Source organism: Mobula birostris, chromosome 25, assembly GCF_030028105.1.
Source record: "Mobula birostris isolate sMobBir1 chromosome 25, sMobBir1.hap1, whole genome shotgun sequence".
NCBI lineage: Eukaryota > Metazoa > Chordata > Chondrichthyes > Myliobatiformes > Myliobatidae > Mobula > Mobula birostris.
In genome coordinates, this window is record NC_092394.1 from 3626950 (window position 1) to 3697670 (window position 70721).

Below are 70721 nucleotides of genomic sequence, written 5' to 3' on the forward strand. Positions count from 1 at the left end.
ATTCCGCTGGGGGAATGGGTCTGAAGAAGGCAGATCAGCCCCGGGGCGCCACAGGGGGGGGTGAGGGATGTGCGGTAGGTGCTGGTGTTGTGATGCCAATGTCCCAGAAATGGACTTCTGCGCGCACACACCCACACACGCACGCTGAGTGTGGGATCGCACTGTGCATTGGTAGGTTGCATTTTTGCATCAGAGACGTGTCTGGTGTTGTGTGAGTGTCACAACGGCCAGCTTTACTCGTCACGCGTGCGGTGAAAGTGATCAAAGCAGCGAGGGTGTCTGCACGCTTCCGGCGCCGGCACAGAACCCCGACCCGCACGTCCGTGCAATGCGGGGGGGGGCGCGAGACCTGTGAGACCTGCACGTCTGTGCAATGCGGGGGGGGGGGCGCGAGACCCGCACGTCCGTGCAATGCGGGGGGGGGGCGCGAGACCTGCGAGACCTGCACGTCTGTGCAATGCGGGGGGGGGGGGCGCGAGACCTGCACGTCCGTGCAATGCGGGGGGAGGGGGCGCGAGACCCGCACGTCCGTGCAATGCGGGGGGGGGGGCGCGAGACCTGCAGGTCCGTGCAAAGCGCGTGGTGAGACCCGCACGTCCGTGCAATGCGCGGGGGTGGGGGTGTGAGACCCGCACGTCCGTGCAACGCGGGGGGGGGGGCGCGAGACCTGCACATCCGTGCAATGCGGGGGGAGGGGGCGCGAGACCCGCACGTCCGTGCAATGAGGGGGGGGCGCGAGACCTGCAGGTCCGTGCATAGCGCGTGGTGAGACCCGCACGTCCGTGCAATGCGGGGGGGGGGGCGCGAGACGTGCACGTCTGTGCAATGCGCGGGGGTGGGGGGGTGAGACCCGCACGGTCACGGGGAGAACGTGGGCGGGATCTGAACGCCGATCGCTGGCGCTGTAACAGCGTTGCGCCAACCACGGCGATGCCGCGCCGGCCAAATTGCGCGTCCTTTTTGTGCCGCAGTTACACGGTGCAGTCCAGTGTCCCGGTTTGCCGTGTTGCCGTGGCTGGTGTGACTCGGACACCGCAGTGTGATCCACGGTCTCCATCTACAGGCCACGCGAGGAAACTCCCTGAAACACGGTTCAATCAGGTGGAGAATTGTGTTGTTTTGTCGCATCAGTACAGAAAACAAAATCTATAAATTACAATAAGAAACATATATAATTAAATTAAATAAGTAATGCAAAAGAGAGACAAAAATAGTGAGGTAGTGTTGGTGGGTTCACTGTCCATTCAGGAATCGGATGGCCGAGGGGAAGAAGCTGTTCCTGAATCTCTGAGTGTCTGTCTTCAGGATGGTAACAGCGAGCAGAGGACACGTCCCGGGTAGTGTAGGTCGTCAGAGATGGATGTCGTCTTTCCGAGGCATCGCATGGTGGAGAAGCTGAGTTTAAAACCTCCTGCAGTTTTTCCGATGCTGTGCAGTGGCCCCTCCAGACAAGGCAGTGTCTGAACGCTCTCCACGGTACATTACTAGAAAGCTGCCGGGGTCTTCGGTGACGAACCAAATCTCCTCAAACTCTAATGAAATATAGCCCACGCCATGCCTTCTTAGTGATGGCTTCAACATGTCGGGCCCAGGACAGACCTCAGAGATGCTGACACATCAGAATGGAAACTGCTCGCTTTCCACTGCAGGCCCCTTGATAGGGTTAGCGTGTGTTCCTCCAACCTCCCCTACCTGAACTCCACAATCCATTCCTCAACTCCGCAATCCATTCCTCAACTCCACAATCCCTTCCTCAACTCCACAATCCATTCCTCAACTCCACAATCCATTCCTCAACTCCACAATCCATTCCTGAACTCCACAATCCACTCCTCAACTCCACAATCCATTCCTCAACTCCACAATCCCTTCCTCAACTCCACAATCCATTCCTGAACTCCACAATCCCTCCCTGTGTCTGAATGACACCAACAATCTGTTCATGGGCCCTCTCCCCCTCCCCATCCACAGCATCCTGGGGTCTGAAGGATTAAACTGATACTGACTCACCCGGTGGAACACAGCGGTCAGAGTCTGCCATTCGTACTCAAACCCAGCACCACGTTCATCGTTCAGAGAAGCATCAGCGATGGGCTGAGGCCGGACCTTGGAGAAATTGCTGTGGATCTGTGGAAAATGTTATTCCCTTAAAGCAGAGGGACATGTTCCTACTTTATCCCAGAAAGCAGGGGGATATATTCCTACTTTATCCTGTAAAGCAGAGGGATACATCCCTATATCATTCCCGGAAAGCGGAGGGGCCACAGGAAAGCTGATCCATCTGTGGCGTTTAACAACAGTCTCAAACTCTAAGGAGGAGCTGTTACTGGGCTCAGCAGTGGGAGCATTTGGGAAACTCAAGTTGAAAGTAAATGTATTATCTATGTATCTATATATCGCTGTATACAAACCTGGGATTCATTTTCTTGTGAGTATTCACAATAAATACACAGAAACACAACAGAATCAATAAAAGATCGCACACACCAAGACAAACAACCAGCCAGCATGCAAAAGACAATCTACTGTGCAAATATAAAAAAGAAAGATAATGGTCATAATAAATAAGCAATAAATATTGACAACACGAGTTGTAGAGTTTTTGAAAGTGAGTCTATAGAATGTGGCAACACACATCAAGGTTGCTGGTGAACGCAGCAGGCCAGGCAGCATCTCTAGGAAGAGGTGCAGTCGACGTTTCGGGCTGAGACCCTTCATCAGGACTAACTGAATGAACAGATAATAAGAGATTTGAAAGTGGGAGGGGGAGGGGGAGATCTGAAATGATAGGAGAAGACAGGAGGGGGAGGGATGGAGCCAAGAGCTGGACAGGTGATTGGCAAAAGGGATATGAGAGGATCATGGGACAGGAGGCCCAGGGAGAAAGAAAAGTCGGGAGGGGGGGACCCAGAGGATTGGCAAGGTGTATAGTGAGAGGGACAGTGGGAGAAAAAGGGAGGGAGAAAATAAATATATATAATAATAATAATAAATAAATAATGGATAGGGTACGAAGAGGAGGTGGGGCATTAGCGGAAGTTAGAGAAGTCAATGTTCATGCCATCAGGTTGGAGGCTACCCAGACGGAATATAAGGTGTTGTTCCTCCAACCTGAGTGTGGCTTCATCTTTACAGTAGAGGAGGCCGTGGATAGACATGTCAGAATGGGAATGGGATGTGGAATTAAAATGTGTGGCCACTGGGAGATCCTGCTTTCTCTGGCGGACAGAGCGTAGGTGTTCAGTGAAATGGTCTCCCAGCCTGTGTCGGGTCTCGCCAATATATAAAAGGCCACATTGGGAGCACCGGACGCAGTATATCAGCCCAGCCAACTCACAGGTGAAGTGTCGCCTCACCTGGAAGGACTGTCTGGGGCCCTGAATGGTGGTAAGGGAGGAAGTGTAAGGGCATGTGTAGCACTTGTTCCGCTTACAAGGATAAGTGCCAGGAGGGAGATCAGTGGGGAGGGATGGAGGGGACGAATGGACAAGGGAGTCGTGTAGGGAGCGATCCCTGCGGAATGCAGAGAGAGGGGGGGAGGGAAAGATGTGCTTGGTGGTGGGATCCCGTTGGAGGTGGCAGAAGTTACGGAGAATAATATGTTGGACCCGGAGGCTGGTGGGGTGGTAGGTGAGGACCAGGGGAACCCTATTCCTAGTGGGGTGGTGGGAGGATGGAGTGAGAGCAGATGTGCGTGAAATGGGGGAGATGCGTTTGAGAGCAGAGTTGATAGTGGAGGAAGGGAAGCCCCTTTCTTTAAAAAAGGAGGACATCTCCTTCGTCCTGGAATGAAAAGACTCAGGATGTGGTGAAGAGAAGTTTAGATAGGTAACTGGATGGGATGGAATTGAAGAGAAGTTTAGATATGTACACAGGTGGGAGAGGAATGGGAAGCTCTAGTCTATGGGCTTTGATGGGTCTACCCAGAGTAACAGTTCGACAGAGACTGGATGGACCGAATGGCCTGCTTCAGTTCTGTGGTGCTCTGTGACTCTATGACCAGATGGAGGGAGGGGTGCTGTTGCTCATGGTGATGGTACAGGAGACCCCGGACTGATAGGTCAGAGTCAGACGAGGAATTACAGTGACAGGCCCCGGATGGCCTGTGAAATGTGCCCAGGTCCCGGGTCCCGGGTCCTTCCTGTCATGTTCTATCAATGGGCAATGAAGCTCCTGAGCTGGACAGCACTGCCCGCAGTTCCAGGTCCCCAGCTTTAGGGAACTTGTGAAGAGCTGCAGAAGAGATGTAGTGGGATAGTCCTGACGTGGACACAGATCAGAGAAGATGGATGGTTCGCCTAGGAACAGGGGAAGTTGTAAAAGAAATACAACAGTTTCAAATATAGAGAAGCAGAGCAGAGTTCAGGTCAAAGCCCTCGAAACTCCAGTTAGGCCTCATCTGGAGTAATGCTTACAGATCTGGTCAGCCCACTCTGGGAAGGGTATCAAGGTTTAAGAGACGGTGCAGAAGAGGTCACCAGGATGTGGCCTGGATTAGAAGGCACGAGCTGTAATGAGCAGTTGGACAAACTTTCTCTGGAGTGACGGAGGCTGAGGGAGATCTGATTGAGGTTTACAAGATTATGAGAGGCACAGACAGAACAGACAAAAACTAATATGTTCCATGAGTTGAAATGTCTAATACCAGAGGACATGCATTTAAGGTGAGAGGGGGTCATTTCAGATGTGAGGGCAAGTTTGTTTAAAAACGCAGAGTGTGGTGAGGGCTTGGGGTGGTGGTCGACACAGATACATAAGAGACTTATAAGAGACGTTGAGATTGGCACGAATGTGAGGAAAATGGAAGGGTGTGTAGGCAGAAGCAGTTAGTTTAGTTGGGTATTTGATTACTAATTTAATAGATTCAATGCAACTTTGTGGGCCGAAGGGCTGTACTGCTCTATGTTGTGAAGGAATCTGATGCAGGTGCTCTGGGTGGATGAAGGTGTTCCCACGTGTGGACGGGTTAGGATGGGGAGCACAGAAAAACCCCACAATGAGGGGAGACCTCGTCCATTCATTTACTTTGCCTTCATTCAGAGGAACCAGTTGCCAGAGGAAGTAGTCAAGGTGGATACAATTGCAATATTAAAGAGGCATTTGCACAGTCATAGTCAGACTTCATTGATCCCGCGGGAAATTGGTTTTCGTTACAGTTGCATCATAAATAATTAAATAGTAATAAAACCATAAATAATTAAATAGTAATATGTAAATTATGCCAGGAAATAAGTCCAGGACCAGCCTATTGGCTCAGGGTGTCTCACCCTCCAAGGGAGGAGTTGTAAAGTTTGATGGCCACAGGCAGGAATGACTTTCTATGACGCTCTGTGCTGCATCTCTGTGGAATGAGTCTCTGGCTGAATGTACTCCTGTGCCCACCCAGTACATTATGTAGTGGATGGGAGACATTGTCCAAGATGGCATGCAACTTGGACAGCATCCTCTTTTCAGACACCACTGTCAGAGAGTCCAGTTCCATCCCCACAACATCACTGGCCTTACGAATGAGTTTGTTGATTCTGTTGGTGTCTGCTACCCTCAGCCTGCTGCCCCAGCACACAACAGCAAACATGATAGCACTGGCCCCCACAGACTCGTAGAACATTCTCAGCATCGTCCGGCAGATGTTAAAGGGCCTCAGTCTCCTCAGGAAATAGAGACAGCTCTGACCCTTCTTGTAGACAGCCTCAGTGTTCTTTGACTAGTCCAGTTTATTGTCAATTCGTATCCCCAGGTATTTGTAATCCTCCACCATGTCCACACTGACCCCTTGGATGGAAACAGGGGTCACCGGTACCTTAGCTCTCCTCAGGTCTACCACCAGCTCCTTAGTCTTTTTCACATTAAGCTGCAGATAATTCTGCTCACACCATGTGACAAAGTTTCCTACCGTAGCCCTGTACTCAGCCTCATCTCCCTTGCTGATGCATCCAACTATGGCAGAGTCATCAGAAAACTTAGTACATAGAAGCGAGGGGCTTGAAGTGTTTTGGGTCAAATATGGGCAATTGGGAGGATATTGTAGTCAGCATTGACCATTGACCAGTTGGGCCGAAGGGCCTGTTTCCACTCTGTGGTTTTATAGCTGGGACAGGATGTGAAAAGGAAGGTTCTGCAGGCTGAGGGGGAAGCAACAACAAACACACACACACACGGCGCTGGAGAAACTCAGCGGGTCGAGCAGCGTCCATGGAGGGAGGAGGTCGCTGGGCGCTTTGGGGAGAGATTGCAGGAACGGCCTCCGATCGGTGGCGGCGCTGCAGCAGCCCGTCTCCTCTTGGTTCCAGTTCATCCTCCTCGTTCTTGGCGACCGGCGCGGCGTGATGTCGTCACCGGCTCCCGTTGGCGGAGCGGCCAATGAGTGAAGGGGCGGTAGATTTGAAATTGGTGGAACCGGAGCGAACGAGGAGACGGAGGTCGGGAGGTACGGCTGCCGGTCCCACTCCGCTCACAGCCGGCCCTCCGCCTGCTGACGGCGCTCCTCTCTCCCTCTCTCCCCTCCCCAGGCGAGGGGACCATGTTCGGCGAGCGGCAGTCGGTGAAGTCCTCGTCGGTGGAGAGTGATGACCAGCGGCCTAGCACCGTAGGTGACGGGAGACGGGGTTGGGGTCAAGGCCAGGGAAGTGGGTTGCTCTCGGGAGGTGATGATAATCTCCGGCGGTCCCAGCGCCCCCGTAGCGGGTCGCTACGCTCTCCCCGTGGCTGCTCGGGTTTCCTCCCACAGTCCAAAGGCGTTAGTTGGTCACTGTCAACTGTCCTGTGTGCATCCTGGGCTCCGGCGGTCTATTCCACGCTGCGTCTCTAAAGGAAAATCCATCCCCAGTCAGGGGCGAACTCGGTTCCACAACTCGACCGAGTGTGAAAGTGGGAAAGGGAGAGAGACTGTCTAGACTATGCAAAGAAATCGCGGTGTCCTGGCTGTGGGTTTCGCAAAAGGCTAGTTTGTCGATAGGTCAAGTAATGTAGTTGTTCACTTTGAGGGGTCTGGAGGCTGTGCTGTGTGTGGAATACAGATACATTTTGGAGGTGGTTCAGAGCAGATTTGTCACACTGTTACCTGGAATGCCATTAGCAGAGGAGATTTACCAGGATGCTGCCTGGATTAGAGAACGTGTCTTATGAGGACAGGTCGAGCGAGCCAGGGCTTTTCACCTGGGGTGAAGGCTGATGCGAGGTGACGTGACAGAGGTGTACAAGATGGTAAAAGTGGACAGCCAGAAACTTTTTCCCAGGGTTGAAATAGCCAATACGAGGGGTCATAATTTTAATGGGTTTGCTGGGAAGTGTAGTCAGAGGAGAGTTTTTTTACAGAGTGGTGCGTGTGTGGAATGCACTGCCGGGGTGGTGTTGGAGGCAGATACTTTATGAATATTTAAGAGACTCTTAGGCACATAAGTGAAAGAAAGATTGTAGACTCTATGGGGAAAAAAGGATTAAATTAATCTTGGAGTAGATTTAAAACGATGTTGCAACGCCCTGGGTCAAAGGGTCTGAACTGTGCTGTTGTGTTAAAGGATGGACAGACTAGGCTTGTGTCTGCTGCAGTGAGAGGAGAAGATTGAAACAAAACATCCAGAGCAATTTTGACAGGGTTGATGTGAAGAGCATCACAGCTCTGAAATAGATCCTTCGGCCCATCTAGTCCATGCTGAACTGTTATTTTGCCTAGTCCCATTGACCTGCACCCTCCATACCCCTTCCATCCATGTACCTCTCCAAACCTCTCTTGAACTTTGCCATCAAGCCCACATTCACTATTTGTGCTGGCAGCTCGTTCCACACTCTCACCTCCCTCTGAGTGAAGAAATTCTCCTAAAACATTTCATTTTTTTTTTTTACCCTGAAGACATGACCTCGAGTTCTAGTCTCAGCAGTGGAACAAACCTGTTTGGATTCCTCAATCTTGTATACCTCAGTCGGATCTCCCCTCGTTCTCCTGTGCTCTAGGCAATAAAGTCCTAACCTGTTCAATCTTTCCCTGTAACTGAGGCCGTCACGTCACGCATCACAGCAACGGCACAGGAAAGGCCCTTCGACCCACAATGTGGTGCCATCCAATTAAATGAGCAATCAAATGGCCAGCAAGTTCCTTCTGCCTACACAAAGTCCCTATTCTTCCATTTTCCTCATATTCATGTGCCTATTTTAACCTCCCTAACATACAGAGCCTAGAAAAAGTACTCATCCCTCTTGGAAATTTTCATGTTTTATTGTTTTACAACATTGAATCACAGTGGATTTAATTTGCCTTTTTTTTTTGACGCTGATCAACAGGAAAAGACTCGTGTCAAAATGAAGAGATCTGTTTTCACTTGAATGTGGAAGTCTTTTTCTATTGATCAATGTAAAAACAGAAGGCAAATTGAATCCATCGTGATTCAATGTTGTCAAACAATAAAACATGAAAAATTCTGATGGAGGGGTGAATTTTTTTTCTAGTCCCTGATGTAGCTGCCTCTACCACCACCCCAGGCAGCACAGTTTAAGAATGAGGGGTAGACAATTTAGAACGGAGTTGAGGAAAAACTTTTTCACACAGAGGGTTGTGAATCTGTGGAATGCTCTGCCTCAGGATTCTCTGAATTCTTTCAAAAAAGAGTGAGTTAGGGCTCTTAAAGATAGCGGAGTCAAGGGATATGGGGATAAGGCAGGAACAGGGCACTGATTGTGGATGATCAGCCATGATCACAGTGAATGGCGGTGCTGGCTCGAACGGCCGAATGGCCTACTCCTACACCTATTGTCTATTGTCTGTTCCAGGCCTCCACCATTCTCCGTGTAACAAACTTGCCCTACACGTCTCCTTTAAAATGACCCCCTCTCGCCTTAATGCATGCCCTCTGGTATTAGACATTTCAACCCTGGATAAAAGATGGTGTCTGTCTTCACTCTCTATGCCTCTCATAATCTTAAAAACCTTTAATAAGCTCCCTTGTAAACTTTCTCTCTACTTTTTCAATCTTATTTGCTGTTTCCTCTTGTGGAAGAACCTCAAAGTGGAGGGTCACTTTAAATGTTAGGGGGCGCCTGATGAGGTAGTTTCTTTCCTGCTGGGGTGTTCGAACTTTGGAACTGCCTTCCTCAAGGGGCAGTGGAGGCAGAGTCTTTGAGTGTTTCTCGGACGGAGGGAACTAGATTGATGAGCGGGGGTGACAGCCCCCCACCCCATTCTGATGTCCACCCGTCTATGGAGATTGACCAATTGACGCATCTTGGTGCAGGAGCTGACGGTCTCTTCCCCCGTTTAAGGCACGTATCAGAACCGCTGCATTCACAGTGCCAACAGCATTGTCAGAGACCTCTCCCCCCAGCCCCACACTCTCTCTGAATTATTGTCGTCAGAATGCCCTGCTGCCCCCCTTCACTCCCCAGCTCTCAGGCACACTCTCATCCTGCACTCGTCACTTTTCAACTTTTATTGCTGTTGTTTCACAAATTTACACAACTGCTTGTTTTATTATCATAGTGTCAGTAACATTATCCTCTCACACAGACGTGTACCTCACACTATGTCAACCTGTCAATCTTCAGGCCATGTCACTAAGAGACGTCTGCTAATATTCAGTGTCTGTGTGAATGTATGTACATACAGACAGTACATATCACAGCACACACAGTCACACGCATTCACGCACAGCCGCGCACTGATCTTTCGTTTAGCTCGATACATAACTGGAACGAGAAATTCTGGAGACACCCGTCAGGTTTGGCAGTGTGTGTAAGGAGAGAAACAGTTAACTCTTCGGTCTCCAGACGTTTGTCGGATCTGTTTGCCTGAATCTAATACTTGATGCTGATGAGGGGTCTTGATCTGAATTGCTGACTGTCTCTTCACCCCCTAGTGGATGCTGCCTGACCTGCTGAGCTCCCTGCAGTGCCCTGTGTCCTGTCTGTTTGACGCTGACTGTTCCCTTGTCTTCCCCCGCAGCCCAGCAGGACCCTGCAGTGCCCTGTGTCCTGTCCGTTTGACGCTGACTGTTCCCTTGTCTTCCCCCGCAGCCCAGCAGGACCCTGCAGTGCCCTGTGTCCTGTCCGTTTGACGCTGACTGTTCCCTTGTCTTCCCCCGCAGCCGAGCAGGACCCTGCAGTGCCCTGTGTCCTGTCCGTTTGACGCTGACTGTTCCCTTGTCTTCCCCCGCAGCCCAGCAGGACCCTGCAGTGCCCTGTGTCCTGTCCGTTTGACGCTGACTGTTCCCTTGTCTTCCCCCGCAGCCGAGCAGGACCCTGCAGTGCCCTGTGTCCTGTCCGTTTGACGCTGACTGTTCCCTTGTCTTCCCCCGCAGCCCAGCAGGACCCTGCAGTGCCCTGTGTCCTGTCCGTTTGACGCTGACTGTTCCCTTGTCTTCCCCCGCAGCCCAGCAGGACCCTGCAGTGCCCTGTGTCCTGTCCGTTTGACGCTGACTGTTCCCTTGTCTTCCCCCGCAGCCGAGCAGGACCCTGCAGTGCCCTGTGTCCTGTCCGTTTGACGCTGACTGTTCCCTTGTCTTCCCCCGCAGCCCAGCAGGACCCTGCAGTGCCCTGTGTCCTGTCCGTTTGACGCTGACTGTTCCCTTGTCTTCCCCCGCAGCCGAGCAGGACCCTGCAGTGCCCTGTGTCCTGTCCGTTTGACGCTGACTGTTCCCTTGTCTTCCCCCGCAGCCCAGCAGGACCCTGCAGTGCCCTGTGTCCTGTCCGTTTGACGCTGACTGTTCCCTTGTCTTCCCCCGCAGCCCAGCAGTACCCTGCAGTGCCCTGTGTCCTGTCCGTTTGACGCTGACTGTTCCCTTGTCTTCCCCCGCAGCCCAGCAGGACCCTGCAGTGCCCTGTGTCCTGTCCGTTTGACGCTGACTGTTCCCTTGTCTTCCCCCGCAGCCCAGCAGGACCCTGCAGTGCCCTGTGTCCTGTCCGTTTGACGCTGACTGTTCCCTTGTCTTCCCCCGCAGCCGAGCAGGACCCTGCAGTGCCTTGTGTCCTGTCCGTTTGACGCTGACTGTTCCCTTGTCTTCCCCCGCAGCCCAGCAGGACCCTGCAGTGCCCTGTGTCCTGTCCGTTTGACGCTGACTGTTCCCTTGTCTTCCCCCGCAGCCCAGCAGGACCCTGCAGTGCCCTGTGTCCTGTCCGTTTGACGCTGACTGTTCCCTTGTCTTCCCCCGCAGCCGAGCAGGACCCTGCAGTGCCCTGTGTCCTGTCCGTTTGACGCTGACTGTTCCCTTGTCTTCCCCCGCAGCCCAGCAGGACCCTGCAGTGCCCTGTGTCCTGTCCGTTTGACGCTGACTGTTCCCTTGTCTTCCCCCGCAGCCGAGCAGGACCCTGCAGTGCCCTGTGTCCTGTCCGTTTGACGCTGACTGTTCCCTTGTCTTCCCCCGCAGCCGAGCAGGACCCTGCAGTGCCCTGTGTCCTGTCCGTTTGACGCTGACTGTTCCCTTGTCTTCCCCCGCAGCCGAGCAGGACCCTGCAGTGCCCTGTGTCCTGTCCGTTTGACGCTGACTGTTCCCTTGTCTTCCCCCGCAGCCGAGCAGGACCCTGCAGTGCCCTGTGTCCTGTCCGTTTGACGCTGACTGTTCCCTTGTCTTCCCCCGCAGCCGAGCAGGAAATGCGGCCGGGTCCCGTTGCAGGAGTTGGCGCCGCAGTGCAGTGCTCAGCGAGACGTGCGGAGCTGCAGCCGAGCGGCCAGCGGCCTGACCCCGCTGCTGCGCGGGCTGCGCCTGGAGGTGAGTACGTGAGAGTGGTACTGCGCACTGCGCGCTTCCAGTTCAGCCACGTTACTGCACACGCGCACAGCTCCGCCTCGCCCGGTGGCTGTGAAAACCCCCATCTCTGCCTTTCCCTGCAACTTGCTGCCTGGCCTTATTCCAACGCTTGCCCCCTGCCCACTAGCTCCTCCACTCCCAGTACCCTTCAGCTTTTCCAGAAACCTCTGACTGCATCCAAATTCTTCTTTGTTCTCCACCAGATCCCAGTGAAGAACATAGAACAGTACAGGCCCTTCAGCCCAAAATGTAATGCCAATCTTTTAATCTGCTCTAAAGACAATCTAACCCTTCCTTCCATTTTTCTATCATCCGTGCCTATGCAAGAGTCTCTCAGATGTCCCTCATGAATCTGGCTGTACCACCACCCCAGCAGCAAATTCCACGCACACACCCACTGCCATCTGTGTGAGCGGGGGAGCCCAAACAAGCCTACCTCGGACATCTCTCCCACCCACCCCCCCATACTTTCATCCAATTAGCTTAAATTCATCCCCTCCTATTTGCCACCTCTACCCTGGGGAAAAGTCTCTGACTGTCCACTTTGCCTGTGCCTCTTATCATCTTGTACACCTCTATCAAAATCACCTCTCATCCTGCTATATTCTACAGAGAAAAGCCTTCATTCACACAACCTGTCCTCATAAGACACGCTCTCAAATCCAGGCAGCATCCTGGTAAATCTCCTGTGCAACCTCTCACATCCTTCCTACGATGAGGTGGGCAGAAATGAGCACGACATTCCCAGCGAGGTCTAACCAGGATTTTATAGAGCTGCAGTGTTGTCTCATGATTCTTGAACTCAATCCCCACTAATAAAGGTCAACACACCATATGCCTTCTTAACTACAGTATGAATGCAGTTTCCACCTCCGAGTTGAAATGAAAATGTCTGTAAAGATTAAAGATTATTTTTATTTTTGACATGTACATTGAAACATACAATGAAATGCATCGTTTGCCTGACTGACCTACGCAGTTTCAGAATGTGCTGGGGGCAGCCACATTCCACTACCAATATAGCACGCCCACGTTCACCCACCCTAACCGGCAGGTCTTTGGACTGTGGGAGGAAACTGGAGCACCCGGAGGAAACCCACGCAGTCACGGGGAGGGCTGCCTCCTCGTTGCATCTAGCTGGTGCGTTGCTGACTTTGTGGTCTCGGTATGTTTCTCTCCTGAGACTGTGTTTGCTCTTTGCAGGAGGGTTTCCTACCCGTCTCGAGGCTGGTTTACGAGGACCTCTGCAGGAATATCTTTGTGGAGGAGGAGGAGGAAGTGGTCTGTACTCCCTGGGTATGGGACCGGCTCCCTTTGGTGCCCCCGACAGCTGGGGGCTTCAGTGACACGAGCTCACTACCCACTGGGACTCCTGAACCCACAGCCAGCGAAGGCCCCTCGTCCCCGCAGGTAAACCACGGCGACCTGCCTCGGGGAACGTGCAGCAACGCTGTCCGGACGGTCGTTACTGAGACACGGGAGGATCCAGAGCCGTCAGTCATTGTGGCTGGATCTGTGGGGCTGGGGCAGCAGGGACCAGAGACAGCAGTCACTGTCGCGGCTGGACTGAAGGCAGGGTCCCCCGCGATCCCAGCTGGTGGGGCAAGCTTGCTGCCGTCTGGCCCCGGGCCCGAGCCTGTCTGTGACGGTACCGAGGAGGCGTCACTCGAGCCTCTGGTCCTACGCCCACCCAATCATCCAGCCCTACCCTCCCGCTCGGAGTCTGTGAGAGTGAGGGGAGATGGAGAGACGTCACCTGCCAGCAAAGAGGGGGTGAGGTTAGGAAAAAGGAAGAGGCTTTGCACAGCCAGAGAAGGGGAGGGGTTGAATGCCGATGACGGGGGGCAGTGTGTTCCGCTGCCCACGGGGGGAGAGCAGCTGCCAATAGCAGGAGAGTGGGAGCAGCCAAGAATGTCAGACCAGGAGGCAGGAGTCCCGTCTGGGGACGGGGCAGCGTGGCCCCAGGACGAGGCTCGAGCAGAGATACAGGGGAACCCAGAAGCAATCCTTGCTGTACACACTGGAGCAGACTCCCCTCCTCTCTGTGTCTCGAGTCCCAGTGACCTGGAGCAGCCCCGTACAGAGAGACGGCGGCAGCCGGCATTGGCACTGGCGCCTGTCGAGGGCAGGGTACCGGTGCTGGCCGACGAATGCGAGGAGCAGCTGGGTAGGGCACAGGCTGAGGAGGAAGGTGAGGGGCAGGTGCTGGAGATTGAGGATGATGAGAGGAGGGCAGAGGACGAGGCCAAGGGGCTGGAGAAGGAAGAGGGGAGGATGGAGGAGGGTGAGGCACAGGTAGAGGCTGGCACAGGGAGGGTGTTGGATGAGGGCTCAGTGCAGACCGAGGAAGTGGAGGAGCAGAAGACGGAGACGGGCACAGTGCAGACTGAGGAGGTGCAGAGGGGCACAGTGCAGACAGAGGAGGTGCAGAGGGGCACAGTGCAGACAGAGGAGGTGGAGACGGGCACAGTGCAGACAGAGGAGGTGCAGAGGGGCACAGTGCAGACAGAGGAGGTGGAGACGGGCACAGTGCAGACAGAGGAGGTGGAGACGGGCACAGTGCAGACTGAGGAGGTGAAGGAGCGGGCCGAGCCCGCGGTGGAGGTGCAGACCGAGGAGGCCGTGGATTGGGCGGAGCTGGGCACGAGCCCGTTGCCAGCCCCTGCGTCCTGCGCGCTGACCTGTCTGATCCACCCAGCCAGCGCTCGGACACCCGCGGACACCTGGAAGCTGCTGGCGGCACAGCTCGGCACCAGGAGGGTCACCTGCCGAGACGTCAGCACAGGGATTACTCCCCTGGGGTCGCACTGCGTCGCCACTTGTATGACCCCCGTCAGCCTGGCGGACAGCGATGTCAACACCTCCGCGGTGGAGGATTCCAGGGGGAGCACGACGGACAGCGCGGTGCTGACGGACTCTCTGCTCTGGAAGTAAGTCGGGGATCGTTGGGTGGGCAGTACCCACCCAGAGACCGAATCCGGCGGCCAAGCGGGGCAAGTGTTGGTGTCGCTGCTCGACTCTGCTTCCCTCTCACTCTCACCGTCTCACAGCCCCACTGAGACGAGGCCAATTCCCCGCCAAGACACCCAGTTGTATTAAGAAACGCACTCAACATGCTGGAGGAGCTCAGCAGGTCAGGCAGCGTCTATGGGGGCAAAAAAACTGTTGATGTTTTGGGCTGAGATAGTCCGGGTTCTGATGCAGGGTCTCAGCCTGGAACAGTGGCTGATAATTACCCTCTTGTAGGTGCTGCCTGACCTGCTGAGTTCCTCCAACGTCTGGTGTGTGTTGTCCTGGAATTCCAGCATCAGCTGAATCTCTTGTGTTACCTCTGCCCGCTGCTGAGGGGAGAGGCAGCCCCTCTTCCTGCCCTCCCCGGGGCAGTAATACTGATCCCACAGGAGATATCCGCGGTGCACCTCAAAGTCACCCTCAGCTGGTCCTCCTCCCCTTTTCCTTCATCTGTAACAGTATTCTTCACTCCCCTCCCGGTTTCTGGTGGAGAGTGGGAGCCCCAGAGTCCTGCTCTCTGACAACCAGCCCGGCCCTTTCCCGCATTGGTGGTGTCCTCAAGCTCCCAGGCAGTGTGACTGCCCTATGCAGCTCCGGCTAATTCAGTGTGCAGGATATTTTAGGACAGAGATTCCCAACCTGCCATCTGCAGACCCCTCTGTTTACGGTACGGCTCCACAGCATAAAAAAGGTCGGGAACCTCTGGTTTAGAGGGTCAGACTAGAACTGTTACTTGGGGAGGCTGGGGTTCAGTACAGCAGGCAGAGAGAGATGTCCTGGAAATGTGGACTGTGTGCTGCTGAATTTGTCCTCCAAGCATCAATCAGTCCTGGTGATAGATCTTAACCTTTATTGCCACATGTACATTGAAACACTGAAATGTGTCGATTGTGTCAACAACTAACACAATCCGAGGATGTGTCGGGGGTAGCCTGCAAATTCACCACACTTCTGGCGCCAGTGTAACTCCCTGACCCTAACCCGTACGCCTTTGCCTTTGGGATGTGGGAGGACACTCGTGTGATCACAGGGAGAACGTAGAAACTCCTTACCGACCGCGGAGGCAATTGAACTCTGATCTCTGGTTCTGTATGTAGTGGTTGCACTAAGTACTACACTATCGTGCTGCCTCTCTCTCCACCTTAACACTCTGCAACACCTTGGGGTACGTTACTAAAGGGGTCCTGACCCCTGTTTCTGTCTGGTCCCTAAACCATAACTGCCTTGCTGCCCACAGCATCAACCTGGAGAACCTGCAGACCATGCCCCGGGGAGAGCTGGAACGGCGTCTGGAGACAACCCTGCTCATCACCGAGGTTCTGTCCAGCCAGCTGAGTGACCTGTCCAGGAGCAAGGGCCTTCAGCGGGGTGTGGGGCCAGCAGATCAGAGGGAGGCCTTCACCCAGACCACCTGTACCCAGGCACCCGAGGTAAGGGCATCTGTGCCGAGGTTGTGACCCCTGGGGCTCATGTTTTGTCGTGGAAAACGATGATCATGTAGGAACCCCTCTCGGGCCTTCCATTCTGTGCCAGTCTTTGTACATTGTGCCCCTGCTCCCCTCTGCCCCCCACAAGATCAAGGCTGTTTCATGTAAATTCCAGTACACACGTGTAAAGGAGAATGAAATAATTGTTTCTGCAGATCCTGTGCAGCATAAAAAAAACACAACAAGATAAAGAACACAGTAATAAAAAACACAATAAATATAAACACAGAGCTTCTCTACACAGATTGATTGTATGTCCATAAAGTGACACTGGGTACAGGAGTGACTGACAGGAAATGATAAAGTAGTGGTGGTTGGGGGTGTGGAGGGGTGGGTGAGTGGGTGGAGGTGTTGATCAGCCTCACTGCTTGGGGAAAGTAACAGTTTTTGAGTCTGGTGGTCTTGGTGTAGATGCTCCATAGCCGCCTCCCTAATGGGAGTGGGACAAACAGTCCATGACCAGGGTGGGTGGGATCCTTCATGATGTTACTGGCCCTGTTTCCACTCCCTCCTATTCCCTGTCTGACGTTATCCAGCCTGCCCTTAAACCCATCTCTTTCACCTGACCCCAGAAAGGCCGCTTCCATCGTTAAAGACATGCCACTTGTTGTTCTCTCTTGTTCCTCTCCGCGTCTTGTGGCGCGTCGGGCCATTTCTGTACCGTCCGTCTGTTCTTTACGAGGCCGAGTTGCCAGCTCAACATTCAACCCATCAGGAATGGAAGGCGTGCAAGGAGCCGGCCAGATTCGAACCTGACACCACTGACCTTGAAGTCTGTTGTGGATGCCACTGCTCTGCCGGCTGGCTTATCTTCAATCATTACTGCACATAAATAATGATAAAAATATAAATTAAAAACTACATGGTGCAACAAGAGAAGGGGCGTTCGTGGATCGATTGAGGACCCCCCCATCTCGAGCATGCCCTCTTCTCATTGGGCAGCCGGTGTGGGAGCACGAAGACCCACACTCAACGATTCAGAAACAGCCCCTTCGCTTCCACCACCAGAGTTCCCAACAGTCCATCAGCACTACCTCATCATTCCTATTCTTTTCACTGTTTAATTGTTTTCTAATTTATAGATTGGCCTTTGCACTGCGATGCTGTCACAAAGCAAAGAACTTCACATCGCATGTCAGTGCTAATAACCCTGATTCTAATTGCCCCCTGGTCTGGGAAGCAGGGACCATCTGAATTCCCAGCTGCGAGTGAGGGCTCTGGTTTTGCCTGTGAGGACACATCAACATGTCAAGGCAACCTCCAGCCTCCCCTTTCTAGAGGAAAGAACGTACCCTATCCCATCCTTTCTGATGTGTCCCGTGTCCCATTAACTATCTGTCTCACCCTTCATTCAGCACAGAACGGGCTCATCCGGCCCACTAGCCACACGACCCAGCAACTTATCTATTTACCACTAGTCTAATCACAGCACAATTTTCATTGACCAATTAACCTTCTGACCCGTACGTCTTTGGATTGTGGGAGGAAACCAGATCACCCAGAGGAAACCCACAGTCCTGACGAAGGGTCTCAGCCCGAAACGTCGACTGCACTTCCTATAGACGCTGCCTGGCCTGCTGCGTCCACCGGCATTCTGTGTGTGTTGTGTGCTCACCCGTCGTTCCTGCCTTTCCGCAGGTGGAGGAGCATTACCGGCAGCTGTACTTGGAGCAGGCCAGCAGGCTGCGAGAGCTGGAGCTCGGGCTGCAGCAGTGCCAACAGCTCTACTCCGCCATCTTCACCTTCCAGCATCAGCAGGCGAGTCCACACATGCGTAGGGGCTCGGCTGACCGGCACGGTGAAGGGTGGGAAGAAAGCTGGCTGCCAGTGACCAGTGTCCCACAGGGGTTGGTCGGTATTGCTAACACTTCTTTTCACATTGTACGTCAATGATTTGCACGGTGGGGAAACTGGCTTTGTGGCCAGGTTTGTGGACAATATGAAGTAAGGTGAGGGGGCAGGTAGTGTTGAGGAAACAAGGACTTGGACAGACTGGGAGAATGGGCGAAGAGTGGCAGATGAAATATAGTGCAGGGAAGTGTATGGTCATTCACTTTGGGAGAAGGAATAGAGGGTAGACTGTTTTCTAAAGAGGGAGCAAATTTAGAAACTGGAGCTGTGAAGGGACCTTGCGCAGGATCAAAGGTTAACTTGCAGGTTGAGTCGGTAGTGAGGAAGGCAAATGCAATGTTAGCATTCATTTCGAGAGGACTAGAATGTAAGAGCAAGGATATTATGTTGAAGATTTAGAAAGCACTGGTCAAACCTCACTTGGAATATTATGAGTTACCTAAGAATGGATGGGCTGGCATCAGAGGGGGTCCCGAGGAGGTTCACAGGAATGATTACAAACACAAGAAAATCTGCAGTTGCTGGAAATCCAAAGCAGTACACACAAAATGCTGAAGGAACTCAGCAGGCCAGCAGCGCCGACGGAAAAGAGTAAACAGTCGACGTTTCGGACCGAGACCCTTGAGTCCTGATGAAGGGGCTCGGTCCAAAACGTTGACTGTTTACTCTTTTCCATAGATGCTGCCTGCCTTGCTGAGTTCCTCCAGCACTTTGGGTGTGTCTCTTCACAACGATTATCCCTGGAGTGAAAAGTTAACATTTATTTATTTAGAAATACAGCTTGAAACAGGGCCTTAGTCATAGTCATACTTTATTGATCTCGGGGGAAACACGGTGTGAGCAGAATTATCTGCAGCTTAATGTGAAAAAGACTAAGGAGCTGGTGGTAGACCTGAGGAGAGCTAAGGTACCGGTGACCCCTGTTTCCATCCAGGGGGTCAGTGTGGACATGGTGGAGGATTACAAATACCTGGGGTTACGAATTGACAATAAACTGGACTGGTCAAAGAACACTGAGGCTGTCTACAAGAAGGGTCAGAGCCGTCTCTATTTCTGGCCCACTGAGTCTCGCCGGCTGGCCACTCTCCATTTAACCCACTGGGTCTCACTCTCCAGAAACTCTCCGTTTAACCCCAGCCTAATTACAGGACAACTTACAATGACCAATTCATTTATTAACCTGAAGAGGAGTGTTTGATGGCTCTAGGCCTGTACTCACCAGCGTTTAGAAGAATGGTTGGGGGGGCGGTGGGGAAACACATTGAACTGTTTCCTATAGCGTTGTAGTCTAGATCCAGAGGGCACAGCCTCAAATGGAGGGACAGAGATGAGGAGGAATTTCTTTGGCTGAAGGGTGGTGTATCTGTGGAATTTATTGCTATGGAGGCTAAGCCATTGGGTACATTTGAAGCAGAGGTTGCGAGGTTCTTGATTAGTCAGGGCATGAAAAGTTATGAGGAGAAGGCAGGAGAATGGGGTTGAGAGGGATAATAAGTCAGCCATGGTGGAGGAGACTCGATGGGCTGAATGGCCTAATTCTGCTTGTATATTCTATGTTCTGCTCTGGGATCTGCATGGGGTCTGGGTTTGGGAGGGGGTCTGGGCGGTGTCTGAGTTTGTGGGGGGTCAGGGTGCGGGAGTGGGTTTGGGAGGGCGTCTGTTTGGGAGGGGGGTCTGGGTCTGGGAGGGGCTCTGGGTTTGTGGGGGGTCAGGGTGCAGGAGTGGGTTTGGGAGGGGGTCTGGGTTTGTGGGGGTCGGTGCGGGAGTGGGTTTGGGAGGGCGTCTGTGTTTGGGAGGGGGGTCTGGGTGCGGGAGAGGGGTCTGGGTGGTGTCTGGGTCTGGGAGGGGGTCTGGGGGGTGTCTGTGTTTAGGAGGGGGTCTGGGCGGTGTCTGGGTCTGGGAGGGCGTCTGGGTTTGTGGGGGGTCAGGGTGCGGGAGTGGTTTGGGAGGGCGTCTGTGTTTGGAAGGGGGGTCTGGGTGCGGGAGGGGGTCTGGGTTTGTGGGGGGGTCAGGGTGTAGGAGTGGGTTTGGGGAGGGGGTCTGGGTGCGGGAGTGGGTTTGGGAGGGTGTCTGTGTTTGGGAGGGGGGTCTGGGTGCGGGAGAGGGGGTCTGGGAGGGGGGTCTGGGGGGTGTCTGTGTTTGGGATGGGTCTGGGCGGTGTCTGGGTCTGGGAGGGAGTCTGGGTTTGGTGGGGGGTCAGGATGCGGGGAGTGGGTTTGGGGAGGGCGTCTGTGTTTGGGAGGGGGTCTGGGCAGTGTCTGAGTCTGGGAAGGAGTCTGGGCGATGTCGGTTTGTGGGGGGTCAGGGTGCGGGGCGTGGGTTTGGAGGGCGTCTGTGTTTGGGGAGGGGGGTCTGGGTGCGGGAGGGGGTCCTGGGTTTGGGGACTCAGGTGCAGATCTGGGTGATTGAGTGTATTCTCGTTGTTTCCCTACAGAATTCCCTGCAGGATGAGCGTTGGAGGACAGCCTATCAGCCGCCGACACTGCTTGCGAGGAGATGCAGAGGGAACGAGAGCGGATGTTCGAGCAGGTGAGGGAATGGAGACCAGAGATCCCACCGACTGGGACACGTGTCTGGGGACATCTTTCCATCGGCACTAGGCCCCCTGTGAGATGGCTGTCTGCTGGAGTGAGTGTGGTCCAGTCCTGGGACTCCACGATACAGCAGGCGACGGACAGGGCGGAGGTGCCTGTCCCCACTCCCCCCTTCACCAGCTGTGCCACCACCTCCTTGCTCCTCCATCTGGGTGTTTTATGTGATCGTGGTGCTCGAGCGGCTGGCCCTCCTGATGCTCGTGGTGGGAATGCTGTTGTCCACCAAGGGGAAGGGGTTAACCTCCCTCAGCTTGGAGATGGTCAGTGCCCAGATGTCCCTGGCCTCTTGCTACTTCACTGACAGGCACAGAGCTGAGCTCTGCAATCGCCCGTGATTAAAGATGAGTTACATTTGTCACACCTCCTCGGAGACAGTGAGATGTGTAATGACCAGCACGGTCCGGGAATGTGCCGGTGACGGCCTGAAACTGTCACACGTGCACCTGGTGACAACATACCCGCACAGCTTACTCAGCCAAATCCGGCTCCTCTGGGCTGAGGAAGGAAACCGGAATACCCGGAGAAAGCCCACGCAGTCACGGGGAGGAGGTACAAACTCCTTACAGACCGTGTTGGGAATCAAGCTGCTCTTTACTGCTGGCATTGTAACCATAGAACCATAGAAACTACAGCACAGAAACAGGCCCTTTGGCCCTTCTTGGCTGTGCCGAACCATTTTCTGCCTAGTCCCACTGACCTGCACACGGACCATATCCTTCCATACACCTCCCATCCATGTATCTGTCCAATTTATTCTTAAATGTTAAAAAAGAACCCGCATTTACCACCTCGTCTGGCAGCTCATTCCATACTCCCACCACTCTCTGTGTGAAGAAGCCCCCCCTAATGTTCCGTTTAAACTTTTCCCCCCTCACCCTTAACCCATGTCCTCTGGTTTTTTTCTCCCCTTGCCTCAGTGGAAAAAGCCTGCTTGCATTCACTCTATCTATACCCATCATAATTTTATATACCTCTATCAAATCTCCCCTCATTCTTCTACGCTCCAGGAAATAAAGTCCTCACCTATTCAACGTTTCTCTGTAACTGAGTTTCTCAAGTCCTGGCAACATCCTTGTAAACCTTCTCTGCACTCTTTCAACCTTATTTATATCCTTCCTGTAATTTGGTGACCAAAACTGAACACAATACTCCAGATTCAGCCTCACCAATGCCTTATACAACCTCATCATAACATTCCAGCTCTTATACTCAATACTGCGATTAATAAAGGCCAATGTACCAAAAGCTCTCTTTACGACCCTATCGACCTGTGATGACACTTCTAGGGAATTTTGTATCTGTATTCCCAGATCCCTCTGTTCCACTGCACTCCTCAGTGCCTTACCATTAACCCTGTATGTTCTACGTTGGTTTGTCCTTCCAACGTGCAATACCTCACACTTGTCAGTATTAAACTCCATCTGCCATTTTTCAGCCCATTTTTCCAGCTGGTCCAAGTCCCTCTGCAGGCTCTGAAAACCTTCTTCACTGTACACTACACCTCCAATCTTTGTATCATCAGCAAACTTGCTGATCCAATTTACCACATTATCATCCAGATCATTGATATAGATGACAAATAACAGTGGACCCAGCACTGATCCCTGTGGCACACCACTAGTCACAGGCCTCCACTCAGAGAAGCAATTCTTTACCACCACTCTCTGGCTTCTTCCATCGAGCCAATGTCTAGTCCAATTTACCACCTCTCCATGTATACCTAGCGACTGAATTTTCCTAACTAGCCTCCCATGCGGGACCTTGTCAAAGGCCTTACTGAAGTCCATGTAGACAATATCCACTGCCTTCCCTTCATCCACTTTCCTGGTAACCTCCTCGAAAAACTCCAACAGATTGGTCAAACATGACCTACCACGCACAAAGCCATGTTGACTCTCCCTAATAAGCCCCTGTCTATCCAAATGCTTGTAGATTCTGTCTCTTAGTACTCCCTCCAATAACTTACCTACTACCAACGTTAAACTCACCGGCCTATAATTTCCCGGATTACTTTTCGATCCTTTTTTAAACAATGGAACAACATGAGCCACTCTCCAATTCTCCGGCACCTCACCTGTACACAGCGACATTTTAAATATTTCTGCCAGGGCCCCCGCAATTTCAACACTAGTCTCCTTCAAGGTCCGAGGGAACACTCTGTCAGGTCCCGGGTAACGAGTAACACGAGCTGCTGAGCTCCCGTGTCACCCTGATCTACCCCCAACCTTGTGTCCACTCCCTCCGTCCATTTCCACCCATGTAGCCAATGAACTTGGAACGCGGAGGAAACCCCCATGGTCACAATGCTGGGATCCCCGATGCCCTGAGCTGTTTTGGTGTTGCACTAACTGTGTTCTGTCATCGCAGCTGCAGGATGCCAGGCAGCTGGCCCGTGAGAGCACCCAGGCGCTCCGAGCGATGGCCCGGGCAGTCAGCGAGGCCCGGGAGGAGGCCGCAGCGCTGAAGAGCCAAGCCGCAGAGGCCGAGTGGAGCAGGGTGAATGTAAGTGCCTCCTCGGCTCCCCGTTCCCGCAACCTTCTCCCCACCCTCCCCCAGCGAGCCCTGTGTCAGCCCCGGAGCAGTGATGGCATTCCCAGTTCTCCAGCGAGGGCTGATTCACTAAATGCGAGGCTGGAAGCAGCGCATACTGAACGCTGCAGGAACTCAGCAGGTCAGGAAACGTGTACAGTCCATGTGGACTGCTTCTTTCCCTCCATAGACGCTGCCTGACCTGCTGAGTTTTCCAGCGTTGTGTGTGAGACTGAGGAAGCAATTGCCTGATGGCATCCATTCACTGGTGGCTCTGCAACAATTAGCTGCTTATTGATCAATAACTGAGGGAATAATCAATAATCTCTCCCCCTCTTTCCCCCCATTCCTATTCTACCAACGTTCCTGCAGATCTGAATGTTGCAACATGACACTGAGACTGCATTCCTGTCCCCAGTCCCCGTGTTTCAGATGAGATTAGCTCTGTTTGTCTCATGAGCATCCAGACAGAAATGTACAGTGAAATATGTCTTGGTGATCAATCTAACCCTTCCTTCCCACATAACCCTCCATTTTTCTACCATCCACGTTCTAATCTAAATGTCACTAACGTAGCTGCCTGAACCACCGCCCTGACACCGGGTTCCACGTACCCTCTGTGTCTGTGCGCGCGTGTGTGTGTAAAAACCCTACTCACATCCTCCCCTAGTCTTTCCTCCTATCTCATTAAAATTATGCCCCCTTGGGTTAGCCATTTCTGTCCTTGGGAAAAGTCTCAGACTCTCCACTTACCATCTTTGGGAAGGGGTTTGACTTTCTTTGAACGCGCTGGCTCTTGGTTTGCAGTCTGTTTGTTGGAAGATGAATCTCAGGGTTGTGTATTACATACATAATTTAATAATAATGTACTTTGACTTGTACACCTTGTACACCTCTGTCAAGTCACTTCCCATCCTCCGCTCAAGAGAGAAAATCCCTAGCTCGCTCGTCCTATCCTGACAAGAACATGCTCTCTAATCCAGGCAGCATCCTGGTGAATCTCCTCTGCACCCTCTCTAAAGCTTCCACATCCTTCCTACAATGAGACAACCAGAACTGAGCACAGTATTCCCAGTGTGGTCTAACCAGGGTTTTACAGAGTGACAATATTACCTGCTGCTCTTGAACTCAATCCTCCAACTAATGAAGGCCGACACACCAAATGCCTTCTCAACCAGCCTGTCAAGTTGTGCTGCAACCCTGAGGAATCCATCAACATGAAGCCCAAGATTCCCATTAACAATCCTGCACTCTGCACCACTTTGCACATTTCCAGATCGAACTGCCTCTTCTCAGCCCAGCGCTGCATCATGCCATTGTGCCGTTGTAATCTACACCATCCACAACTCCGCCAACCTGCGTGTCGTGTACTAACCCATTCTTGCACCTCCTCATCAGAAACGAACAGGTTCAGGAGTCTTTAGTGGGTTCTCTGCTGGCAACTTCTTCCTCAGTTGGGGTGCCAGACTTGCCTCAGATTAAACTGGACATGTTCTTTGTCCCAGATGCACCAGGAGTTGGAGAATTCCATGGAAAGGCTGCGTGAGGTGTTGGGCACAGTGAAGCAGGTGACCGCTGAGAAACAGCAGCTCAGTTCTGGTAGGTACCAAGGGAGGGACAACGTTACCGTGGGAAGAGAGTTACTGAGGGAGGGTCACACATCGGGAGGGGTGTTATTGAGGGAGGACGGTACTGAGGGAGGGGTGTTACTGAGGGAGGACGATACAGGGAGAGGTGTTATTGAGGGAGGACGGTACTGAGGGAGGACGATATAGGGAGAGGTGTTATTGAGGGAGGGGTGTTATTGAGGGAGGACGATACAGGGAGAGGTGTTATTGAGGGAGGACGGTACTGAGGGAGGGGTGTACTGAGAGATGCTCACAACTCTGTCTGCGAAAGTTGTAAAATTGCCAAAGAATGGTTTTGGAGACTGCCATAAGACTTTGTGAGTGTGGAGTATCTCCTCGACAGCGGACTGAAACCGTCCTTGCCTGGAAGGATTTGTTTCGGTGAAGTTTTTCGGTCCGTGTCTCTCAGTGCTGGGCAGTGGCTGTGGTTGGCAGACTGCCAAAGTTTTGAGTCTAACTTTGTCAGGAGTGGGGACAGATTTATTCTGTTTGTAACAACGGATAATGTCTCCCATCCACTACATAATGTACTGGGTGGGCACAGGAGTACATTCAGCCAGAGACTCATTCCACCGAGATGCAGCACAGAGCGTCATAGGAAGTCATTCCTGCCTGTGGCCATTAAACTTTACAACTCCTCCCTTGGAGGGTCAGACATCCTGAGTCAATAGGCTGGTCCTGGACTTATTTCGTAATTTACTGGCATAATTTACATATTACTATTTAACTATTTATTACTATTTTCTATTACTATTCTATTACTATTTATTATTTCCATGACTATTACTATTTACTAACAGTAATATTACTATTACTATTTCTATTACTATTTATTATTTATGGTGCAACTGTAACAAAAACCAATTTCCCCCGGGATCAGTAAAGTATGACTATAACCCTTCCCGTTCAGAGTGCCTAGCTCAGGGCGACTGGTGAAGAGGACTTGGGGCTTTGGAGTGACCAAAGGAACAGCAGACTGGCCCCGGAAGGCAGTTTCATTGTTCGTGGCTGCACGGACAGCGCTGAGGGTTTCACAACGCACGGACTTCCCTGCATATCCACTCCCATCCCATCCCATCCCATCCCATCTCTGAACTCTTGCTGTTTGACTGTTTGCTGGTGTTACACTGGGTGTAGCTGTGTAACATCCCAGCGGTGATGTTGAGCTTTTGAATTCAGACTGCGTCACAGCAGGGGGCAGCTCTAAGATGTCTGCGCTGAAGTCGTATACGGAGGCTGCGGGGTCGGGAGTTACAGTTCGCGAAGAGGACCACCCATTCGAGTTACTGACTTCAAAGAGCGCTGTACAGCATACTCCATTCAGTGGGAATGCGCTATGAAAGCCACGGCAGACGCTGTTGGAGGTTGTGAGGGCATCGTTGTGTCAGACATCCACCCCCATATCCCTGACAAGGCCGGCTGCTGTACCCCGCTGCGGAGTGCCTAGTGAAGGTGAATGAGTCCCTGACAGCGCCCTTGTGTTTTGGGAGGGGAGTGTGCCGGGGTGCCAGATGTCGGGACAGCTGTACTCTGTTTGCGTGGAGACATTCCTGTGCCTACTCTGCGGGAGGTTAACGGGTTTGGTTCTGCGTGAACCGGATCCCGAGGTTGTCCTGTCAGCTTACACTGACAACATCCTCTTCATGGTCACTGACCCTGTTGACTTGCAGAGGATGCGAGACCGCCAGCAGGTCCTCTCAGCTGCGTCCTCTGCGAGGGTCAACTGGGAGAAGAGTGTGGGCCTCCTGGTGGGTCAGTGGCAGGTAGATTCCCTACCGGAGAGGTTGAGGCCGTGTGCGTGGAGCACCACACACCTCCTCTACTTGGGGGTCTACCTGAGCTCGACGGAGGAGACCTGGCCGGTGAACTGGTGGGATCTGGAGACAAAGATCTCTGCCCGGCTGGTACGCTGTTAGGCCTCCTTTGTGCGATCTCATATGGGGGGAGGGCTTTACTGATCAATCAGCTGGTCACCTCCATGATCGGGTACCAGCTGATTACTTTAGTCCCATCCACGGCGTTTGTATCCTGGACCCAGAAGAGGCTGGCGGACTTCTGGGGCAACAGGAGGCACTGGGTCTCTCTGCGGTCCTGAGTGTTCCGATCGTGGAGGGCGGTCAGTCATTGGTGTGCATGGGCACCCGGCTGGTGGCTTTCCGCCTCGGGACACTGCAGAGACCACCCTCCGAGATGGCGGGGACCCTGCCTGCAGGAGGGCACGCAGCTTCCAGCGGACAGCACCAGCCACACCGCTCTGAGGGAACTGCCTCACTTCTACCGAGAGCTGTTAAGGGTATGGGGACTTGTCTCTTCCAGGCAGGGTGCTGTGGCTGCTGGGGGACTGGTCCCAACCCTATTACAGTGGGCCTTGGGTGGTGGGGGGGTCTCAGGGAATTGGAGGGGTCCTGCTCAACCAGAAGTGCTCATCGGACCCAGGCCTCAGAATACCTCGCGGGAGAGGGTCCTGCATAACGTGAGCCGTCTCGCAGGGATGCCCACCATGCGGTTCCATGACGATCCAAAGCGTCTCTTGTACGGGCTACTCCTGCGCACCTTTCACTTCCTCGCCTCCATCTGCCGACCGGCCTCGACTGTGTTACCATCGGGCAGTGGAGGAGGCTCCCGGTGGAAATCTCTTTACACAGGGCCCTTCCCCGTACACTGGGGGCCTGGGGTGGAAAGTGTCGCACTGGGCAGTACCGTACAGCAGGTTCACTGACACCCCGTCCGCCTGTGTGTTCCATGCCTGGGGGGAGTCAGTGTACCACGCCTACACGGAGTGTGAGAGGTCGCAGCCCCTGTCTGGGTGTCTGAGGGGCTGCTCAGGTTCTCGATCACTTCAGCCCCGCGCTCCTCGTATACGGGACAGCGGGTGGGGGGGGTCGCGAGGAGGATCTCCTCACAGTGGGTGGGGGTGGTCGCGAGGAGGATCTCCTCACAGCGGGTGGAGGGGGTCGCGAGGAGGATCTCCTCACAGCGGGTGGGGGGTGGTCGCGAGGGGGATCTCCTCAGGGGTTGCCGCTGGGTCTGGATAAGATGGCCATTCATGGGTCTCAGCAGTGGGCAGACGGGGGCTTTGCCCGGGCCAAATGCCTGCCCTCTTCCGAGGATACGTTTGTGCCCGGCTGTCCTTGGAGAGGGAGCATGTGGTCACGTTAGGTGCAGTGGGGGGATTTCCGTGGGTGCCTCCCCACCGAGGGAATTGACTGTTTTATAGACAGAAATGATCATAGTTTAATTTGAATTTATTTACTCCTGTAAATACTGAATGTTGGTACTTTGAATATTTGTTGTGAAAATAAACTTTTATAGTTTTGTTAAAAAAGGGGTTGCAGCTACAGGCCAAGTGGAAGAACTTATTGACTGCGCTGTCCCCAGGGAGAGGTTCCTGCTGTCTTGCGTCTCTCACTCTGTGTGTGTGACTGCAGGTCGTACAGGTGGTCGCTATGATGGGCCTCTCGCCTCTGCCACCCTTTCAGACAGCGTTCCAGGCCACCTCTGCCCTCTCTGGCTGAATGATCTCCTGTAACCCTTCCACGTATCACTGTGTCTCTGCCCCAGGCATTTGGCTGTTCACTCTGAGAAGTGGCTGTTTGCCATTGACTGATTGACGATCCCAGCCTCTCGTATTTGTACACCCCGGACAAATCACCCCACGTCTCCCGTTTCACTGAAAGTGACTCCAGGCGGTTCACCTTGTGCTAGCTTCCATTTTCCATCGCCAGCCCGTGTTGGGTCTCAGCACGGTCCAGGGCAGTGGTGCCTCTCGTAGTGTGATGAGTGGTTAGCACAACGATGTACACCAGCAATCGTGATGGGGGTTCCATTCCCACCGCAGTCTGTAAGGATTTGTACATTTTCCCAGTTATCGTGTGTGTTTCCTCCCGGGTGCTCTGGTTCCCTGGCACATCTCAAAGCCGCAGTTCGGACGAGTACGATGTGGGCAGGGAATGCTGGGGCCAGAGGCGCAGGGACACTTGCGGGCTGCCCCCAGGCTAATGGCTGTTGAGGCAGACAATGCATTTCTTGTATGTCCTCATGTGACAGAGAAAGCCAATCTTGAGATTGTCAGTGTGTACAGTGCCTGACCTGTCTCAGTATGTGTCGATGGTGACCCTGGTTAACCCTTTGCGACCTTTCCCAGGCCTGGCTGCGCTGACCAAGGAGCTGGTGGAAGTGGAGCAGGATCGGGACAGGCTGATGAAGGAAAGCAGCCGCTACTTTGTGGAGCTGGCAACGGCAGAAGCTGCTCTCAAACTCTCAGAGGCTGCTCGAGCCGAGAGGGAAGAGAGGTGAGTCTGCAACAGCAGTGTGGCAAAGAAACTGCTTCAGTGAACGTTCCTTCTACCTGTGACCTGACCTTCCTCTCCCCCCCCCCGTAACTGTGTGTCCTAGCCTTCCTGTTGACCCCCCACCACTCTGTGATTCCTGACCCCCCCCGCCGTGACTGTGTGTCCTAGCCATCCTGTTGACCCCTCACCACTATAACTGTGATTCCTGACCCCCCCCACTCTAACTGTGAGTCCTGATCCCAGACCCCCCCACCCCGTGACTGCGTGTCGTTGCCCCCCCGTGACTGCGTGTCCTGACCCTACACTGTAACTGTGTGCCCTGACCTTCTGCCCCCCTGTAACTGTGTCCTGTTCTTTCTTCCCCTCTCCCTCCCCATGACTGCATCCTCTGATCTTCCTGCCACCTGTGACTGTGCTCCCTGATATTCCCACCGTCCCACTCCCTCATGACTATGTGCCCTGTCTTTCCTGCCCCCCCACCCCCTCACACTGTGACCGTGCATTCTCTGTTTTCTGCCCCTCTGTAGGTTGCAGGCCTCTGAGGAGCGGAACAAGGAGATCGATTCCCTGCAGGGAACCGTGCAGAGGTAAGCATGCTGCCTGCTTCCCACCTCCACTGCAACCCTGCAGTTACTTTGGAATGCGTTTCACTGCCGGGCTCTCTCCGCCGGTAAATCTGGGGCAGATTGGCAAAACTTTGTTGAGCCTGGGGGTTGCTGCCTCAGGACTGTCTGATTATCGAGCAGCCGGTGTGCAGGTGTCCCTGATAAAGTGGCCACTGGGTGTGTTTGAAAAATGAGGAATGCAGGTTTACGGAGAAGAGGGATACTGACCAGCTGTCACCTGAGTGAGTCCTGCACTCAATGATTTCCGTTCCCTGGGAATAAATACAAAGTAATGCAAAAAAAACCCAACGCAGACAAAAAAAATCAAAGTGCAAAAGACAACAAATGTGTAAATACAAAGAAAAAAATAGTAAGTGAGCTATAAATAGCAAGAACATGAGGTGAAGAGTCCTTGAAAGTGAGTCCGTAGGTTGTGGGAACATTTCAATGTTGGGGTGAGTGAAGTTATCTCCTCTGGTTCAAGAGCCTGATGGTTGACGGGTAGTAATTGTTCCTGGACCTGGTGGTGTGAGTCCTGAGGCTCCTGTACCTTCTGCCTGATGGCAGCGTCATGAAGAGAGCACTTGAAGTATTGTGAGCTGTTTTGGACCCCATATGTGAGACAGGATCTGCTGGCATTCGAGAGGGTTAAGAGGAGATTTATGAGAATAATTTGGGGAGTGAAAGAGCATTTGATGCCTCTGGAGTTTTGAAGAATGTGGGGTATCTCATTGAAACCTACTGCGTATCGAAAGGCCTAGATTTGCAGATGTTTCCAATAGTGGGGGAGTCTTGGACCAGAGGGTACAGCCTCAGAATTGAGGGATGTCCATTTAGAACAGAGGTGACGAGGAATTCCTTTAGCCAAAGGGTGGTGAATCTGTGGAATTCGTTGTCACAGACGGCTGTGAAGGATAAGCAGCCACTGGGAGTATTTAACACAGACGTCAGTAGGTTTTTGATTAATAAGGATATGAAAGGTTACAAGGAGAAGGCTGGAGAATGGGGATGAGAGGGATAATAAATTAGTTGTGATGGAATGGTAGAGCAGTCTTGATGGGCTGAATGGCCTAATTCTGCTCCTATCTGTTATGGAATAGAAGAGGTGTTGAGTCCTAAGCACGAGATTCTGCAGAAGCTGGAAATCCAGAGCAACGCACACAAAATGCTGGAGGAACTCAGCAGGTCAGGCAGCATCTACGGAAAGGATTGAAGAGCTGACGTTTCAGGCCAAGGCACTTCATCGAGCTGGGAAGGGTCCTGGCCAGAGACGTCGGCCCTTTATTCCTCTCCACAGATGCTGCCTGACTGACTGAGTTCCTGCAACGTTTTGAAGAAGGTGAGTCTGGCAGTGCTTGGCGTGATGGTACAGAATGGTGGGCAGGTGTGATGGGCCAAATGTTCTCTCTCTGTGTCTGACTTCTCTGCTCCTTCGCTGCCTGCGCCCAGCCTGAAGGAAGCTGCTGACGGTCTGAGGAGGGAGAAGGAGTGTGTGGAGGGAGCACTGACGGAGGCACAGGACCGCGTCCTCAGCCTGACCCAGTCACTGCATTCGAGGAACGAGGAGCTGCAGGACCTGTCTGACATCCGGGCACAGGCCGCCCTGATCTCTGACAACTGCGAGGTAAGCGGACTGTGGGGATCGGGGTGCGTGGGAAGGGAGGCACGCGGTCCGTGTCTACTCATTGGAGATCGCCACAGGGAAGGAGGAGACCCACATTTCCCACTCCTGCCTCGATAGCATCACTAGCGGCCTGTCCTGGTCTAACCACGTAGGCATTATGGTCAAATCTCACTAACTCCTCTACTTCCTCAGGAGCCAAAAGAAATTCCGCATGTCCTGTCGACCCTTACTAATTTCTATTGAAAGCACCCTATCCGGATACATCACAGCCTGGTACGGCAACAGTTCCGTCTGTGACCGCAGGAAACTGCAGAGAGTTATGGACACAGCTCAGCACTACACAGAAACCAGCTTGGACTCTTTCTACACTTCCCACTACTTCAGTAAAGCAGCAAACATAATCAAAGACCCTTCCCATCCCGGACATTCTCTCATTTCCCCGCTCCTTTCAGGCAGAAGATACAAAAGCCTGAAAGCACATCCCACCAAGTTCAAGGACAGAGTCTACCCTGCTGTTGTCAGACTATTGAACAGTCCCCTAGTACGATAAGATGGTCCCTTGACCTCATAATCTACATTGTGATGGCCATGCTCCTTACTGTCTGCCTGCACTGCTCTCTCTCTGTAGCTGTAACACTTCATTCTGCACTCCGTTAAGGTTTTACCACCTTCTGTCTCAATGCAGCGTGTATGATCTGATCTGTATGAACAGTGTGTGAGACGAGGTTTTCACTGTGGTGATCTGGTCAGAGCTTTCCTGAAGGAGCTATGCGTTACAGATGGCTGTGGACGACAAGTCATCGGGTATATTTAAAGCAGAGGTTGATAGATTCTTGCTGAGTGAAAGTGTCAACGGTTACGTGGAAATTACAGGAGAATGGGGTTCACAAGGATAATAAGATAACCGAGGTGAAGCTGGACTTCGCGCAGATCCTGCTGCCAGCGTCAGGGAGGCATTGGAGGAGTTGGTGTACAAAGGAGGTGTGCTGTCTAACAGCGAATGATTGTCTTAGTCACTTTTCTTGTGATTGCAAGACTTTGTTGGACATTGCTAATGTGGAATGCTGTGAGTCTGATCCACTGGTTTATTGGTGGATGGTGGGGGGAACATCGTGGCGAGGACGAGGCCTCAAGCCGCGGTGTCGCCTGTTTACAGCCACCCAGGAGAGTCAGGGCGTCGAGTTGTGCTCCATCAGAGTGCCAGGGGCGGTGTGGCGAGGTATCCGCGCTGGAGTCTGTGCTGCACTGTGTTTGCTCGGCAGAAAACAAGCTATATGGTGTTAGACTGCTGAAACACTCGTGAAGTTAGGGACTTGGACTATACCTTTTTCTGTGTGGCTGTATTTTACTGCTAACTTAACTGTGCCTTGTGCTGTGTGTGACTGTTAGTACTGATTCGTTTGGCTGTATTCTGGGTATTCAAGTATGATTGAGTGACAATTAAACCTGAACTCAAATCAGTCATGATCAAATGGTGGAACAGACTTGATGGGCTGAGTGGCCTAATTCTTATGGAAAACAGTCTCCCCAGTACAGAAGGGGACTGCTTGGCCCCTAAGTCTGTGCCAGCAGGGCCCTGTGACTCCCTCCCTTCAAGCCCCGTCCAATTCCTTCCTGAAGCTCTGTGAACCTGTCCCACTGCCACTTCAGGCAGTGATCTGCAGGTGGCTGCAACAGGCGTGGCTCCCTGTCTCTCTCCGCCTTGTGCATGCTGTTCAGATGGCTGGGTGGTTGCCTTGGAAACCAGGCATGAGCATGTGACCACGGGCAGCAGAGAGGCCATAATGTATAGGAACAGAATTAGGCCATTCAGCCCATCGCGTCTACTCTGCCAATTGATCATGGCTGATTTATTATCCCTCTCAATCCCATTCTCCCGCCTTCTCCCCGTAACCTTTTGACACCCTGGCAAATCAACCCCCACTTTATAACTACTCAATGACTTGGCCTCTACAGCGGTGTGTGACAATGAGACCCTCGCTGCCTACCCCAGCAACACCACACCCAGGACATACACCCACTACACAAAGTATCACCCCCGCCAATCTCTCATATTAGACCCTGCCCTCCTCCCCCTGCTTTCACTGACTTGTTTCACCAGTGTCTCGTTCCAAATTGCACTTTCACTTGATTAAACTCACCCCCCCCAGGGGCTGCTGGAGCTTCCAATCAGCAGCAGGTTGTCTGCGTTCATGGCTCCTCCCTCCTCACGGGACGCACGGCTGCCAGTTTTAGCCTGGCCTACTTAACTGCCGCACTCCTGGGCGGTGTCCCGAATTCCTGTTGCGCTCTGGAAACTGGGCCGCGCTCTAATTCTCAGTGTTTGGGGGAAAGGTTGTGTTTCTGAGGGTCACGGGTCTGACCCTCTCACGGTGTGTGGCGAGCCTCTGCACACAGTGCTCGTGCTCTCCGCTCGCCCATTAATGCCATCCTGCCGACTTCCTGTCCTGCTTTCATCCTGTTACTGGTCCATCACCCCCATTGGGGCACAGGCTGCCGACAGGAGCTCATCCGAGTACTCTGACCTGGGCCAGCCTTTCAAGTTGTCCCCAAATGTAGCCCCATCTTGAAAGATCCTCCCCCTCCCAGGGACGAGGCATTTGGAGTTTGTGTAGCTCTGGGTTTTTTGGGACGGGTTTGCTAGTCCCAGGCCCAGTTCTCCTCCTCTCACAGCTGGGCTTGGCAGCGTTGAGTTTCGTCCTGTGCTCACTGTGTTCTCAGTCCCCGCTCCGTCTCAGCTGCTGCCAGAGTACTTGTGTATCCTGCCCTGTCCACGTTCATCATCCCTGCAGCCCTGAACTCAGTGTGTCCCAGCATCCTGCCCAGTGAGCCGGTGGAGTCTGCTCTCTGGACATCCCAAACCCTCTGTCACCATATCCCAATGCAGTAATGACCGGGCCGGGTCGTGCTTCCGGGGATTTCGATCAAGCGATCAGCATCACCCCAGGGATATGGGGAGAATTGCCCTCCTCTCACTTCCACTTCTGGTCGGGAGTGGGTTTCCTCTCATTGTCCCTTCCCACTCTCCCATGGGAGCAGAATCAGGCCACTCGGCCCATCGTCTGCTCTGCCGTTCCATCATGGCTGATTTATTATCCCTCTCAACCCCACTCTCCGACCTTGTCCATGTAACCTTTGACAGCCTCACCCTGACTAATCAAGAACCTGTTAACCTCTGCTTTAAATATACCCAATGACTTTGCCTCTACAGCTGTCTGTGGCAATGAATTCCACAGATTCATCACTCTCCTGCTAAAGAAACTCCTTATCTCTGATCTAAATGAGCATCCCTCTATTCTGAGGCTTTGCCCTGTGGTCCTGGACTCCTTCACTACAGGAAACATCCTCCCTGTGTCATTCAATATTCAGTTGGTTTCAATGAGATCCCCCCCCCCCCAATTCTTCTGAACACCAGTGAGTACAGGCCCAGAGACATCAAATGCTCCTCATAGTTGACCCTTTAATTCCCGGAATCATTCTTGTGAACCTTCTCCAATGCCAGCACAAATTTCGTAGACAGGAGGCCTAACATGGGAGTGCTGCCCACTGTCCCTCTCACCTCCCACCAGGCGGGTGGGTGCTGAACCCTACGGCAGAAGGCAAGGGTTGCTGTGTGCTGGGGAGGGTATAGGATCCCTGTCTGGTGCCAGAGGAGAATCGGCTGGGGTGGGGTGACGTGGGTGGTCTGAACCTCTCTTTGCTTGTTGCCAGTTCTTGGAGCAGGAGCTGAGGATTTGCCGGGAGCAGCTGTCAGAGACCGAGGGTCAGCTCAGTGAGCAGATGCGCATTCTGCACAATCGCAACCTGCAGTGCGAGGAGCTGCGGTGAGTAGTCATGCACAAATCGCAGGAGGCGCTGGACCCACGTCGTGACCCCCCCACCCTATCGGCTGTGGCCCAGGCGCAGTACAAGGTGTCGCTCCTCCAGCCTCACTGTGGCCGTAGAAGAGGCTGTGGCCCGCCACCAGGCAATCCTGTCTTTTGTGGCTAACAGAGCAAATGTGCTCAACAAAGTGCCCCCCTCCCCTCCCCCGCCATCAGTGTAGGGTCTCACCACTGACCGGGAACACTGGATACGGTGGGTGACCCCCGACAGATTCTCGCCTTGAAGGACTGTTTGAAGCCCCGAATGGTGGTGAGGGAGGAGGTGTAGGGTGAAACGATGCCTCAGTCTGAAGATGTGCTGGGGGCAGCCTGCAAGTGTCCCCATGCTTCCAGCACAGAACGATCACAACTTGCTAACACCAGCACAGAACGATCACAACTTGCTAACACCAGCACAGAACGATCACAACTTGCTAACACCAGCACAGAACGATCACAACTTAACACCAGCACAGAACGATCGCAACTTAACACCAGCACAGAACGATCGCAACTTAACACCAGCACAGAACGATCGCAACTTAACACCAGCACAGAACGATCGCAACTTAACACCAGCACAGAACGATCGCAACTTAACACCAGCACAGAACGATCGCAACTTAACACCAGCACAGAACGATCGCAACTTAACACCAGCACAGAACGATCGCAACTTAACACCAGCACAGAACGATCGCAAATTAACACCAGCACAGAACGATCACAACTTGCTAACACCAGCACCGAACGATCACAACTTAACACCAGCACAGAACGATCACAACTTAACACCAGCACAGAACGATCACAACTTAACACCAGCACAGAACGATCACAACTTAACACCAGCACAGAACGATCGCAACTTAACACCAGCACAGAACGATCACAACTTAACACCAGCACAGAACGATCACAACTTAACACCAGCACAGAACGATCACAACTTAACACCAGCACAGAACGATCGCAACTTAACACCAGCACAGAACGATCGCAACTTAACACCAGCACAGAACGATCGCAACTTAACACCAGCACAGAACGATCACAACTTGCTAACACTCGCTTTGGCCTGCTGAGAGGAAATCCACACGGTCATGAGGAGGACATACAGCCAGCGGTGGGAATTAAACCCGGCCGGCTCACTGGCACTGTACAGTGTTGTGCTGCCCTGCTGTAGCCACTCGTTAAGCAGTCTACCGCTGGGGTTTAACCTTAGAGGGTAAAGGTTATTGTTCAGAGGGAATCAGGGTTTGGGGTAGTTCCCTTTGGTTGGTGTGGTTTCTGTCTCCGCGTCATCGCTATGCCAGTGACGAACCATCCCTCGACAGGGCCCAGCGTGACCACCTCCAATCAGAGCTGGACGCTGTTAAGATGGATGCACGAGAGATGCTGTTGGAGATGGGGGAGCAGATGAACCAGACCACCGTGAGCATCATAGACATGGAAGGTCAGATGCAAGCAGCCTCCAGGACAGCTGAGACTTACCTGAAGATCTGGCAGCAGGTAGGTCCGGCTCTGTGCCCCCGGGGCTTCCGCACACCTGACTTGTCTGGGGGTTCGAGACCCTGGAGCCACTAATTGTTTAATCCCATTCATTTCATTCAGAAGACACACTGCCGGGGTGGGGGTGGGGGTGAAGGCAGATGCATTAGGGACATTGAAGAGACTCTTAGATAGGCACGCGGATGATAGAAAAATGGAGGTATGTAGGAGGGAAATGGATCTTGCAGGAGGTTAAAGACTTGGCAGAACATTGTGGGCCGAAGGGCCTGGACTGTGCTGTTCTATTGAGTTGTTTAACTTTGAGCTGGTGCCCTTGGTGGAGTTGGCTGAGTTTACAACACTACAGCTCGCTTTGATCTTGTTCAGCAACCCCCCCCGCCCCATACCAGATTGTGATGCAGTCAGTCTCGGTGATCTCCACGGTAATGTGTAGACATTTGTGAGCTGCTTTAGTGACAAACCAAATCCTCTCAACCTCCTCGTGAAATCCAGCTGCGGGTGTGCCTTGTTTGTAAATACATCAATATGTTGCCCCAGGATAGATCTTCAGAGGTGTTGACGCACAGGAACCTCACATTCTGAGATAGGCAGGTGGATGATAGAAAAATGGAGGGCTACGTAGGAGGGATAGGTTAGATAGAGTAGATCAAAAAAAAGGTAGGTGCAACATTATGGGCCAAAGGGCCTGTACTGTATGGTTCTATATTCTCTGTCACTCTCCTGAACTGTTCTAGCAATTCCCTTAGCTCTGAGGAATTCAGGAATGGGCAATAAATACTGGGAATGCCTGGGTCCTGGGACATGAATGACAATGTTGTCAGGGTCCCGTTGCTGTCAGGGTCCCAGGTTCAGAGGGGCTTACAACCTGTTGCTGGCAGCCATTTTCTGAAGTGGGGTGCTATGTCGCAACCTGTGACCAACTCCCAGTGCTTTCTTTACCCAAGGATCTCTCTCGGATGGTGGGTGAAGACAAAGCAGAACCACAGGCCTCGGATCTCCAATCCGACCAACAGGCAGCTGAGACAGAAGAGGAGGCCCAGTCGTGTCCAGGTAGGCCCAGGGAGGGGCTGGAGGTGGGAGCCAGACATGGCTGGGTGCTCACAAAATCAGAGCTAACAACCACTGGGCCCATCACTTCCAGGGTAGGACAGGAGGGAGGGTGGGTTTGGAGGCGGAGGAGGCAGGGCGGGGTGGGATGGAAGTGGGGTGAAAATCAAGGAGCAAGGGTAGGGGTATAGGTGAGGACTGAAAGTGGACGATAGTGGCAGGAGAGGAAGGGATGGGGGGGAGGTGGGTAAGGTGAGAGGGGTGTGTGAGGAGGCAGCTCACTAGGTGGTGAATGGGCTGGGGGTCAGGCACTTGTCAAAATGTCAGCACCTGGTATCGGCCATCTCTGGTCGTGGTTTTGCCCAGGGCTGCCTCCCTACTGTTCCTGGGGGTGTGAAGGGAGAGACCGGCCTGACTCTGAGAACCCCAAGCCACTGGGCAAGGCAGCAGGGTAGAGCTGTGTCGCAGGAGCCTGTACAGGGTACAGCTGTGTCGTAGGTGCCTGTACACAGGCATGAGGCTGTGAGGAATCTATAGAGGCCCAACCCATAGGCACCAGGAAGTGCACTGCATAACTTGGCCTTAACCTTCCTCTCCTTGGCTGTCAGGTCCAGAGCATCAGGGAACACCTTGGCATGACCTCAGGAGTGAACAGAGTGCCTTTGCTCCGATTGAGCCCGCATGTACGGACACCGCAGGTAGGGTCAAGGACAAATCACAGAACTAACCAGAACCACTGCCTGCTCCTTAATGGGGGGGATATCAAACCCTATCCCACAAGTGTGTGATGGGACACTAGAGAGAGTTTCACTCTGTGTCTGACCCCGGGAGTGTGTGATGGGACGCTAGAGAGAGTTTCACTCTGTGTCTGACCCCGGGAGTGTGTGATGGGACACGAGAGAGAGTTTCACTCTGTGTCTGACCCCGGGAGTGTGTGATGGGACGGTGTGGAGGGAGCTTCACTCTGTGTCTGACCCCGGGAGTGTGTGATGGGACGGTGTGGAGGGAGCTTCACACTGTGTCTGTCCCCGGGAGTGTGTGATGGGACGGTGTGGAGGGAGTTTCACTCCGTGTCTGACCCTGGGAGTGTGTGATGGGACGGTGTGGAGGGAGTTTCACTCCATGTCTGACCCCGGGAGTGTGTGATGGGACGGCGTGGAGGGAGCTTCATTCCGTGTCTGACCCCGGGAGTGTGTGATGGGACGGTGTGGAGGGAGCTTCACTCTGTGTCTGACCCCGACATGTGGAGGAAGTTTCACTCCGTGTCTGACCCCGGGAGTGTGCGATGGGACGGTGTGGAGGAAGCTTCACTCCGTGTCTGACCCGGGAGTGTGTGATGGGACGGTATGGAGGGAGCTTCACTCCGTGTCTGACCCCGGGAGTGTGTGATGGGACGGTGAGGAGGGAGCTTCACTCCGTGTCTGACCCCGGGAGTGTGTGATGGGACGGTGTGGAGGGAGTTTCACTCCGTGTCTGACCCCGGGAGTGTGTGATGGGACGGTGTGGAGGGAGTTTCACTCCGTGTCTGACCCCGGGAGTGTGTGATGGGACGGTGTGGAGGGAGTTTCACTCCGTGTCTGACCCCAGGAGTGTGTGATGGGACGGTGAGGAGGGAGCTTCACACTGTGTCTGTCCCCGGGAGTGTGTGATGGGACAGTGTGGAGGGAGATTCACTCTGTCTGACCCCGGGAGTGTGTGATGGGACAGTGTGGAGGGAGCTTCACTCTGTGTCTGACCCTGGGAGAGTGTGATGGGACAGTGTGGAGGGAGGGAGCTTCACTCCGTGTCTGACCCCGGGAGTGTGTGATGGGACGGTATGGAGGAAGCTTCACTCCGTGTCTGACCCCGGGAGTGTGTGATGGGACGGTATGGAGGGAGTTTCACTCTTGTGTCTGACCCCGGGAGTGTGTGATGGGACGGTGTGGAGGGAGTTTCACTCTGTGTCTGACCCCGAGAGTGTGTGATGGGACGGTGTGGAGGGAGATTCACTCTGTGTCTGACCCCGGGAGTGTGGAGGGAGGCTTAGAAGAAAATTAATATAACAGGCAATGCAGTGAGGTCAGGCAGCACCTGTGTAGAGAGAAACTGTTAACATCGTGGTGAACCTGTTATGCATTCTCTCCTTTGCTGCTGCACCTTCCTGTCGTGTGGTAACCAGAACTGTTCTACCTGTGGGCATCTCGGGTTCAAGTTTTATTGTCGTCTGTCTATACATATACACAACCAAACAAAACAATATTCCTCTGGGCCCCAGTGCACACACAATAATATATCACACACAGCACATAAAATAAAATATTACTGGAAATAAGTTAATAATGTATAATTCAAAATGCATCTGGAGGATAGCACAGGTAAACATTAAACAGCTCACTGTCCTGGTGACGAGACCTCAGCGGTGGCAGGGTATTCATTAGTCTCACACCCTGGGGAAAGAAGCTGTTACCCAGTCTGAGTCCTGATGCTCCTGTACCTCCTTCCTGATGGCAGTGAATGAAAGAGATTGTGGGAAGTAATCAAGTGCTTGAGGTACTGTATGATGCCGTCTCCAAACAAGGAACAGTCCGCCCCGAATCATTTCTAACCATGGTCAGGGACTGCAACCAGGCTTGTGTGAAGAAATCCCTGCCCAATTACAATTAGCATTCAACCTGTAGCACCAGAGGTCCCAACACACCAGACCACTGTTACACTAAAGGCCAATTTATACTTCCACGTCAAATCTACACTGTAGGTACAGCGTAGCCGCATACCCTACACCGTAGCCTGACGCGCACCTCCCCAAAAATGTAACTACGCATCTCAGTGACGCAGACAGCAATAACTGTGATTGGTCCGCTTGGTAGCACCGCATTTCCTCCTACGCTGCAATAGCTTCCCATTGGGCGACTTAAGGGCAGGGAAGGAACTCTGGCTGCAATGCTTTCCATAAAGCTTTATAGACCTCCGAAATTATGGAGGACCCTGTGCTCGACGCCAGTTTGTAGCTAGCTGCTACAGCCTATTTATTGACTTCCACCTGAAGCTAAAACTTGAATGGTGATTGCCAGTCTCTGAACGTACACTGATGCGAAATAAATGGTTGGAGACAATGAAACAAATTGTCAAATCTACCTGCCGACGTCCGAAAATATTCAAAATGCATTTCCTCGTCTATCTCTCTCAGTGGCCGGATAAGCACAGAAAATTCACCCTCCTTCAGTTTCAGTTGCCGTTGTTTGAAGTTTGAGTTTCTTTGTGTTGAATTTCAACACGAAGAAACTCAACACAGTGGCACAGAACCCCACCGCCAACTAGCGTTTTGGCAGTGAATTGCAGAGAGACGCAGACACACCAATGCACAAGTATAAATGCTCACAACGGCGTAGGCTACTACGCAGAAGTATAAATCAGCCTTAAGATACGGAATGCCTCCCGTTCCATGCCCAGACTGCATTTCGGGAAATCGGATCACTTGGCTGCCCTTCTCCTGCCTGCACACAGGCAGAGCAAGGCTCCAGAGATGAGGGCAATAAGTAGGAGGTTGTGGAAGGCAGAGGAACGGCTACGGGATTGTTTCGAGTCGGTGGACTGGGCCGTGTTCAAGGACTCATCGGAGGATCTGAATGAATTCACCGCGGTTGTTAGAGGCTTTATAAAAACAGTCACAGACGAGTGTGTCCCACAAAATCGTTCAGATCTTCCCCAATCAGGAGCCCTGGATGGACCACGAGCTCCACAGTCAGGGCCAGATCAGAGGCATTCCGGTCTGGAAAACAGGAAAGTTACAAGAAGTCCAGGTATGATCACCGGAAAGCCATTTCACAGGCAAAGTGGCAGTTCCAGACTAAACAAAGGATGCTGGACAGTTGTGACAGGGCTTGAATATTATCACCTCTTATATAGTTAAATCAAGTGACATGGGTGACAGCAGGGCTTTGCTTCCACATGAGCTCAATGCCTTCTATGTTCACTTTGACTATAAAAACATGGAGGAACCATCACAAACTCCCACAGCCCCTGATGATCCACCGATTTCAGTCCCTGAAGCCAATATGCGAGTAGCCTTCAGGGCTGGATGAACCCACAAAAAGCAACTAGTCCAGGTGGCATTCTGACCAGCTGCCAAAGGCCTGTGCTGATCAACCGGCTGGAGTCTTCACTGAGATCTTTGACCTCTCGCTTCGGCAGTCTGAGGTACCCACCTGTTTCAAGCAGGATTCAACTGTGCTGGTGGTGACCATCGGTCGGTAGCACCTACATACTCGGGAGTGTTTACTCATAGTCCAGCTGTCACAACTGGACAACTGGAAATGCCATAGACCTGGGGATATGGATCTTCTTGGACAATGACTATATGGATCTTTGTGGACAATGACTATATGGATCTTCGAGGACAATGACTATATGGATCTTCGAGGACAATGACTATATGGATCTTCGAGGACAATGACTATATGGATCTTCGTAGACAATGACTATATGGATCTTCGTGGACAATGACCTACATACTCAGGGAAGTGTTTTGAAAAGTTGGTGATGAAACATATCAGGTCTTGCCTCAGAAGCAACTTGGATGTGATCCCATTTGCCTACCGGCACAACAGGTCCACAGCAGATTCCATCTCATTGGCTCTTCTCTCAACCCTGGAACATTTGGACAGCAAAGATGCTGACATCAGGATGCTCTTTATCAATTACGGCTCAGCATTGAATACAATCATCCTCTCAAAACTAATCAATAAGCTCCAAGACCTTGACCTCAATACCTCCTTGTGCAATTGGATCCTCAATTTCCTCGCTTACAGATGCCAGTCAGTTTGGATTGGCAACAACATCTCCTCCACAATCTCCAACACAGGAGCACCGCAGGGCTGTGTGCTTAGCCCCCAGCTCTACTCGCTTTACACTTGTAACTTTGAGGCTAAGCACAGCTCCAATGCCATATTCCAAGTTTGCTGACGACACCACTGTCAGTGTGGTAGGCCAAATCAAAGGTGGTGACGAATCGTATAGGAGGGAGACTGAGTGGTATCAGAACAACAACCTCTCTCAATGTCAGCAAGACCAAGCAGCTGATTATTGACTTTAGGAGAAGGAAAAACCAGCGGTCCGTGACCCAGTCCTCATCGGAGGACCAGGGGTCGAGAGGGTCAGCAACTTTAAACTCCTCAGTGTTATCACTTCAGGGGACTGTGCTGGGCCCAGTGTGTAAGCGCAATTATGAAAAAAGCATGTCAGTGACTACTTCCTTAGCAGCTTGCAAAGATTCAGCACGACATCTAAAACTTTGACAAACCTCTGTAGATGTGTGTTGGAGAGTATATTGACTGGTGGCATCGCAGTCTGGAATGGGAACATCATGCCCTTGAATGGAAAATCCTACAAAATATAGTGTATGCAGCCCAATCTATCATGGGGAAAGCCCTCCCCTCCCCACCCCACCATTGAACACATCTACACAGAGCGTTGTCGCAGGAAAACAGCATCCATTGTCAGGGACCCCACCACCCAGGTCAAGCTCTCTTCTTGCTGCTGCCATCAGGAAGGAGGTACAGGAGCCTCAGGACTCTCACCACCAGGTTCAGGAACAGTTATTACCCTTCAACCATCAGGCTCCTGAACCAAGGGGGATAACTTCACTCAACTTCACTTGCCCCACCACTGAACTGTTCCCACAACCTAGGGACTCACTTTCAAGGGGTTTCCATCTCATGTTCTCGATATTTATTGTCTATTTATTTATTTATTATTTCTTTTTCTTTGTATTTGCAGTTTGTTCTCTTGTACACTGGTTGTCTGCCCTCTTGCATGCGGTCTTTCATTGGTTCTGTTATGATTATTGAATTTACTGAGTCTGCCTGCAAGATCTGTGTGCAGATCTAACCCATGTACTGTACCACTGAAACATGATGTCGCAACCCTCACATTCAGTCTCTGAGGCCTCTTTCAGCCTTTCTACCCGTGTCACCATTGTGGGGGAGCAACAGGAGAGAGGGGCCTCCAATAGACGGGGCCAACTATGAATGTTTGCATCCTAGTCAGTAAACAAGATGGGACAGTATGATATGGAGAGCAAGCTGTTGCTCATGCAGCACATCCCCCTCTCCACATAGCTGATGAACCCAAAGGAACGACAGAGGCTGATACAGTTTGGTACCAGCAGCGTCGCAGGAGTTGCCAGTCAACAGTAAACTCAATGTTTGGAGCTTAGAAAAATCGAGGGCTATGCGATAGGGAAATTCTAGGCAGTTTCTAGAGTTGGCACAACATTGTGGGCCGTAGGGCCAGTAATGTGCTGTAAATTTCTATGTTCTTTGTTCTGTGTTCAATGTGGGACTGTCTTAGGGACTCCAGCTCTGGATTTTTCCCTCGGATTTTCTCCCGAAGCCTTCCCTGTGAATGGGTATAGCTGTAAAGCAGCAGAGGTTTGAGATCAGAGTTTTCCTTCTCCTAGGTGAGCTGCCAACCACGGCTGATGAGCCCCATCTGCCTGAAACAACCAGTTTTAAGGTGCCAGCAACCCACCTTTGCCCCTTCCCCTGTCAGCAGGAACAGTTCCGCCGGGATTAGTAGCTAAGCCACACGTGAAGGCCAGGAGCTAGACTTGTTTGTCAGAGGCTATTTGAAACGTATGCCATTGGGAGCACTTAATAGATTGTGGGAGCTTGTCCCCACAAATCTCCCTCCTGGCTACAATAACCTTCAAGAATCAGGAGCTATAGACTTGCAACCTGAAGAACTTCGAAGTTCCGCCGCCCCTGATTCCAGGCACCAGCGGTCGGGCACCCTGTGGCTGGAAGGCTAACCAGTCTCTGAAACCCCACCCTTGTTGCTCCTGTGACAGACTCTGCCCTTACTCCTGCCACAGGTGGAGAGGACACGTTGTTGGTGCGCGTCACCCGGGCGCAGGCAGCACTTGGCAGACTGCTGGACGTGCAGACCCAGGCGGAGAGCGCCTTACAGCAGCAAGTGAAAGCTCTGCGGCAGGAGATGTAAGTCTTGGCGGTGGGGTGGGCGGTGAGTTCAACATTCGACAACTCAGGAAGCGGTGGGAAACGTCTGTTGTTGGCCTTAGAATCAGGGACATAAGTTGTGAAATGTGTTGTTTTGCTGCAGCAGTAGAGTGTAAATACATTAAAATATACTATAAAGTACTGTAAGAAAAACAGTGCCTATAAAGAGTATTCACTCCCTTGGGAATTTTCATGTTTTATTGTTTTACAACATTGAATCACAGTGGATTTAATTTGGCTTTTTTGATACTGATCAACAGAAAATGACTCTTCGTGTCAAAGTCAAAACAGATCTCTACAAGGTGATCTAAATTAATAGAAACATAAAACACAAAATAATTGATTGCATAAGTATTCACTCCCTTTAATATGACAGAACAAGTCATCACTGGTGCAGCCAGTTTTAGAAGTTTTTAGAAGTCACAGAATTATTTACATGGAGATCACAGTGTACAGTCAACGTTTCAATTGATTGTAGTAAAAATACACCTGTATCTGGAAGGTTCAACCGCTGGTGAGTCAGTATCCTGGCAAAAACTACACTATGAAGACAAAAGAACATGCCAAGCAACTCCACAAAAAGGTTATTGAAAAGCACGAGTCAGGAGATGGATTCAAGAAAATTTTCAAGTCACTGAATATCCCTTAGAGTACAGTTAAATCAATCATCAGGAAATGGAAAGAATATGACACAGCTGTAAACCTGCCAAGAACAGGCCATCTTCAAAAACTGAGTGACCATGCAAGAAGGGGACAAACGAGGGAGGTCACCAAGTGTCCTGAGATAACTCTGGAGGAGTTAGGAGCTCCAGTGGCTGAGATGGGAGAGACTGCGCATACAACAATTGTTGCCTGGGTGCTTCACCTGTCACTGCTTTATGGGAGAGTGGCAAAGAGAAAGCCACTGTTTTTTTTTTAAAAAAAAACAACAAAGTTTGCCAGAAGGCACGTGGGAGACTGAAGTCAGCTGGAAAAAGGTTCTATGGTCTGATGAAACCAAAATTGAGCTTTTTGGCCATCAGACTAAACGTTATGTTTAGTGTAAGTGAAATACCGCACATTATCAAAAACCTCCATCCCTACCCTGAAGCATGGTTAACGTTCACGCTTTGGGAATGCTTCACTGCAGCAGACCCTGGAAGGCTTGTGAAGGTAGGGGGTAAAATGAATGCAGCAAAATACAGGGAAATCCTGGAGGAAAACCTGATACAGTCTGCAAGAGAACTGTGACTTGGGAGAAGACTTGTTTTCCAGCAAGACAATGACCTCAAGCATAAAGCCAAAGTTACATAGGAATGGCTTAAAAACAACAACGTTAATGTCCTAGAGTAGCAAGTCAGACTCCAGACTTCAATCCAATTGAGAATTTGTGGCCAGACTGGAAAAGGGCCGTTCATTCACCATCCCCATGCAATCTGACAGAGTTTGAACAGTTTTGTAACGAAGAATGGGGAAAATTGTGGTGTCCAGATGTGCAAAGCTGATAGAGACCTATCCACACAGACTCAAGTCTGCAATTGCTGCCAAAGATGATTTGAAGGGGATGAATACTTCTGCAATCAATTACTTTGTGTTTTATATTTGTAATTAATTTAGATCATTTGTTGAGATCTGTTTTCATGAAAGTCTTTTCTGTTGATCAGTATCAAAAAATGCCAAATTAAATCCACTGTGATTCAATGTTGCAAAACAATAAAACATGAAAACTTCCAAGGGGGTGAATACTTTATCTAGGCACTGTATGTAAAAACTTAAGTAGTGCAAAAAGAGAGCAGAAAAAATAAATGGGTAGTGTTCATTGGTTCATTGCCCATTTAGAAACCTGATGGCGGAGGGGAAGAAGCTGTTCCTGAAATGTCGAGTGTGTGTCTTCAGGCTCCTGTACCTCCTCCCTGATGGTAGCAATGAGAAGAGGGCATGTCCTGGGTGATGGGGGTCCTTAATGATGGATGCCGCCTTAGAGGCATTGCTTGGATGCTGGGGAGACCAGTGCCCATCAAGTTTACAACTTTCTGCAGCTTTTTCAAATCCTTTCTGCCCCTCCATACCAGACGGCAAAGCAGCCAGTCAGAATGCTCCCACGGTACATATACAGAACCAACCCCAGCTTCACACCGTGGCTGCAAAGTTATCCAGGTGGTGGGTGTAGACTAGGGCAGGGGTCCTGTGCAGTGGGGGAGACAGAATTTGCTGGACATGGAGAATGCAAGGAGGAAGGAGTGTTGGGTTGTGATGGGTGCATCTTAGGACCTAAATCAGGTTTGTTGTCACTAAGTATGTGGGAAATTTGTTGTTTTGCGGCAGCAAACTGGTGCAATACATAGAATATATTATAAACTGCAATAACAATATTCACTCAGCGGCCATTTATCATGTACCTTCTGTACCAGAGAAAGTAGCCACTGAGTGTATGTTCATGGTCCATTGCTGCTGGAGCCCATCCACCTCAAGGTTCGACATGCTGAGCGTTCAGAGATGCTCTTCTGCACCCTGCTCTCATAACACAGTTATCTGAGTTACTGTTGCCTTCCAGTCAGCTTGAATCAGTCTGGCCACTCTTCCCTGACCTCTCTCATTAACAGGGCATTTTGGCCACAGAACTGCTGCTCACTGGATGTTGTTTGTTACTCACACCATTCTCTGTAAACTTTAGGGGCTATTGTGTGTGAAAATCCCAGGTTAGTAACAGTTTCTGAGATACAGAAACCACCCTGTCTGGCTCCAACAATCATTCCACAGTCAGTTACTTAGATCACATTTCTTCCCTGTTTTGATATTTGGTCAAACAACATCTGAGCCTCTTGACCGTGCCTGCATGCTTTTATGTATTGAGTTGCTGCCACACTAGATCTTTGCATTAACAAGCAGGTATACCTAACAAATGTGAGTGTGTACTGTATTCTGTGGCCTGTGGGTGGGGGATTTAACATCTCCCCGGTTGGATCTCTCCTCAGCATTGATGGCCGGCAGCAACAGAAGGCGAGGAGCAGCCAGAAGCAGCTGGAACTGCACGGCCTGCAGGACCGTGTGGCCAAGCTTGAGGCAGAGAACCGGCAACTGGCCCGTGACCTACGGGCACACGTCAAGGTAAGAAATGTCTGTGTACGCTCTCACCGGGAGGGTGCAGCTGCCCGCCAGCTCAGAATTGGTGCGGGCAGGTGTACGTGCTTCTCCTTCTGCCAAGAAATACGGTGCAGAATGAAGCCTCTCGTGACAGGGTGCCACTCCATCTTCAGACTGTTCCACCCGACAAGTGTTGGATTCTGATGTTCTTTCAGAAGTCAGGAAAGAGGCACAAAACTGGCTGCTTCTCGATCGCTTTATTAAGAGATGATTCTGACGCCTCCGTCGGTCAGAATTGACAGTGGATATTGCGTCCTAGCTGTCTAGATACACAAGCCGGGGCAGTACGATGTGGAGAGCTAGCTGTTGCCGGTGTAGCAAGCTCCCCCTCTGATGAACCCAAAGGAACAGCAGTCACTGATACCGTTTGGTACCATCAGTGTAGCAGGAGTTGCCAGTCAATGTAGAACTCAATGTAGAGCTGCCTTAGGGACTCCAGCTCTGGATTTTTCCCTCGGAATTTACTCCCGAAGTCCTTCCCATGAGTGGGTATAGCTGCAAGGCAGTAAGGGTTTGAGAGCAGAATCTTCCTTCTCCTGGATGAGTTGCCAACAATGGCTGACGAGCCCCATCTGCCTGAAGCGACGGGTTTTAATGCACCAATTACCCAACTTTGCCCCTTCTCCTTTCAGTAGAAACGGTTCTACCAGACTTGGTAGCTAAGCCACACATGAAGGTCAGGAGCTGGACTTGGTTGTCAGAGGCTATTTGAGATGCATGCCACTGGGAGCATTTAATAGGGGGTGGGAGCTTGTCCCCATTACCACCCCCAGATATAACAACCTTAAAGAACTTAAGAGTTGATAGAACAAAAAAACAAATGAAATGGACGGTGATGGAGGTCTGCCAAGCAAAGGGAAATACAGGAGAAGCAAAAGAATTGAAGAGGATGGCAGTCAACATGGAGCAACGCCTTTATAGATGAGGAAAATTCCATTCACATTTGTAGATAAAAGTTAACCAATGAGATACTGTAGCTCTTATTTAAATAATGCAGAAGAAAGAAGCTTCCAGAGCTTTCCAGAATTATACTTTGTATAACTTGCATATACATATTGTGACCACTACTAAGCAGTTACTTGTATGTAAGTAATTATATAAAATACAAGCAGATAATTGTTCAACTGCAAAGGCAATAACAATTAAACAGTCTAATCTAAGAATTAAACAGTTTGATCCAACATGGAGTACCTCCATCTGTTAATAATTCTGTCTGACGGGGTACCACCATCTTCTACGCACACACTTGGCAGCAGTCGTGGAGCCTCAGTGCACACAACGCACACGCACAGAGTGCTAACCTTGGCCATTCCCTCTTCCCTGTCTTTTTAAATCCCCCATGCCTTCCCCAGCCCCCTCACCAGCCTGGGTGTCCAGTACTCCTGTTTAGTGTCATTTACAGTACCCGTATCTAAAGGAGAATTTAAAAAAAGTTACAATAAATAAAAACACAATAAATATGAATTCTTCAGATAGCTTATATACACAGACTGATTGTATGTCCATAAAGTGACTCTAGGCACAGGAGTGTCTGTACATAAGGTGACTGACAGGAAATGATAAAGTAGTGGTGGTTGGGGGTGTGGAAGGGTGGGTGAGTGGGTGGAGGTGTTGATCAGCCTCGCTGCTTGGGGAAAGTAACTGATTTTGAGTCTGGTGGCCCTGGGGTAGGTGCATGGGTGGAGTCTTGTTTTTTTCATTCTTTATACTTCATTTGTTCTTGTAACGTTTAATAAAACAGTCATAACCACCAAGTTTTTTTTGCCTCATTCTTGACTTGCAAAGAACATGCTGATCAGTATCAGCAGAGCTGTCGGAATCCGGAATCCACAGTGACAGTGTTCCTTCCCTTACAGATTAAGTGTGACATGGAGGAAACTCTGACTGATCAGAAGCAGACCATTGTTAAATTTCATGAAATGTTGGATTCCAATCTTGAGGAACATACACAGTATCTGGTAAGGCTCTAGTGAACATGCACTCGGCTCAGCCCATCATAAACATGGAATATTACAGCCCAGTACAGGCCACCTTTTAAACTATCCCTCCGTTCCACACACCCTCCGTTTTTCTGTTGTCCATACTCCTATCTAGAGTTTCCTAAATGCCTCTAATCTATCTGCCACCACCACCGCCCTGGCAGTGTGTTCAACACACCCACCACTCTGTGTGTATAAAACCTCCCTCCAACCTCCCTTGCACTTTCCTCCAAAAACCTTAAAGTGGGCCATTTCCACCCTAGGACAAAGTCTCCGGCTAACCACTCAGTCCAAGCTTCTCTATCGATTCACCTCTCATCCTGGTTTCATACGACACAGGAGCAGAATGAGGCCATTTGGCCTGTCAAGTCTGCTCTGCCATTCCATCTTGGCTGATATATTATCCCTCTCAATCACATTCTCCTGCCTTCTCCCTGTAACCTTTGACACCCTTTACTAATCGAGAACCTAGCAACCTTTGCTTTAAATATACCCAATGACTTGGCCCCCACAGCCATCTGTGGTAATGAGATCCACAGATTCACCACCCTCTGGCTGAAGAAATCCCTCCCCTCATCCCTCAAGGGACGTCCACCTATTCTGAGGCTGTGCCCTCTGGTCCAGGACTCCCTCACTACACGAAACATCCTCTCCACATCCACTCTATCGAGGCCTTTCAATATTCGACAGGTTTCAGTGAAATTTCCCCTCATCTGAACTCCAGCAAGCTCAGGCCCAGAACCATCAAGCACTTCTCAAATATTAACCCCTTCATTCTCGGGATCAGGCTATGGAGCAGGAGGTCGTGGACCTGAGGCGTCAGCTGCAGCAGCTGGAGACGGAGACCAGCACCCTCCGCGAAGAGTTTGCCAAACTGCAATCCCCTGCCGACGTTCCAGGCAAGGGCTGGCTTCAGGAGAAGGTGGAGCTGCAGCATCAGGTAACACGTGGGGTGCCCAATAATGTCTGGGTTCTCAGCACTCACCAGCTCATGATCCGTGGGTTAATCAGTGAATCCCTCCCCGGGTGGGGTGTCCGATGTTGTCTGACCTACGGGTTACTATCTAATCCCTCCCCGGGTGGGGTGTCCAGTAACGTCTGGGTTGTCAGCACACACCAGCTCATGATGTGTGGGTTAATCAGTGAATCCCTCCCCGGGTGGGGTGTCCGATGACGTCTGGGCTCTCGGCGCACACTGGGCCATGGGCCACAGCCTAATTAGCCAGTCTCTCCCTGGGTGGGGTGTCCGATGAAGTTACTATCCAATCCCTCCCCGGGTGGCCATTCACTGCCACTCCCACATCGCTGTATTCACAGTTCAGTGGGTCACTCCAGGGGGCAGTGAAGGGGTGAAGCTGGCCATTTGGCCCATCATTGTTGTGCTAGCGTGGCTAGCCTCCCCACAGAAGGAGAGGTTCTTCATGCTGATTGAGGACTGTGAGACCGTTTTGCAAATGTCAGGGGCTGAGTCAGTCTTCACAGCCTGTGCCTTTCTGTGGACTCCTGCTCCTTCAGCAGACTCTTCGGAGACACAAGTGGCTCTGCAGAGACTGGGATATACAGTAACATAAGCAAAATACTGGAGGAGCCGAGAATTCCCTTCCACAACTTCGATGCTGCCCTCACCTGCATTTCCTCTGTTTCCTGGGCAGCTACTCTCACCCCATTCTCCCACTACCATAAGAGGGAGAGGGTTCCCCTTGTCCTTGCATACCACCCAGGAGCCTTCATAACCAGGATCATTCTCAATACTTCAGCATTGTCAACAGGACCCTACCACCAACCCCCATCACTTCCTCATCTCCCCCTTCATTTTCCACAGGGATCGCTCCCTACACACCTCCCTTGTCCACTCGTCCCTCCCCACTGATCTCCCTCCTGGCATCACAAGTGCTACACCTGCCCTCCTGCCTCACCAGCAGTCAGGGCCCCAAACAGTCCTTCCAGGTGAGGCGACATTTCACCTGCGAGTCTGTCAGGGTCATCTATTGTATCTGGTGCTCCAGGTGTGGCCTCCTCTACATCGAGGCCATTTGATCTGTTTGGGGATTTCCTCGAGGCCATTATTTCAGTTTGACTTCCCATTCCCATTCCACATGGCCACCTCCACCATCACAATGAGGCCACTCTCAGGTTGAAGAATCAGAATGGGGTGTTGTTTCTTCATTCTGTCTGGGTGGCCTCCAACCTGATAGCATGAACATCAATTTCTCTAACTCCCCCCCCCCCCCCCCCCACCTCCGTTTTCCATTCCCCACTCTGGTTCCCCCTCACCCCCTCCCTTCTCTACTTACCTCTGGTGCCCCCCCCCTTCCCTTTCTCCTGTGGTCCACTCTCCTCTCCTATCAGATCCCTTCTTCAACCTTCTACCCCCTCCTTCCATCCTCTCCCAGCTTCTCACTTCACCCACCTTCCCCCTCGCTGGTCTCACCCCACTTGTCCTCCTTCCCCTCTCCTGTTTATTCTGGCTTCTTCCCCCTTCCTTTCCTCTCCTGAAGGGTCTTGGCCAGAAGCATCAACTGTTTGTTCTCCTCCACAGATGCTGCCCGACCTGCCGAGTTCCTGCAGCATTTTGTGTGTGTTGCTCACGTGCTCTGGGCCATGGCTGAAGGGTGTAGACCTGAGGGGGGTGGGGTCTAACAATATGGGTCTTCAAAGGGTGGTATGGGCTGTCCTTCCCCATCAGCAGTGACCCCTCTCCCTCCCCCCCCCCCCACCTGTATTCACTGGAACACAGGTGTCATTCCTTGAATTGTGCTGTTTAAGGTGCGGAAGCTGCGGGGGGCTTACGTGCAGAAGGACAGCGAGATGCAGCAACTGAGGGAGAAGATGGTCAGACACGTGAGTAACATCTGATTGCCTGGTGTGTTGGGCTGGTGGCCCAGCTCTCTGGTTCTCAATTCCCCCAGAGTTGTCCTGCTCAGTGGTTCAGTGGTTCCCATGTTCTCTATCTGTGAACCCAGCATCCCTGCACTGGGCTCCATCATCCTTCAGACAACATGGAACAGAACAAGCCCTGCAGCGGCTGTGGAGGCCAAGTCTTTCTGTATATTTAAGGCAGAGGTTGATAGATTCTTGAGTGGTCAGGGCGTGAAGGGATACGGGGAGAAGGCAGGAGATCGAAGCTGAGAGGAAAATTGGATCAGCCTCTGCTTCCTCTCTAAAGCTTCCTGTAATGAGGCAATCAGAACTGGACAGGGTACCCCATGTGGTCTAACCAGAGTTTTGCAGAGCTGTAACATTATGTCTCAGCTCTTGAACTCAATCCCCTGACTCATGAAGGGCAACACATCGTAATCTCTCTAATCACTTTAGTTTTAACCTCCAAGTTGAAACTAAAATGTTTTTAAAGATAAAGATTTAAATTAGTTTTATTTTTCACTTTGAAACATACAGTGGAATGTGTCGTTTCCGTGAATGACCAACATGGTCCCAGGATGTGCTGGGGGCAGCCCACAAGGGTCGGCACAGTTCTAACACCAACATAGCAGGGGCCTTCCTACTCAGCCCGTCAACTTGCGAAGCTCTTCCCTGGCCTTGCACTCACTGGGCGAGGGTGTTAACCCATGGCTTCCCTCCTCATCTCCACTGCCCGAGTGTGGATCAGCCTGCTGGGCTGTGGGAGATGCCACTTCTCACACCGCTGGGGCAAGTAGCTCCTCCAATGCCCCCAGCTCTGATCTCTATCATCCTCTCTTTGTTCGAAGTGTCAGGCACCTGTCCTAACTCCTCCCCACCACTTGGGCAAAGTTCTATCTTTTTAAAAAAAGTAGCTAGGGGCTGTTCTGTCCTGTATCTCTTTCAGTCTGCCAGCAACCCACCAATTTAATCCTGGCCTAATCACGGGACAATTTACAATGACCAATTAACCGACTAACTGGTACATCTTTGGACTGTGGGAGGAAATCCAGGCAGTCACGGGGAAGAACGTACAAACTCCTTACAGACAGTGACAGGAATTGAACGCTGAACTCCAATGCCCCAAGCTGTAATAGCATCATCCTGCGGTTCAGTCTGGGATCTGCAGTGTCTGTATTGGGGCAGAATGGTAGTGTAGCAGTTCACATAATGCATTACCACGCCAACACACGAGTTCAATTCATGCTGCTGTCTAGAAGGACTTTGTACGTTCTCCCTGTAACCATGTGGGTCCCTCCGGGTTTTCCGGTTTCCTCCCACATTCCCAAGACGTACAGATTAGTTCGTAAGCTGTGGTGTTGTATGATGATGCTGGAAGCGTGGTGACACTTGCGAGCTGTCCTAGGCACAATTCCTCGCTGATTTAACACAACACATTTCACTATACAGTACATTTTGATGTAAATGTGACAAATAAAACTCACCTTTAATCTGAGCCAGGTTTAATTTCACCTGTCTGTATCGTGAAATTTGTTGTTTTGTGGCAACAGAACATTGCAATACATAATAAAAAAAATTATAGATTGCAATAAGAATTATATATAAAAAATTGAATAAGTTATGTAAAAATAGTGAGGTAGTGTTGATGGGTTTTGATGGTGGAGGGGAAGAAGCTGTTCCTGAATGGTTGTGTGTGTTTAGGCTCCTGTGCCCCCTCCCTGCCGGCAGGAACGAGAAGTAGGCATGTCCTGGGTGACTGGTTTCTTCGTGACAGATGCTGCTGTTTTGAGGCGTCTCCTTTTGAAGGTGTTCTGGGTGCCGGGGGAGACTGGTGCCCATGATGGAATTGGCTGAGCTTGCAGTGCCCAGCCCTTGTCACAGGCTGTGACCCCCGACCCCCCCCCCAAGGTGGGGGTTGGTGAGGCTGCCGGCAGATTGCGGTGCGTTGGGGTACAGACGTGGTCAGTAATGTCTCCTTTCCCCACTCCTAGCGAGCCATTCTGGAGGAGAACAATGAGAAAGCAGAGGCGGAGGTGGCCAAACTGGACCAGATGATCGAGCATGTCAGAAATGTAAGTGTCTGGGAACGGTGGGGTGGGTTGTGCTGAAGATGGTGGGTTGCTGAGGCATTGTAAGGCACCGGTAAGGTCTCATTAGTTCTGTGAGCAGTTGTGTGCTGATGTTGGAGAGGGTTCAAAGGAGGTTCATGAAAATGATTCCAGGAATGAAAGGGTTAACGTGTGAGGAGTGTTTGATGGCTCCGGGCCTGTACTCACTGGAGTTTAGAAGAATGAGGGTGGACGTCATTCAAACCTATCGAGTATTGAAAGACCGAGATAGAATGGATGTTTCCTATATTGGGGGAGTCTACGACCAGAGGGCACAGCCTCAGAATAGAGGCTAAGTCATTGGTTACACTTAAAGTGGGGGTTGATAGGTTCCTGATTAGTCAGGGTATCAAAGGTTACGGGGAGAGGCAGGAAAATGGGGTCGAGATGGATAATAAATCAGACATGAAGGAATTTTGGAGCAGACTTGATGGGCTGATTGCTCTTCTGTGGAATGGTGGTGTGGGGGGTAGGGAGTGGGGGTCTGCAGGAGGGCAGTTATCAATACCCAGAGCCTTTTTGCTCCACCCCAGGGTGATGACGTTGGCTGTGCAGCAACGACTGTCCCCCGCTGTGCAGAGGGGATAGTGGCTGAGTCCCAACCAGCAGGCCGGTCAGTCAGAATGAATACAGAGTCCACTGCCGCCCCCACTGCCAGATTCACCTCCCTCTTACTGAGTAAATTCTTCCTCAACTCCGTTCTAAACGGAGGTCCTGTGCCCTCTGATGCTGGACTCCCCCACTACAGTGAACATCCTCTCCATATCCACTCGATCTTGGTCTTTCAATGTTCAATAGGTTTCAATGAGATCCTCCTTTAATCTTTTAAACTCCATTAGACATAGGAGCAGAATTAGGCCATTCAGTCCATCAAGTCTGCTCTGTCAATCCATCACAGGTGATTTATTATCCCGCTCAACTGCATTCTCCTGCCTTCTCCCCCTAACATCTGACACCCTGACTAATCAAAAACCAATCAACCTCCACCTTAAATATACTCAATGACTTGGCCTCCACAGCTGTCTGTAGCAACGAATTCCATAGATTCACCACCTTTTGGCTAAAGAAATTCCTCAGTTCTGTTCTAAAGGGACGACCCTCTATTGTGAGACTGTGGCCTCCGGTCCTAGTCTCCCCACCGTAGGAAACATCCTCTCCACATCCATTCTGTCCAGGCCTTTCAGTATTTGGTAGATTTCGATGCGATCCCTGTTATTTTTTCTGAATTCCAGTGAATACAGGTCCAGAGCCATCAAACACTTCTCATATGTTAACCTTTTCATTCCTGTAATCATTATCACGAACCTCCTCTGGACCCTCTCCAATGCCAGCATATCCTTTCTTAGACAAGGGCTCTGGGTGATGGCGGTGGTGGTCTAGCAGTGTGGTGGTCTTGACTCTCTCTCACGACCTAACCCAAAGCTTCTTTCCCTGAAATGTCAGGGTAATTGGACTGAGTCTGTGTTTGTTTGACCCTTGGGTTCAGACCTCGTGCTGATAGACTCCCCCTACCTTTCCTCTGTGGCTGGTGTGTCTCGGAGGGCTCTGCTCTGCTCTCCCTGGTCCGGCCGCCGGTGACCAGGGCTGTGGTGGGGAGAGGCCATTTGGGCCATCCCGTCTGCTCGCGATTCCCCTTCCAGTACAGCCCCACAACCCGGGATCTCCACAGTACCAGACACCTGCCAACCTATCTCGCATTGTACTATGACCGAACCGCTGTGGCCTCTTGTGTAGAGGTTCACAAATATTCTCCTCCCTCTGGGTGAAAGTGTCTCCCTCCTGACCTCATTGTGGTTGTTGAGCCATTGTCTGCCTACAATGCATTTTCTCTGTTACTGTTATTGATTTCTCTTGTACCACCTCACTGCTGTGTAATATAGAGTCCGGGGCCAAGGACTGGAGGTCTGGAGGTCAGTGTGTGTGAGCGGGTGGGAAAGGGGCTTGTTTTACAGTTGTTTAGTTGTTGCTTGAGGTGTTCTGAACATTGTGGATATGCTATGCTAGTGCTGGAATGTGTGAGCACACTTGCAGGCTGCCCCCAGGCTTTTCACTGTGTTTTAGTGTACACTTTATTAAGTAAATCTGAATCTAATGATCCAATCTATATAAACAGTATACATGACAGGTTTTTCCACTATCAGTATATGACAATAATAAACCAATCCCTCCTGCAGACGGTGGTGGTTTTGTGTTCAGCCACAAAGCTCAATCTCTGATATCTCAATAATCAACGCACACTGACCCCTTGTTGGGCTTTCGCTATTATTAGTTGTACATCACTTAAATTAAATTTGTTAGATATTAGAAGTGAGAGGGGGGCTAGGGAGTTCCCAGAATAATGGTTTGATTGCCTACTTCACTAAGAGATTCCAAAATTAGAATCCAATTAAGAGGATGCAGTCTGCAGACAGCTTTAGTGCGGCTGCTGCCTGCCACACATCTCTTCCAGCCCCGGGGTCAATAGGGCGCAGGCTGCCCCCCACACCCCCAGACCAGCTTTCACTCACTTAACGTCACACTTTCCAGCTGGTGATTGCCATGAGGCAGCAGAATTAGGTCATTTGGCCATTCCATCATGGCTGATTTCTTAGCCATTTGAACCCCACTCTCCTGCCTTCTCCCCATAAACTTTGGTGCCCCGACTGATCAAGAACCTGTCAACCTCCCCTTTAAAAGACTTGCTCTCCACAGCTGTCTATGGCAATGAGTTCCACTGATTCACCACTCTTGTGCTAAAGAAATTCCTCCTCATCTCTGTTCTAATTCAGAGGCTGTGCCCTCTGGTCCTAGACTCTGACACTACAGGAATCATCTCCTCCACATCTAGGCATATCTACACCTTTCAACATTTGACAGGTTTCAAGGAGATTCTTCTCCCACCCGCCCTACCCCCCCCAGAATGCTTCTAAACTCCAGTCAGTACAGCACCAGAGCCATTAAACACTCGTCATACACGAAACTCCAGTCAGTACAGCCCCAGAGCCATTAAAGACTCCTCGTACACTAACACTTTCATCTTTCATTCCTGGAGTTGTTCTTGTGAATGTGCTCTCCATTTGTGTTTCAGACACTCCATTCGGTGCCTGAGGTGGTGGCAAGCTCCGCGGAGTTGAAGGGACTCTTGTCGTATCTGGGAGACGACCTGGGAACCTAATGCGTCTGGACCACTGGGTCTCCTCGAACACTCTCTGTCTGCCCGGGGTGTCACTACCAAAGAGGATTTAATGGTTGTGTCTGGGGTGAGTGGGGAGGCTGTTTGGGCTCTCCAGTGATCTCAGCGTTCATAACCTCACATTCAAAAATTGGGCATCTCCAGTTTGGAGAGAAGACCTGACCATGATCATCCACCTGATGTGCCCCCAACTCTGTCCCACCAGCTCGACTGTGGCAACAGTTCGATGTGACTGGAGCTGTTTGGTTGGCTCATCTCAAGACGCGAGTTCTCTGCTGATCCCTGACACAGTGAGACCCCGAATCAGAGTGAAACATCATGTGAAATATTTATTCGTTGTACAGAGATGTGTGTTCTTTCCCTGCTGTGGTTCATGTTGAGATGCTTCTGTGTGGTGGTGGTCTCCCTCCTCTATATGTTCAGCAGAATATTTCCCCTTGTATATAATAAAGGCTGTGCATGTTAAAGTGTTACTGTGGTGACATTAAGCCAGGGAAGACTTATACTTTCAGTAAAAAAGTTCATCGGGTGATTGGACCTTCTGTCCGCCAGGGTCGGAGCTGACCGCTCCAACTGTCTGCCAGGCTCGTAGCTGACCGCTCCAACTCTGTCCGCCAGGGTCAGAGCTAACCGCTCCAACTCTGTCTGCCAGGGTCAGAGCTGACCACTCCAACTCTGTCCGCCAGGGTCGGAGCTGACCGCTGTAACTCTGTCCAGCTCTGTGTGTGTGATTGGAGGTTACAGCGACCCACGGCGACTGTGGCAAGATTCAACCTCTACCCTGTCGGACTATGTTTTGGTCACTGCCCACTGGCTGAGCTCCAATCTTGCCCACACCAAATGCTGGAGGAACTTGGCAAGTCTGGTCATCAATGAAGGGGAACAAACAGTCGCTGTTTTGGGCTGAGACTATTGATCAGGATTTCCAGCATCGACACAATCTCTTGTTTCTGACTTTGTCCAATTTTTTAACTCTCTACCTCCTTGTTTACTTTCCAACTGATCATTTCTCTACACCCAATCCACACCCATGGTGGGCAGGCAATTTAACAAACTGACCTTGAACCCAGAGACCCAGCCTCTGCACCGGTAAAACGTGGTTGTCTGATCAGTTAAATCAGTGGGTTGCTGGGCGGTCTGTCTCCTTGGACTGGAAAAGTCTGTTCCATGCTGTATCACAGAATAAAATAAAAATAAAAATGGCGACGGATGAGTCAACCTCGGCTTCAAAGCAAGTCATAAACATGAGATTCTGGAGAGCAACACACAAAATGCTGGAGGGATTCAGCAGGTCACACTGCAGCGACGGAGGTGAATAAACAGTCAGCGTTTAAGGTAGACACTTCATCATGGCTGGAAAAGGTGCGGGGGCAGGAGGAGAGCTGGAAGGTGATAGGGGAAGCCGAGTGGGTTGGAAGGGTGAAGGGCTGGAGAGGAAGGAATCTGATAGAGAAGCGAGGACCATAGAAGGAGGTGATAGGCAAGTGAGTCGAGATTAGAGTGGGGAATAGAAGATGATGGGGGGGGGGTACCAAAAGGAGAAATGGATGTTCATGCCATCAGGTTGGAGGCTACCTAGACAAATCTCCCAATTTATGACACGTCTCACCAATGTAGAGGAGCGGGGGATACGATAGACGACCCCCAGCACATTCACAAGGGAAGTGTGGCCCCACTTCGGGGCCCTGAACGGAGGGGAGACGGGGGCAGCACTTCGGGGCCCTGAACGGAGGGGAGACGGGGGCAGCACTTCGGGCCCTGAACGGAGGGGAGAGAGGTGGTGTAGGGGCAGGGACAGCATTTTGGCCATTTGCAGGGATAAACAGGAATAGATCCAGATGAGCCAGCAAACGGGAAAATCGGGAGAGGTGTACTGGAAGAAATCAATTACGTACATCCTTCACATAACTGAGGTGTAAAAATCTATACGTTACGTCTCCAGCTGAATGTGCAATTTATAGTAATTTATAATAAAAAATATGTACAACAGGACAATCGATATAACATAGAAATACCGTTGTATCAGCATGAATTAATCAGTCTGATGGCCTGGTGGAAGAAGCTGTCCCGGAGCCTGTTGGTCCTGGCTTTTATGCTGCGGTACCGTGTCCTGGATGGTAGCAGCTGGAACAGTTTGTGGTTGGGGTAAGTCGGGTACCCCATGATCCTTCGGGCCTGTTTTACACACTTGTCTTTGTAAATGTCCTGAGTAGTGGGAAGTTCACATCTACAGATGCACTGGACTATTCGCATCACTCTCTGCAGAGTCCTGCGATTGAGGGAGGTACAGTTCCCGTACCAGGCAGTGATGCAGCCAGTCAGGATGCTCTCAATTGTGCCCCTGTAGAAAGTTCTTAGGATTTGGGGGCCCATACCAAACTTCCTCAACCGTCTGAGGTGAAAGAGGCGCTGCTGTGCCTTTTTCACCACACAGCTGGTGTGCACAGACAACACGAGGTCCTCGGCGATGTTTATGCTGAGGAATTTAAAGCCTCTTGACCCTAGATCCATCGATGTCTATCGGGACTAGCCTGTCTCCATTGCTCCTGTAGTCCACAACCAGCTCCTTTGTTTTTACGACATTGAGGGAAAGGTTGTTTCCTTGACACCACCGGGTCAGGGTGATGGCTTCCTCTCTGTAGGCCTCGTTATTATTTGAGATTAGGCCAATCAGTGTAGTGTCGTTAGCAAATTTAATTAGTAGATTGGAGCTGTGGGTGGAGACACAGTCATGGGTATACAGAGAGGAAAAGAGGGGGTTTAGGACTCAGCCCTGAGGGGCAGAGGTGAGGGAGCCCATTCTTACCACCTGCTGGCGATCTAAGAAAGTATGTGCTGGCATTGAAGAGGACCCAGAGAAGGTTCACGAGAATTATTCTGGGAACGAAAGGGTTAATGTACGAGGAGTGTTTGATGGCTCTGAGCTCACACACGCTGGAGTTTAGAAGAATGGGGGGGGGTCTCATTGAAATCTATTGAACATTGAAATGCCTCACTAGAGTGGATGTAGAGAAGATGTTTCCTATAGTGTGTGTGTGTGGGGAGGGGGGTTGGGAGGAGTCTAGGACCAGAGGCCACAGCCTCAGAATAGAGAGACATCCACTTAGAACAGAGCTGAGGAATTTCTTTAGCCCGAGGGTGGTGAATCTGTGGAATTCATTGTCACAGACGGCTGTGGAGGCCAAGTCAGTGTGTATATTTAAAGCGGTGGTTACTAGATTCTTCATTAGTCAGGGCATCGAAGGTTACGGGGAGAAGGCTGGAGAATGGGGTTGAGAGGAATAATAAATCAGCTATGATGGAATGGCAGAACAGACTCAATGGGCCGAAAGGCCTCATTCTGCTCCTATGTCTTATGGTTTAAGGCTCCAGTAGCAAGACTTTGCGCTTCTTCTGTCAGTCAAAACGGTTCAGCCGGGCTTGGCAGCTGAACCACACGTGAAAGCCAGGAGCGTGACTCGGTTGTCAGAGGCTACTTGATACGCATTTAATAGGTAGTGGGAGCTCATCCCCTCTACCTTCCCCGTTGTGACAATCTTCAGTGTTAACCTTGGCGCTATAAAGGGTTACGCTAACCGCCTCGTTACGGTGTCGCCGCGGGCAATTTTACAGCCCCTTCCTCAAGACTACACACTCTTAATCGTAACACCGGACAGCACGTGCTCAGGCCGTTCGGCCCACCTCACTCGTGCTGCCGACTGTGGATGGTCGTCCGGAGCCCTTCCACACCTGTCAAAAAGCATTTTAAACGGCTGTTGCAAGTGAGGATTTGATACAGCCGCAGTGTCCCATCTGCCGGCCGTTCCACCGCTATCGCCCCCTACCCCCCGCCGCTGCCTTTACCTAGCACCTCGGGGATTTTGCACCCGTGGTATTTCCGCCCTCGGTGTCCCCCGACAGGACTGCCCGCTTCCCGATGGGCGGGGATGTGCTAAGCCAGGAGTTGGGCTGTGCGCGACCCTCTCCCCTCCCCTCCCCTCCCCTCCCCTCCCCTCCCCTCCCCTCCCCTCCTTCGCTGTGCGGGCGGCCCGGGGCGGAGTCTGCCTGGTCACGTAACTCTGCGGCATCACAATCGCGTTATTAACCTGCGGCGGAGCGGGGGGGAAGCGCATTCAAGCGGCCCGGGACACGGAGCGGAGCAGCAGACTCGACCACGGGGAGCGGCGGCTGGTGAGGGGGTTGGAGACGCGCTTTTGGGGAGGAGGACGGGGGTGCGGAGCTGGGATGTGCGGCGCCGGGGATGCGGGTATTCGGCGGCAACACTTTCACTCACTGGGTCCCGGGCGGCTACTGGGTGAGTTCGGGCGATTCCTCTGCACCCGGACTCTCATCCTCCTGCAGTATCGCTCGGATCGCACACGGGAAATCCTGCGCAATGAGCACTCCGACTAGGAGACAAACCTGCGGAATTCTGCAAAATCGAAGCTTCCTCCACACCACACCGTCCCATCACACACTCCCGGGCTCAGACACGGAGTGAAACTCCCTCCACACCGTCCCATCACACACTCCCGGGGTCAGACACAGAGTGAAGCTCCCTCCACAGCGTCTCATCACACTCCTGGGACAGGACTGGTGGACACAGGATTATCTCAAATGCATTTGCACAAATATATTTTAATCCGAGAGCTCCGTACATGTTCTGATGAAGGATACGTAATTCGATGTTTGTTTAAATAATGTTTAGAGTGTAGGGTCCGCTGACTACTCCTGAGGAAAACGGCTCCGTGTCCCAAAGGAAAGCCCGCCGGCATTCTGTAGTGAGACGGTGTGTTTGGGGTCTCTGAGAGTCCGCATTGGTGAGGGGGCGATGTGACTGGGCTGGCGCCCTGCGCCCTGACCCCGGACCTGCGGAATGTTCAAATCCCAACTCGATACACGGCGACCCCAAATTCAATTAGATCGATTCACAATCGGGAATCTCGTGCGTTTCAGTTTTTAAAAAATCCTATTAGACTTAAGAGTAGAATTGGGTCATCGAATTTTGCTGCGCCATTCCGTCATGTCTGATTTATTAACCATCTCAACCCCATTCTCCTGCCTTCTTCCCATAACCTTTGACAGGGCTGTTTTGCGTTTCTCGGGGGAGGTTCGACCCCCGCCCTAACCCACCTAGAACCACTTGGACGTTTGTGCTGCCTTTACCCTCAGCTTCCACATTCTTCACGACCCCCTGCCCATCACTATCCATCCGTTCCCGGCAAGGCCAGGTTTTGTCGCTGGTGATGTCAGTTCGCAGACGTCCAGATACCGGGTGGCCTCCCTGACCTTGAGATCAGCCGCCGAGAAGGACACGCACGCCCGGGGTTAGCCCGCATACCGACACTCCGCACCACAAACTGCAGTCACCGCGGAGGGAGAGAGGGGCGAAAGGAAGGCCAGCTATAAACACAGGAGATTCTGCAGATGTTGGAAACCTGATGTACCACACGTAAAATACTGGAGGAACTCAGCAGGTCAGACAGCATCTCCAGAGAGGAATAAGCAGACGTTGCTTGGGGCTGAGACCTTTCATCATAGTTTTTATTCCTCTCCATGGATGCTGAGTTCCTCCAGCATTTTGTGAGGCTATTATAATTGTGGCTGAATGGCGCCGGTATCTGCGGAGTCGACCACTGCGCCAGCGAAGTGAGAGTGACCAGAAACAGACACCTTCGGGCTGACTGGCTGGCCCTGCGGCCGTGTCAGCCCCTCTGCTGTGCGAATGTTGCTGCTCTACTCCGTGCCTGCTTTGTCCGACTAGCAGCCTGGGCCACCCGGTCCCACCTCGCTCACCTTTCAGCGCGGCACTGCACGGTCATCCGCAGCGATCTCGGGTCCTGCGAAGCGCCGGTTGTGATCAGCTCCCACTGGAGAAAGAAACATAGAAAACCTACAGCTCAATACAGGCTCTTCGGCCAACAAAACTGTGCCTAACATGTACTTTAGAAATTACCTCGAGTTACCCATAGCTCTCTATTTTTCCAATCCAGGAGACTGGTAAAAGACCCTATTGTATCCGCCTCCTCCGCGTTGCCGGCAGCCCATTCCACGCACTCACCACTCTCTGCGTAAAAGACTTACCCCTGACATCTCCTCTTTACCTACTCCTCAGCACCTTAAAACTGTGCCCTCTCATGTTAGTCATTTCAGCCCTAGGGAAAAGCCTCTGACTATCCACATGATCAATGTCTCTCATCATCTTATACACCTCTATCAGGTCGCCTCTCATCCTCCGTCGCTCCAACGAGAAAAGGCCGAGTTCACTCAACTTTTTCTCATAAGGCAAGCTCCCCAATCCAGGCAACATCCTTGTAAGTCTCCTCTGCACCCGTTCCACATCCTCCCTGTAGTGAGGCGACCAGAACTGAGCACAGTACTCGATGTCCTTCCGAGCGTGTCGCACCATTCTTGTCTGGCGCGTGGCGTGGTGTCAGGATTGGGCTCCTTTCGGATTAACCGGTCACGATATGAATGTTCCTGTCTCGACCCTTGATTTTATTTTAACGAGGCCGAGTGGCTAGCTCGACGCTCAACCCGGCACGGATGGAAAGCATGCTCGCCGGGTGGCCCGACTTGGATTCGACCAGGGTCCTATATAGCTGCAACATTACCTCTCGGCTCCTAAACTCAATCCCACGTTTACGGTTAATGAAGGCCAATCAGACAGCGTGGTAACAGGCCCTTCGGCCCAACTGATCCATACTGACCGTCTTTTCCCAGCGAGTTAGTTCCATCTGCCTGCATTGGGCTCATAGCCCCCCACACCACTCTTATCCATGTACTGATCTAGACGACTTAGTGCTAATGTGTCTGTGCCTGAACCACCATTCAAACTACACCCCCGTCACCCACCACTACCCCATGTGTGAAGAAGCTGCCGCTAATGTCCCTTTTCACATTGTAGTGGTTAGCGCGACGCTTTACAGCACCAGTGACTCTGGTTCAATTCCCGCCGATGTCTGTAAGGAGTTTGTACGTTCTCCCCGTGACTGCGTGGGTTTCTTCTGGTGCTCTGGTTTCCTCCCACAGTCCAGTAGGTCAATCAGTCATTGTAAGTTGTTCTGTGATTAGGGCACTGTGTACGTCCTCCCTCCTCCCAGGGGAAAAGACCTTGTGCACTGTCACCAGGTCTCCCTTCAGTCTCCTACTTTCCAGGGCATAAAGACCCAGCCCGCCAACCTCTCTGTAACTCAGTCCTCGTAAACCTTCTCAGAACTCTTTCCAGCTTAGTTATGTCTTTGCTGTAACTTAAGTAGTGTGCCCCAAATACTCCGGTGTCTTCTGCAACATAGAACATTGACAAGACAGGTCCTTCGGCCCACAATGTTGTGCTGACCTTTTAACCTACTCTAAGATCAATCTAAACTTTCTCCTACATAGCCCTCCATTATCTTTCACCCGTGTGCTATCACTCAAATGTCCCTCATGTATCTGCCTCCACACACCCACCACCCTCTGTGTAAAATCAAAACCTAACTCTGACACCTCTCCTGTACTTTCCAATAATCTTAATACCCCTGGTATTAGCCATTTCCACACAATGGGAAAAAGTCTCTGGCTGTCCTCTCTATCTGTGCCTTTTATCATCTGCACACTTCTATCAAGTCACCTCTCATCCTCCTTCACTCCAAAGAGAAAAGCCCTAGCTCACTCGACCTATTCTCATAAGACATGCTCTCTAAACCAGGCAGCAGCCTGGTAAATCTCCTCTGCATCCTCTTTAAAGCTTCCACATCCTTCCTATAATGAGGTGACCAGAACTGAACACAATATTCCAACTGCAACATAGTGCCCCAACTCCTGGCACCCTGACTGACAGCCATAACATCTTCAGAGACAAGAACAGGAAGGGAATGGGCGTTGTGTAGGCAGAAGAGATTAGTCAGTTGGCCGTTTGGTTACTAATGCATTTGGGCACAACACTGTGGGCCAAAGGGCTGTACTGTTCTAAGCTGATAATCCAGACTCCAGCGCAGTGGCTGGAGAGTGCGGCGGTACTGTATCAGAGAGGCTGATGTTACACCGTGAGCCCGGGTCTGGAAATCTTCCCACACTTCACCAACCCCTGATGCCTCGGAGAATGCCAACAATGCATCTGGTCACTATTACTGTCCCTTGCCCATCAAGTGTTTTGAAGAGTCTGTGGCAGCTGTGTAACGGAAAGCCTCTTTGTCTATCACACCATTCACCATTCTGTGCTGGATTTGCCAACGCTGACACATCATGTACTCAGTCTCAGGGCGGCCCCAGTTATCCCACTTCCCCCTGCCCCCCGGGGTTTCACGGCAGCCAGGAGTTCTGTCGCTGTAAGTGACCACAGGAGCTGGTTTTCCCTGACCACTGCCCATGGAAATCTGTGTCTGTTCATGATCGCAGACCATTCAGAAATCTGATGGCGAAGGGGAAGAAGCTGTTCTTGAAATGTTGAGTGTGTGCCTTCAGGCTCCTGTACCTCCTCCCTGATGGTAGGAATGAGAAGAGGACTTGTCCTGGGTAGGGAGTGTGGAGTGCCCTTAATGATGGATGACACCTTCCTGAAGTATTGGATCTCCCTCCCCACACGATTTCTAACTGGGACCTATATGTGAGTGTTGTACCTAGCCCTATTCCAGCCCCCACCCTGTCCCTGTCGACCCAGCAGCTAACACTGAGAATTGTCTGTAGCTGACTGTTGTTGAGGAGGAACTGCTGCCCTCTGTATCCTTGACAAATGCTGGTCCTGGCCAATCCATTATCCCTCTAACCCCATTCTCCTGCCTTCTCCCAATAACCTTTGATGCCCTGACTAATCAAGAACCTATCAAGCTCCGGTTTAAATCTACCTAATGACTTGACCTCCACAGCCGTCTGTGGTAATGAATTTCCACAGATTCACCACCCTCTGGCTTAAGAAATTCCTCTTCATTGCTGTTCTGAGACCAAGTCTTCTGGGTCCTAGACTCCCTCACTACTGGAGACGGGCTCTGCCCATTCATTCCATCTCATCAGGTCTGTAACCCTCCTGTCCTTGTTTGGCTACCATCAGATCTGACCACTCTACTATCTTCCCCAAGGTCTGCCTGTGCACTAGATCCCAAAGACTCCTTTACAAACCATTTACTCAATATTATACATCCTTTACCTTCTCTTGAACATTGCTTGTTTGCCAGTCTCCCTTCATCTGTTTTATCTGGGTTCTATTGTATTTCTTTATTTTTTTCTTGTGAATGCCTGCAAGTAAATGAATCTCAGGTTGTAGCTGGTGATCATATATACATACTTTGATAGTAAATTTACTTTCAACTGACAGCCAGTCACCCCTGCATTGATTGTCTGGAACTGGCTCCCACTCAGACGGGGGCTCAGTTCTAAGACGCTCCTCCTTGATTTTGGATGTCCCTCTGGTCCCGTTGGTGTCGAGCAGCATCTGTGTTGGGGAGTGAGGGGTGAAAGAATCTTCTGGGGTCGAACAGTGTGTTTAAGGGTGGGGGCAAGGAATCTGTGTTGTGTTGAACAGTGTCTGTGTTCCGGAGTGGGTGAGAAGTCTGTAGTGGGGGGAGCGAATCGTCAAAGTTTAGAGTCAAAACCTGCAATCCCTCATGTCTCAGTTATGCTTCAACTTGGGCTCCTATGCCTGAGAGTCTGAGATCGGGAGTACTCTGTTGACAAAGGAGATCTGTGAACCAGTAAATTAGTTTATTACTGTTAATTGTACCATGAAACAGTGAAAGGTTTGTGCTGAGCACTGTCTGTACAAATCAAAGTGCACTGAGGTAGAACAAGGTGTCTCGATAGAGGTGAACCATAAAAGGCATAGATTGAGTGGACAGCCAGAGACTCTCCCAGGTGGAAATCACCAAAAGGAGGGGGCAAAATTTAGAAGTAATTGTAGGAGGTTGTTGAGTTAGGTTTTGTTTACACAGAGAGTGGTGAGGGCGTAGAACACCCTGCCAGGGGTGGTGGTAGAGACAGATATATTAGGGGCATTTAAGAGACTCTTGGATGATAGAAGGCAGATGGGTGATAGAAAAATGGAGGGCTATGTGGGAGGGATGGATTAGATTGATCAGAGTACATTAAAGGCTTGGCACAACATTGTAGGCCGAAGGGCCTGTACTGTGCTGGACTCTAATGTAAAACATAGAAGGACTCTTGGCCTCATAATCTACTGTGCTGTGTTAAAGTCTTCAGCATATGTAAACAAAATTCTGTAAAGCAAAGATGCTTTCAAAAATAATCAAATTAAAAGTTTCTAAATATTTAAAAAAACAAACTTTAAATGACAGTAAACAATAAAAAACTAATTCAAATCAATATTTGGTGTGAGACCATAAGATATTGGAGCAGAATTAGGCCACTTGGCCCATCGAGTCTGCTCAGCCATTTCATCATGGCTAATCAGTTTCCCCCTCAGCCTCATTCTCCTATAAGACCATACAGAGTCTCCTATAAGACTGTAATAATGCTTGGTGTGACCATCTTTTGCCTTTAAAACTGCATCAGTTCTCCTAGGGATATTGGAATGCAGTATTTATAAGAAAATCGGCTGGTAGGTTGTTCTAAGCATTTTGGAGAACTTGCTACAGTTCTGCAGACCTTAGCCATCTTGCTAGCTTCTGTCTGCCTAGGTAATCCCAGACAGGCTCAGTAACGTTGAGATCAGGGCTCCATGGAAGCCATACATCTGGAACCATATAAAAAATCTCGTGTGCCTCAGACTTCTGCACAGGACTGTACTCGTTATAATCCTGCGTTTTACTGTTTACCCGCACTGCACAGTAGCGTTCACACTTTATTACTGTTTTACCGTATCCCAGTCCAATGCACTGCGTAATGATGTGATCAATATGAACAGGTTGCAAGACAAGCGTTTCATGGTTCATGTGGCAATAATTCCAATTGCAAGAATACAAAATGCAGGGTTACGGTAACGAGGGAATTCCTACACCAGACACAAGGTGGTCAGAACTGGCCACCACAGCAAAAACGGTTAAAACGTCTGCCAGACCTAGAAAATGGAGGACAAGGAGGAGGTAATCCATTTGGGTACACTGGCGTCCGAGCCTCAGCCAAGCGGAGAGGGAAGGGGGCAGGGAGCTGCGTGCAGAGAGGCAGACTGCATCAGTATTCAGACCCCGGCTCATAAACAAGTCAGAGCTTGTGCAAGCATCAGAGTGGGCCTCCTATCTTTTGTCTCCAGAATACTTCTGGTTTATTCACCCTTTCCTTTCCCCTGCACAGGCTGAGTCTCCACAGAACCTCTTAAAGATGATCTTTGTCACATGTACATCAAAACACAGTGAAATGCCTCATTAGTGTCAACAACCAAACACAGTCCGCGGATGTGCTGGGGGCAGCCTACAAGTATCAGCAGGCTTTCCAACAACAGTAAATGAGAATGGTGGGGGGGGGGGGGGCAGAGGAAGCCAGAGCACCCGGAGAAAACCAACATGGTCACAGGGAGAATGTACAAACTCCTTACAGACAGCGGTGAGAATTGAATGGGATTGCCGGTGCCCTGAAGCTTTGTGCTGACTGCAGTCACTAATCCCGCTCCTTGGTTCTGACTCCTTCCCACTCCCTGGTGGATCTCTGAATGCATCAGGGATGTGTCTTTGATTTCCACTCTGACCTTCATTCCATCGGATACAGTCCATTCTCTTGTTTGTTGTAGATGCCCTCATTCATGTCCTGGCTCTATTTCCACTGTGGCAGACTCGCTATCTCTCTCCTGATCTGAATCTCCCCTGCCCCTCTCTCTGTCTGTCTTTGTCTCTGACTGAATCTCCCCTGCCCCTCTCTGTCTGTCTGTCTCTGACTGAATCTCCCCTGCCCCTCTCTCTGTCTGTCTGTCCCTGACTGAATCTCCCCTGCCCCTCTCTCTGTCTGTCCGTGTCTCTAACTGAATCTCCCCTGTCCCTCTCTCTGACTGAATCTCCCGTCCCTCTCCCTGACTGAATCTCCCCTGCCCTCCCTCTGTCTGTCTGTCTCTGACTGAATCTCCCCTGCCCCTCTCTGTCTGTCCTTGTCCCTGATCTGAATCTCCCCTGCCCCTCTCTCTGTCTGTCTGGCCCTGACTGAATCTCCCCTGCCCCTCTCTCTGTCTGTCTGGCCCTGACTGAATCTCCCCTGCCCCTCTCTGTCTGTCCTTGTCCCTGATCTGAATCTCCCCTGACCCTCTGTCTGACTGAATCTCCCCTGCCCCTCTCTCTGACTGTCTGTCCGTGTCTCTGACTGAATCTCCCCTGCCCCTCTCTCTGTCTGTCCGTGTCTCTGACTGAATCTCCCCTGCCCCTCTCTCTGACTGAATCTCCCCTGTCCCTCTCTCTGACTGAATCTCCCCTGCCCCTCTCTCTGTCTGTCTTTGTCCCTGATCTGTATCTCCCCTGACCCTCTGTCTGACTGAATCTCCCCTGCCCCTCTCTCTGACTGTCTGTCCGTGTCTCTGACTGAATCTCCCCTGCCCCTCTCTCTGTCTGTCCGTGTCTCTGACTGAATCTCCCCTGCCCCTCTCTCTGACTGAATCTCCCCTGCCCCTCTCTCTGTCTGTCTTTGTCCCTGATCTGAATCTCCCTTGCCCCCCTCTGACTGTCTGTCCGTGTCTCTGACTGAATCGCCCCTGACCCTCTCTCTGATCTGAATCTCCCCTGCCCCTCTCTCTGCTTGTCTAAGTCTTGTGACCCCATAGATATTTATAGATCTGCACTGTCAGAGTTAAGCAGAACCCTTGTTATTTAAAATCCTTACC

General features: G+C 51.4%; 3 protein-coding genes across 4 annotated transcripts in view; all 3 read left to right on the top strand.

Moving 5' to 3' along the window:
- The first annotated feature begins 6396 nt into the window (after window positions 1-6396).
- On the top strand, window positions 6397-20533 carry LOC140187840 (uncharacterized). Its single transcript, XM_072243630.1, has 6 exons — window positions 6397-6586; window positions 11565-11693; window positions 12936-14662; window positions 15982-16174; window positions 17870-18029; window positions 20517-20533. Exons 1-6 carry the CDS (start codon window positions 6521-6523, stop codon window positions 20531-20533), a joined length of 2292 nt encoding a protein of 763 aa, XP_072099731.1. The 5' UTR covers window positions 6397-6520.
- Window positions 20534-20543: 10 nt separating this feature from the next.
- Window positions 20544-58605, top strand: LOC140187745 (sperm-associated antigen 5-like). Of its 2 annotated transcripts, none has more exons than XM_072243390.1 (17): window positions 20544-20611; window positions 23044-23178; window positions 24711-24804; window positions 28978-29125; window positions 29653-29712; window positions 31180-31354; window positions 35066-35178; window positions 36555-36729; window positions 37674-37779; window positions 38385-38474; window positions 44627-44750; window positions 47726-47858; window positions 49751-49852; window positions 50661-50813; window positions 52640-52714; window positions 54724-54804; window positions 57908-58605. In XM_072243390.1, the coding sequence occupies exons 1-17, from the start codon at window positions 20579-20581 to the stop codon at window positions 57992-57994; spliced, it is 1884 nt and encodes a 627-aa protein (XP_072099491.1). In that variant the 5' UTR covers window positions 20544-20578; the 3' UTR covers window positions 57995-58605. The 2 variants fall into 2 exon arrangements, with proteins under 2 accessions (XP_072099491.1, XP_072099492.1); XM_072243391.1 differs by having other exon boundaries at window positions 20565-20611; window positions 23050-23178.
- Window positions 58606-62087: 3482 nt separating this feature from the next.
- LOC140187569 (fructose-bisphosphate aldolase C-like) overlaps window positions 62088-70721 on the top strand; it is a 30276-nt gene continuing 21642 nt past the window's right edge. Inside the window, exon 1 of the mRNA XM_072242986.1 lies at window positions 62088-62182. The gene's annotated coding sequence lies outside the window, so the exon portion shown is untranslated. The remainder of the gene's footprint in view (window positions 62183-70721) is intronic.

Coding starts and splice junctions, on each gene's coding strand:
- LOC140187840 (XM_072243630.1), top strand. CDS start 6,521: ATGTTCGGCGAGCGGCAGTCGGTGAAGTCCTCGTCGGTGGAGAGTGAT. Junction 6,587..11,564: donor ATGACCAGCGGCCTAGCACC/GTAGGTGACGGG, acceptor CTTCCCCCGCAG/CCGAGCAGGAAATGCGGCCG. Junction 11,694..12,935: donor TGCGCGGGCTGCGCCTGGAG/GTGAGTACGTGA, acceptor TGCTCTTTGCAG/GAGGGTTTCCTACCCGTCTC.
- LOC140187745 (XM_072243390.1), top strand. CDS start 20,579: ATGCAGAGGGAACGAGAGCGGATGTTCGAGCAG. Junction 31,355..35,065: donor TGATCTCTGACAACTGCGAG/GTAAGCGGACTG, acceptor GCTTGTTGCCAG/TTCTTGGAGCAGGAGCTGAG. Junction 36,730..37,673: donor ACCTGAAGATCTGGCAGCAG/GTAGGTCCGGCT, acceptor TCTTTACCCAAG/GATCTCTCTCGGATGGTGGG.